Source organism: Martes martes, assembly GCF_963455335.1.
Source record: "Martes martes genome assembly, chromosome: 2".
Lineage (NCBI taxonomy): Eukaryota > Metazoa > Chordata > Mammalia > Carnivora > Mustelidae > Martes > Martes martes.
The window spans coordinates 193,798,798-193,870,886 of NC_137889.1; the positions used below are offsets into that span (position 1 = coordinate 193,798,798).

General features: G+C 36.4%; 1 protein-coding gene across 1 annotated transcript; it reads right to left on the reverse strand.

Moving 5' to 3' along the window:
* Positions 1–204: 204 nt before the first annotated feature.
* Positions 205–47,555, reverse strand: LOC308339206 (transmembrane protease serine 11E-like). Its single transcript, XM_080797671.1, has 10 exons — positions 47,502–47,555; positions 32,093–32,217; positions 27,508–27,629; positions 26,178–26,245; positions 23,111–23,274; positions 19,609–19,647; positions 17,757–17,934; positions 16,570–16,829; positions 15,848–15,990; positions 205–3,868 (listed from the first exon to the last, which is right to left on the reverse strand). Exons 1-10 carry the CDS (start codon positions 47,507–47,509, stop codon positions 3,707–3,709), a joined length of 1,269 nt encoding a protein of 422 aa, XP_080653797.1. The 5' UTR covers positions 47,510–47,555; the 3' UTR covers positions 205–3,706.
* Positions 47,556–72,089: the final 24,534 nt, after the last annotated feature.

Genomic DNA, 72,089 nt, shown 5'->3' on the forward strand with positions numbered 1-72,089 from the left:
TCTATTCACACATATCTAAAAGCCATGGGAAGCGAATGTATGTACAGAGAGATTTAAAAAAAATGGTAAGAAGCAAACTGCAAAGAATCTGGCAGTTTCTTAAAAAATTAAACATTTTATCAAATGATAATGCACTCTCAGCTTTTAATCTCAGAGGAATGAGTGTTCACAAAAAAACCTATACCACTGACACACAAATGTTGTAGTAGCTTTAATCATGATAGTCAAAAATTGTACACAATTCAAATGCCCTTCAGTGAGTGAATGGTTAAACAAATTGTGGTATGTCCCTACCATGGAATACTACTCAGCAATAAAAGAAGGAACCATTGACACACATGACTTGGATTGATGTCAATGGAATTATGTTGAGTGAAAAAGCTAACCTCTAAAGCTTTCATATTGTATGATACCATTCTTGAATAGACAAACTTATGAAGACACAGAACAGATTAGTGGTACCAGGTGTTAGAGACTGAGGACAGGGATAGGGAGGAAGCGAGGTAGCTGTGGGTAGCTTGAGATCAAACTATGCTATATCTTGTCCATGGTGGTAGTTACACAAATCCATGCATGATAAAATTACATAGAATTAAATACACACATACACATATAATTGCGTGTTTTTAAAACCAGTGAAATCTGAATAAGATTGATGGATTGAAGGATGATCTCAATGTCAGCTTCCTGATTGTGATATTATACTATAGCTAAGCAAGATGTTTATCATTGTGAGAAACTAGGTAAAGGATACACAGGACCTCTCTGAATTATATTTTACAACTGTATGTAAACCTATGATTTTCTGAAAAAAAATTTAAAGTTTTTTTTTTTTTTTAGATGGTAAGGAATTTCAGAAAAAAGGATGTTATATCCACTTGAGGGAGTTAAGGAAAGCTTCAAGGAATAGTCATCATTAAACACGAAACCAGCTCATTCTGTTAGTCTAATTATCTCTTCATTTCAAAAATATTTATTCAAACTATTATGATCAAGTACCAATTGCTTAAAACAAGATTACAGTTTAATTACAATAGTTATCATAAATATGATTTCTTGAGCACCTACTATATTCCAAGAAGTGTGCTAAGCACTTTCCAACAGTATCTCATTTTAATCCCTGCAATCAATAATTTAAGGTAAATATCATTATCCCTGTCTCATAAGCTGGTATATTAAGGCTTAGAGTGTTCAATCAGGTGGCTTAAGTCACACAGTTAATATAAAATCTGGATTACTTCTAAAAATCAATGAGTAAACAACAGTAAACCTATTTTCTGCATAATAAAAAAATAAATCAATACTTATTGAAAGCCTGTTACATACAGAGCACTTTACTAAGTACTGTGGGAGGAAAGATTAAAGATACAGAAGGAACTCTCTACCTCTTACACAATTAATAAATATTATTCCAGACATGACTTCTTAGCTTTCTCTAATGAGTTAAAGTAGACATGTTCAAGAATGCTGAAGCTCTTTACATGTTATCTTTCAAAAGAAGTATTTTAAAAACATGATATACTGTATTATCTATTTCTCTGTGCACAGTGTTTGAACTATCGCCCATATTTTCACTGTGACCCAACCTCTGTTTCTCAAATCTTTTTAAAAGAAAGTATCAAAAATATTTCTCTGAGTACTATGATGTCATTGTCAAATTACACTTCTAAAATTTCTCCTTAATTTAAGTCTCTTCAAGTTTGTTTGCAGAAGAAATTACTCAATTACCTGTTATAAATTTTTAATTTGGAAACTCACCCCCAGAAATCTGGAAAATATTAATCATGATGTAAATTTATATTATTCATTTTTAAGTCACTTCAGAAAGAGAAATTGTATTTTGTTTGTTTGCTTGTTTTTTTATAAGAGCTTAATACAGTATTTCTACTATGGTTTTTATTACTTCAAGATCCAGACATCGGTTTCCTTAGATCTTTCTACAGCTTGTAGGTGCCACCTAGAGGCCCAACTGCAGAATGTACTAAAACAGGGGAATCCATTTGGAATGGAACACAGAGTGATTTTGTTTGAAATGTACTTAAATCTTTGTTTAAAATTCACCACTTGCATCAATTTTGTTTTTTTCAAAACATCTATCAAATGAAACAAAAATAATTTATGTAAAATATTTCACACTGTCGATTCATGTCAGTTTCCATTTTATTTTAGCCAAGTACCTAAATCTGACCCTTTCATATGCCAATATTATTTGGGTGAGTCAAAGTCAAATTTTTCCTACTAACATTGGTTTTCAAAGTAATTATGGTCCAATACAGAACTTGGATGAGTAGCTGTATATGAGGAGGCAAGGGTAATGGAAAAATTTAGTGTAATCTCACCATGTTAACATAGAATAGATAATGGCATGAGTTGTAACTAACTTCATAATGGCCTAGATCATCTGCATGCTGTGTCTCTAACTGCTCAGTAGTTATTTACCAAAACTAAAATTATGGAAGTGGTTGATATTCGACTTTTACTCTTCAGTTTTGTCTGCAAGCAATTAGTAATTCAGTGCTATACTGGACATAGCAGGGTGGCAGCTTCCAGCATAAATTCCTATGAAATCTTCCCATCTCAGCCCAGAGAAGTCCAAGAGGTCAGTGGTCCAGTCCTGGGCTGGAAATTCAGCAGCAGGCAAAGGCGTGCCATCATCTCAAAATGGAGTTCTGGCCTCCGTTTGCATGGCTGTATCTACACCCTAATACCTGGACCTTATTCCCTTCAAGGCTTTGTATTTGAAAAAACTTTAAAACACAAATACAGAAGCACTTGGTGATAATCCTATTTCCTTCAATATTCTGGACTGATTCTCTTTTCATTCTCTTCTATTTAACAACAACAAAAAATCTTAACACATAAGGTATACCGGTTGTTTTCAAATGAATTTTCATAACCTCAGATATTAAAAGAATTTGAAATACATTGAGTAGGATTATTTTCCCATCTTCCCCTTCCTCATGAACTATCATAATAGCAACCAAATGGATGATATTATTATTATATATTGAGATCTTCAACAGTGAAATATTAAATAAATACTATTTGCTTTAACTTAGAACAAGTACATTATATAGTTTGTATAATTATTGTAGGCCACAGGAAAACAGAATCATCCCCACACTTATCTCTGTACTTGTTAGCTAGAAATGAAAATAAAACTGTGTCTTGGTTTCTGTGCATTTCCTTAATTCCCATTCTTTTTTCAACATTAAGTATCTGGTGTTCTGGGGTCTGTTTGCTTGACCTGTTGTAACAAATATGATCATTTTCCTCATACCGTTAAGGGGCGGGGAACTCTTAATACTTCTTTGTGCATAAAAAAATGTAGTTCTTTCCTTTTTACATTTCCTTTCACTCTGTCCTGCTCCTTGAAAGTGGAGATTTATTAAGATGAGAGACTCCGGGGAAATGAAAGAAGGAATCACTTCAAGTTGTATATATGCATAAGAAATTTATGTCAACAAGCCAAAATTTTGATGACAAAACTTCTAGAAAACAAGTGAATGCAAATTGGGACAGAACATATCTGCAGAGCAGGATGCTCAGGGTGAAGCAGAGCTAGGAAAGAAACATATGCATCAAGCAGACGGTTTAGTTAGATGGGTCCAATCCGGGGGATCTGCAAGACTTCTTTTGGGATTCTGTCTCTCTGAGAATGGTCCATACACAAACCATGTATTCCATTCTACTAGGGTTTTCTCTCTTAGATACAAGTTTTGGAACGGATCCAGTCCCGGAAAGCAGTCACTCTAGTGTAAACACCGGGCTTATTGGGTTGGGCACATTCATCGCCCCAGCTCACTATTCCAGCAAGATACCAGATATCTCTGGCATCTGCACTAACCAGTGGTCCTCCGGAGTCACCCTACAGGAGAAGGGAGAAATTGGTAATTAATAATTCAGTTGATTACAGCAGTATTCTTTATTTTTCTGACTTGAGTTAAATGAAAGGGGTGGTTTTCAAAAGTTTTCAGTGTGCTCAAATGCAGAAGCCATACCCCGTGTCAGTAATTCACATAAGGGAGAAGGTCCACTGTCTAGGGTATTGGCTTACATTCAGGGGTCAGCACACTGAGATTAAAGGCACCATCTCTTTGGAGAACAGTATTCTTCTCTGGTATATCTGAGAAGATAATTCCTCATATCCCTTATCACTGTGACATAGCTCCCAAAAGAAGGGTGAAGAGTCTATTACTGGTAAAAGCACAAACACTAGAGTCAGACCCCTGGGTTTAAATCTCAAGTCTGGTTCTTCTAGGTAGCTAAGACCTTTAATTTATATTTAATGCTCCTAATAATACCTACCTCCGGTGATAATTTTGAAGATTAAGTAAGACAGTAAGTATCAAGTGCTTAGCATAGAGCCTGGCATAAAACAGAACTTAGTGAAGACATGTTTAAAACGAGAAATTCCAATTGTCTATGCATTGTGAACTCTAGAGGCCTGTTTCTTCATACAGGTCATAAAAACAAGGTACAGGCTGATTTTTCCTCAAAATCCTGGGGTCTCTAATATTGACCACCCACTAAGTGTCTAGCACTCTAGGGAGCTTTTAATTAATTACATATTATCTCATTAACTTGTGTAATTCTGGTAACAAAATGTGAAGTGAGGTTTCATTTTCTCCATTTTAACAATAAGGAAACCAAAACTTGCAGAAATTAAGTAATTTGCCTGATGGCACATGCTATTCAGGGGCAGAAATGAATTTGAATCCACAGCGATCTAACTCAGAAGTCCAGATTTCTTGCCCTGCATTGTATTGACTTCCCTGTGCATTTACTTTTGTTCATGTGAAAATATTAACTAATACTAATGGTAACTGAATTTGTAATAATGTGTCTGTAATTTTTAAATCAGTTAACAGTAAGTGTTTACCTATACCCTCAAATGTCAAAAGAAAGTAAATACAGGCCCTCAGGTACGTACAAATAAATCATTTTGGTAATTGAAACCCAAGCCTATATGAAAGCACCGATTAGGATGAAGAAATAGAAGATTCCAGAGATCACAAAATTTAAATCTATTTAAGAGAAAGGTACAAAAGAGTCTGAGAATTAAGTAATCAAAGAAAAAAGATAGCAGTGCACTTAGCAGCCTTACAAATTGTATCAGGTGATGTCTACAGACAAGTATCAAATAGGCAAAGATTGTCCCACTAAAACTAGTTAGCTTACACATGATTAGTGAATGGGGGAGTTAAATCAGTGTAAAATAGAGATTGTGATGGTTTATATGTGTTTTGTCTTAGGGAGGGAAGCCAGGGTAATGAGAGTAGAATTATGATCTTCAGAAGAGGAAAAAGCTCTCAATTGAGCTGTTGCACAAGCAGAGGTCCTTGGGGCTCTACTTTTTTTTTTTTTTTTAAGAATGTATTTATTTATTTGAGAGAGTGAATGAGAAACAGCACAAGCTGGGGAAGGGGCAGAAGGAGGAACAGACTTCCCCCTGAGGAGGGAGCCTTGGGGCTCTACTTTAATAAAATATTTTAAAAGTGCCTGTGCCCTGGGCTCCCCCTGCCAGACAAACACACCACGGCTTCACTCCCTTCATGGATCCGGCAGGTTACACTCTCTCCTCTGCTCAGGGCTACCCTGTCATGTGCACTGCCTTGGCCCCAGCAAGCTGGTCCGTCCACTCTGTCATTTCTCTGCGTTTTTAACAAAACCTAAGTAAGTAACCAGTCACCCTGGGCATTCTGCCTGCCCGCACCGTCCAAGTTATTTTTCAAGACACAGTTCTGCTGCTGTTGTTAATTCTCTGGGTACAAAGTTACATAGCCTTTGAGAGGTCTGTTGGTCTGTCTCTGGCCCCCCCCCCCTTTTTTTTTTCACAAATCCTGTTCTTTTCAGTGAGTGGTGTAGTGTGAAACAGGAAGTTTAATCAGGATTACATATCATAACAGAAACTTTGAAACTAGAAGCCAATCCAGGAAGTCAATTTAGTGGTTACGGTACGAAGTAATGAAGGAATAGGCAAGGGTGTTAAACATAAAGAATGGGGGCAGAGATACATTTGGAAGACACGGTAAAAGGGAAAAATATCTCCAAAGACTTAATCGATTAGACGTGAAGAAGATCTAAAAGCAAAAGAAGACTTCAACAATAAGGAAACCCAGTAACATAGAGGAGAAACTTGAAAATGGAAAAACAGATACAGACAAACCTCATTTTATTATGTTTTCTTTATTGTGCTTTACAGACACTGTTTGTTTGTTTGTTTTTTACAAATAGGTTTGTGGCAATCCCTTGTCAAGCAACTCTACCGGTGCTGTTTTTCCATTTTGTGTCTCTGTGTCACAGTTCGGCAATTCTCGTAATATTTCTAACTTTTTCATTATTATATTTATTATGGTGATCTGTGATCAGTGATCTTTGATGTTACTATTGTAATTGTTTGGGGGTGCTATGAACTGTGCCCCGTATAAGAGGGAAAACTTAATAAATGTGTGTATTCTGACTGCTCTACCAACCAACTATTCCCCCATCTCTCTCCCTCTCTTCAGGCCTCCCTGTTCCCCAAAACACAATAAAATTGAAATTAGGCCAATTAATAACCCTACAGTGGCCTCTAAATATTCAAGTGAAAGGAAAGTTGTGTGTTTCTCAGTCTAACCAGAAGCTAGAAATAATTAAGCTTAGTGAAGAAGTATGTCAAGATCTGAGACAAGCTGAAAGTTAAGCCTCTTGCATCAAACAGCCACGTTATGAATGCAAAGGAGAAGTTCTTGAAGGAAATGAAAACAGCTACTCCAGTGAACACAGGAATGATAAGGAAACAAAACAGACTTATTGCTGATCGTGGAGCTTCGGTGGTCTGGATAGAAGAAACAAGTCACAACGTTATGTTAACCCAAAACCTAATCCAGAGAAAGGCTCTAACTCTCTTCCGTTCTGTGAAGGCTGCAGGAGCTCAGGAAGCTGCAGAAGGAAAGGTCAAAGCTGGCAGAGATTGGCTCATGAGGTTTAAGGAAAGGAGTTGTCGGCATAACATCAAAGCGCAAGGGGGCAAGGCAGCTGCCGATGTAGAAGCGGCACCAAGTTATCCAGAAGATGTAGCTAAGATAATTCATGCAGATGGCTTCACTAAACAACAGATTTTCTATTTTTTAAAGATTATATTTATTTATTTGACAGAGGAAAAGTCTGAGAGAGCACAGGCAGGGGAAGTGGCAGAGGGAGAGGGAAAAGCAACTGCCGGCTGTGCAGGGAGATGGATGGGGCTGGATCCCAGGACCCTGGGATCATGACCTGAGCCGAAGGCAGATGCTTAACCAACGGAGCCACCCAAACACTTAACCAACCAAGCCACACAGGTGCCCCCAAACAGATTTTCAATGTAGGTGAAACAGCCTACTACTGGAAGAAGATCCTATCTAAGACTTTCATAGCTAAAGAAGATAAGTCACTGTCTGGCTTCAAAGCTTCAATGACAAGCTGACTCTCTAGTTAGGAGCTTATGCAGCTGGTGACTTTAAGCTGAAGCTAAGGCTCACATGCCATTCTGAAAAATCCTAGGAATCTCAAGAATTATGATACATCTACTCTTCCTTTGTTATAGAAATAGAGCAAGGCCTGAATGATTGCACATCTGTTTATAACATGCTTTACAAAATATTTTAAACCCACTGTTGAGAATGACTGCTCAGAAAAAAGGATTTCTTTCAAAATATTACTGCTCATTGGCAGTGCATCTGGTTCCCCAAGAGCTCTGATAGAGATGTACTGCAAGATTAATGTTGTTTTCATGCCTGCTAACATATGGGCCAAGGAATAATTTTGACTTTCAAGTTTTATTATTTAAGAAATACATTTTGTAAGGCTATAGCTGCCGTAGATAGTGATTCCTTTAAAGCAAATTGAAAATCTTCAGCAAAGAAAGCACCATTCTAGAAGCCTTTAAGAACATTTATGATTAATGGGAAGAGGTCAAAATATCAATATTAAATGGAATTTAGAAGAAGTTGATTTCAATCCTTATGGATAAATTTAGAGTTTGAGACTTGAGTGGATGAAATCATGGCAAATGTGGTACAAATGGCCACAGTCACCAAACTGTGGAAAGAACCAAGATGCCCTTCAACGGACAACTGGATAAAGAAGATATGATCCATATATACTGTGGAGTATTATGCCTCCATCAGAAAGGGTGAATACCCAACTGTTGTATCAACATGGATGGGACTGGAAGAGATTACACTGAGGGAAATAAGTCAAGCAGAGAGAGTCAATTATCATATGGTTTTGCTTATTTGTGGAGCATAAAGAATAACAAGGAGGACATGGGGAGATGGAGAAGAGAAGTGGAAATTGGAGGGGGAGACAAAGCATGAGAGACTGTGGACTCTGAGAAACAAACTGAGGGTTTTGGGGGGGTAGGATTGGGTGAGCCTGGTGGTGGGTATTAAGGAGGGCATGTATTGCATGGAGCACTGGGTGTGGTGCATAAACAATGAATACTGGAACACTGAAAAGAAATTTAAAAAAATAAATAAAAATTTAAAAAAATAGCAAAAAAACTAGAATTAGAAGTGGAGCCTGAAGATGGGACTGAGTTACTGCAATCCCACCATATAACTTTAATGGACAAGGAATTGCTTCTTATGGATGAACAAAGAAAGTGGTTTCTTGAGATGGAATCAACTCCCAGTAAAGACGTTGTGAAGATTGTTGAAATTATAACAAAGGACTTAGAATATAAATTTAGTTGGTAAAGCAGTGGCAGAGTTTGAGATGATTGACTCCAATTTGAAAGAAGTTCTATGGTGGATAAAATGCTATCAAACAGCATTGCATGCTATAGAGAAATCATCTGTGAAAGGAAAAGTCTATGTGGCAAACTTCTTTATTGTCTTATTTTGAGAACTTGACTCAGCCTCCCAACCTTCAGCAACCACCACTGTGATCAGTCAGCAGCCATCAATACCGAGGCAATATTCTCTAGCAGGAGAAAATTACAGCTCACTGAAAGCTCAGATGATGATTAGCAACTTTTAGCAATAAAGTATTTTTAAATTACAGTATGTGCATTGGTTATTTTATAAATAATGTTATTGCATACCTAACAGACTACAATTGAGTGTAAAAATAACTTTTATATGCACTGAGAAACCAAAAAAACCATTTGACTCATTTCATTGTGGTAGTCTGAAATGGAACCCATAGTATCTTCAAGGTATGCCTATAATGTTTCATAATGCCTGTTGAGTTTGAGATGGCACATATACAAGTTTTAATCTTATACTAAAAACTTAAAACTTATAAATGAAAATGTTTTTTGGAGTAGGTGGAAATGTGAGACTGACTTGGACAAGAGTTTAATTCAGATTATGTAGATTTGGAAGTCATTAAAGGGACAACTGAGTTCAGAGAAAAGATAGTTTCTTTCAGTGCGTAGATAGAGAAGAGAGAAAAATTTGGATAGTAAGTCTTAAAAAGGGAGAGAGAAAGGGAAACCAGGATAAAGAACCAGAAATGAGTGGTAGGAGAAAGAGGAGGGGAAATCAGCACATTTCAGGATTATAGAACCCAAAGAAGAATCTATTTTAAGAAAGAGGAGGTAGCCAAATGTCACTGAGAAGGAGATCCAAGTAAAGATTTTTGCATATGATGTTATTGATGAATTTTGAGATTTTAAAGTATATGGAACTGGTCAAGTGTCAAAAATTGTGAACACTGGACCTAAAATGGGGGGGAAAAATCTGGTGCCAGAGATAGGAAAAAAATTGGTTTTCAGAAGTAGGAAAGCAGGGTTTTATAATCACAAAGTGAAACTTTGTTCCTTCTCTTTAATTCCCCAAATTTATAAGGAAAAGGAACATTCGCAACAAATACCATCATGGAAGTGGCATTGTAGAGTAGAGAGCATATTTACAGATGAAATTATATGACACCTGGGATTTACTTCAAAATAGATCTGAAAAAATAGGGTGGAGAAGGAAGAGATGAGAAGATTGTGTTAAGATATATAGGGATGAGGGGCACCTGGGTGGCTCAGTGGGTTAAAGCCTCTGCCTTCGGCTCAGGTCATGATCTCAGGGTCCTGGAATCGAGTCCCACATTGGGCTCTGTGCTCGGTGGGGAACTTGCTTCCTCCTCCTCTCTCTCTGCCTGCCTCTCTGCCTACTTGTGATCTCTGTTTGTCACATAAATAAATAAAATCTTAAAAAAAAAGATATACAGGGATGAAGTAAAATTGGCCATGAGTTGATAATTGTTGAAGCTAGGTGATGAGTACACTGTGGTGCATTATATAGCTCTCTTTACTTACACATACATTAGAAATTTTCTGTAATAAATAATTTAGAATATGAAAGATACATACATACATACATATAGCTCTTCCTTTCAGACTTTTAGGAAGGAAGAGCCATAAACAGAAGCTGATATATTTGAATAAAAATCATAAATGATGATCATAAATGCAAAATCATATATTTTGGCAATGTTAGAGGCAAGTAAGACCAGAGATTAAGGCAAGAGAAGATCTAGAATATCTAAACTATGATTCTATGACTATCAAGAAGCCAAATAAAATATAATTGATTCTTGCTATTCATAGCAGTTCTTTTTTACGATGTTGCCATAAACCCCGAATTAGTGAATACTGAACTATTGCTCCAGGGGGAATAACATATAACCATATTTTATGTATGTTTCACTTAAAGACACATTAAGATCTATTATTAATTCATTAATGTTGAACTCATAGCCAACAGCACTGTAACTCATGCCTGTATGACGCTTACCTAACACACAAATTTTCTCCATGTGGCACATTACAGCCTTCCTGTACCTTACTTCAGCACTATACTTGGGGACTATTTTAAACAGTGAAGTTACCAACAAAAATGAGGAAAATGTGGCACTAAATAGACCAAAAAAGAGACACACATTTATGGTTTGAGAGCTGAAACAAGAAGGCAGTGCATCTCCTTTTTGACCTCAGGTGGGAATATGCACATTGGGTGACTCAAATTTTTTGCCACTCTGCTTACGTTCATGAATGAACACAAAAGTGCCTTGATAATTGATTTGGGATTTACAAACAAATTTTAACAAATATGTGAATTCATAGGCACAGAATCTGCAAATAATGAAGACTATGGGTATATGTTCATGTGTGTCTTTTATTAAACTGGTTTTACTTTAGTATTTTATTCACAAGATCAACTTGAATTTTCTGTAGAATTTTGTAATGGGAACTATCTATATTGTCCCAAGTCTTCCTCCAGGAATAATCAGGGTCTCAGAGTGGATAAAGAAACACAATGAGTTAAGTCTATTCTTGAGTGTTTGCTAGGAATGTGGAGAAAAGTCAGTTGGGTGAAAGAGTTTAATGTAGCAAATTGAACAATGCTGAATGGACTGACCCAGAGGTAAAAGTTGGGAAAGGACAATGGTGAAGTCAGTCATGGATTAAGGGAAGTAAAGTCAATGAGAGAAAAAAAAATGTAGTGTATATGTGAGAGAGAAAAAACATGAAAAGTTGAAAAAAATTCTTAGAAATGAATAATATACCATTGTATGGATCTAGACTGCAAAATATACAGAATAACATGTAATTTCAAAAACCAATTTGAAACTTAGAGGAGTGCACATTAAACATAAGATCTGTCAAATCACAAAATTAAAATTATAGGAGTATTTACAACTGTACCCATGGAATCAGTATTGGCCTTGATTCTATCAGCAATGTAGATGAAGACAAAGAGATCATAGCTGTCATAGCAGGCAAACAGTGCTAGCTTGTGTACTGGAAAGCAAAAGCAGGGTTCAAAATGATGTCTATGCTCTGGACCAAGATAGAATATAATTACTTATTTTTTTACCCAAACCAAATTTAAAGGATAATAATTAATTGATTTTTTAAAAACTGGACTTTAGAAATAAATATAAAAAACACTGAAAAGTAGATAGAAGAAGCCAGGGGACCTAGGAACCTTAGGACTCAAGGAATGATAAAACAATGAGCTCCCTGAATTTACTTTTTTGCTCTACTTACCCTGAACATAGAGCTTAAAAAAATGTTAATCTAGCAACCTGCCAACAGATATGGATGAAAAAGTAGCCCTGCAAAAACCCTTCTTTCTCTAGTCAAAGAAACTAAAGTGGGGCAACCTATGGAGGACAAAAAAAACCCTTTATTTTTTATTTACATATACTTTTAACAATTTTATTTGTTTATTTGACAGAGAGAGACAGAGAGAGAGGGAACACAAGCAGGGGGAGTGGGAGAGGGAGAAGTAGGTTTCCCACTGCGTAGGGAGCATGATCCCAGGGCACTGGGATCATAACCTGAACCAAAGGCAGATGCTTAACAACTGAGCCACCCAGGTGCCCCTGGAGGGCAAAAGCTTTTAGGTACTATCTTCTCTACTCCAACCAAACACAGAAAAACTGTGGCCCTATCCTAACCCCCATCAGCAAAGTCAAAGTGGGGAGCCTAGACTTCTATCCCTACCAGGCTGTAAGAAGGTCCCCTCCTCCACCAGAGAAGGCTGAGTTGGAAACTAAACTTTGATTTCTGCCAGGTGATAATGAAACCCTTCTCTTTCTTTCCTATGGTGACCAGCTGGAGAGCATAGACTATAACCCTGTAGAAATGAAGCTGACCTTTCTCACTCAGGGTGATGTCAGAGGAGACCTAGTGCAAAGTCAAGGCTATCCCCACTGCCAACAGTAATGAGGCCACTACCCCATGATGTCTGTGGAGGCCACAAAGGTTCTCCCGGCCAGACTGGTATCAGAGGAAGGTTAATACAGAGCCTAAAATTCCACCTCCATCCAGCAGTAACAAAGCTCTTCTTCCCTATTTGGGTGATAAAGGAAGATGAGTAGGAAATGAGGTAGAACCTACCTATTCCAACCAGTGTTATGTCAGAGGAAGCATGCTAAAACGGAAGAATTTAAATAAGATCCAGAGTTTTATAATACTCAAAATGGCCAAGTTATACCTGGAAATCACTTATCATACCAAGAACCAGGAAAATCTCAACTTGAAAGAGAAAAGACAATCAACAGATACACTGAGATGAGACAGATAGTGGAATTTTCTGACAAAGATTTTAAAGCAGGCATTACAAAAATGTCTTAATGAGCAATTACCACTATGCTTGAAACAAATTAAAAAATAAGAAGTTTCAGCAAAGAAATAGCAGATATACAGAAGGATCAAATAGATATATTAGAACTGAAAAATGAAATAATTAAAAACCTGATTGGATGGGCTCAATAGGATAAAGATGACAGAAGAGAGAATCAGTGATCGTGAAGACAGAATGGCAGAAATTACACAATCTGAGCAATACAATCAGGAATGGGGGTGGGGGAATAAAAAGAAGCTCAGGGACCTCTGAGACTGTGACAAAACAACTAACATTCATATTATTAGGCTCCCAGAAGGATACATAAAAGAAAGTGGGGCTAGGAAATTATTCAAAGAAATAATGGTGGAAAATTTCCCAAATTTGTCAATAGACATGAATCTGCACATCCAAAAAGCTGAGTAAGGATATTTTATTTATTGCTATAAACAAACAAACAAACAAATAAATAAATAAACAAACTGAGTGAACCCGGAACATGATAACCCAAAGAAATCCATGCCAAGACACAATCAAACTTTTGTTAACTAAAGACAAAGAAAAGTCTTGAACACAGCAATAAAGAAATGGCAGATCATCTATAGAGAAAAAACAATTCTAGTAATAGCACATCTCTCACCAGAAATTCACAAAGGCCATGATCTAAATGCTGAAAGAAAAGAACTGTTGATCCCAAATTCTATATCTGACAAAATTATGGTTCAGGAATGAATAAGAAATGAAGAATTTTGTAGACAGAAAAAGTGAGGGAATTTGTCATTAGCAGATGTACATAATAAAGAAAGGCTAAAGGAAGTTTCTAAAACAGTAAAGAATGATAAGAAAAAATCTTGGAAAACCAAGAAGGAATAAAGAACAAAATTATGAATAAACAGACTTTCCTTCAATTCTTGAAGGCGTGTGGAACTTGAAGCAAAAACATTATCTAATGTAGTTCTCAATGTATGTAGAGGAAATATTAAAATTTACATCAATACTATCATTATAAATGTGGAAACATAAAGAGGCTTAAGGGGAAGTAAGTTTTCTATTCTATACTACACTCGAACTAGTAAAATCTCAACACCAGTAGACTGATAAGTTATGTATATACAACTGAGAGGAACCACAAAAATTTTTCCACAGAGATAGCCTACTCAAAAACACTAATAGATAAATCAAAATGGAATTCTTAAAAAAAACTACAGTATGATTCTATTTATATAACACTGTCAAAATTACAAAATTGTAGAGATGGAAAACAGATTCATGATTTGCGGGTGTTAGTGATGAAAGAGTGATACAGAATTTACATTGGCCATAGCAACTGCTTTCTAGATATGTCTCTAGAGGCAAGGGAAACAAAAGCAACTTCATCAGAATAAAAAGCTTCTGCACAATGAAAGAAACAATCAACAAAACTACAAGGCAACCTCCAGAATGGAACAAGATTTTTGCAAATTACGTATCTGATAAAGGGTTAGTATCCAAAATATATAAAGAACTTGTAAAACTCAACACCCAAAAAATGAATAGTCCAATTTAAAAATTGACATGAATGGACATTCTTCCAAAGAAGACATACAGATGGATAACAGACATATGAAAAGATGCTCAGCATCACTCATCATCAGGGAAATGCATATCAAAACTACAACGAGATATCACCTCACACTTGTCAGAATGACTAAAGTCAATAATACAAGAAATAATAGGTGCTGGTGAGGATGTGGAGAAAGGGGAAAAACCTTCTTTCACTGTTGGTAGGAATGCAAACTGGTGCAGCCACTCTGGAAAATAGTAAGGAGACTTCTCAAAATGTTAAAAATAAGATTACCCTGTGATCCAGCAATTGCTCTTCTAGGTATTTACCTGAAGAATACAAAAATACTAATTCAAAGGGGTACACGCACCCCAAGGTTATAGCAGCACTATATACAACAACCAAATTATGGAAACAGTCCAAATGTCCATCAACTGATGAATAGATAAAGAAGATGTATGGGTGTGTGTGTGTGTGTGTGTGTGTGTGTGTGTGTGTAAAATAGAATATTACTCAGCCACAAAAGAGAATGAAATCTGCCATTTGCAATGACACTGATGGAACTAGGGAGTATTATGCTAAGCAATACAAGTCAGACAGATAAAGATAAATACCATATGATTTCCTCATATGCAGAATTTAAGAAACAAAAAAAAGCAAGCAAAGGGGAAATGAGAGAATGTGAGGTAAACCAAGAAACAGACTCTTAACTATAAAGAACAAACTGATGGTTACCAGAGGGGTCTGGGTGGGAGGATGGTTGAAATAGGTGATGGAGATTAAGGAGTGTACTTGTGATGAGCATGGGGTGTTGTGTGGAAGTGTTGAATCACTGCATTATACACTGGCAACTAATATTATACTGTATGTTAACTAACTGGAATTTAAATAAAAATTTAGGGAAAAAAAGAAAGTGATAAGAAATAGGTGTTACTATAAAGGAGATCTTCGTGGTGATGGAATAATTCTCAACTGCTGTGATGATTACACAGATCTGCATATGTAACAAAATGCCATCGAACTAGACGCACACGTTGCGCCAATGTCAATTTCCTAGCTTTTATATTGTACTGTAGGAATGTGAGATATAACATTTGGGGAAAATGAATCAAAGAACATGGGAGATCCCTCTGTATACTTTCTATAGATCTATAATAAATTCAAAATAAAAAGTGAACAAAAATTCTGCAGCATACTACTAGGTCAAACCACATACCTGGCACGCATCTCTTTTTCCTTTCAAGGAGCCAGCACATAACATTCTAGGAGTTATGGCACCATTATAAGATTGGGGTTCGTTACAGGTTTGAGTGTCTATGAGATCCACCTGTACTTGCCAAAGATGATTTTGACTACTACCTAAAGGGAAAAAATAGTCTTTATATTTGTATATATACATATATTCTATAATCCTCAGGAAAATCAAAATTATTGGATGAGATGGCAATATAGAATGTGTTTTTTTTTCAGGTACAGTCATATTTTGGGAAAGAATTACTTCCTAACTACTGTAAATGAAAAGTTAGGTACCTATAAGAGAATCTCAAATTGTTCAAGTGACTTCCATCCCGGGGCAAAACTTGGAATGTTATTTCAATAGGGAGAATGGTGACCTTAGGATTCTCTCTTCACAATTGGGTATATCAATGATACCCAATCTCTTACATGATTAATTCCCTATTAAAAAGTTCAGCCATGTTTATTGGACACCTTACCAAGCACCATTACCACAGTAATAGTGAGGCGCTTGATAGTAACCTATAGCAATGAAGGAATGTGTGTGTCTTCTAAATGACCTAGTTCACAAATAGGGTCAGAGTTGCCCAGGTCCATATTACCAACCTGCCAACATATTTTGGCATAATGACACTCCATTCTTTAAACGCCTTAGAATACCAAATTGAGTTACTATGGTTTGACTTCTCTTCAAATGCTCACCGTCATTTTGCAGTGCTCCAAATCCTGTCACAAACATCTCATTGCCTGGGTGAAACTCATGGGATGCATCAGGGAGACAAATCCTATGTACTGCATTTGTATAGGGAACAGGGCTAGAAAGCTCTGCAACTGAAATATCATAATCATGTGATGGATACTTATATTTTTCATGGACAAATATTCTTCTAAGGCTTCGTTTCATCTTTGGAGGGTTTATTGTTACTCCAAAGGAAACAGTCCATCTGTCTGGGTCCTTATACCTGAGGGAAAAGTACAAAGAATAAATTCCACTTTACCATACTACCAATGTATGACTTATATTAATAATAATTTAAGCTGCTGGAGTCAATATAAGTTTTCTTTTTAAAATTACAGTTTCTATGTATAGAAACAATCTCTTTCTAATCTGAGAATCAGGCTCAGGAGTACCATCAGGTAGAAAAGCCACAGTGGCATGGTTGTTGGAAGACACATGCCACTCTGCATCTGAGTTGTTTAGCCCAGATCGTACGGCTTTTTGACATTTCTAGGAATCAGTGACCCCAAGAAACATATGGGAAGCATATTTTGTACAGAATGAAAGAACCAAATGTATTTTATGCACCATGTTCCCTACACACAAACACACATTTCTCTGAAAACTGAAAGAGCTATGCATAAATATAACAAAGTGTTACTATCCTATATACACAGGCATTTTGCATTGGGTTGAAAGGTCTCCATTCTTTGTCATACAACTAGTGAACTTACTCAGCTGTATAATTTACTACCAAATTTCTTCATACTTAATTCTTTCTTGCCACGTGGAATTTCCTCACTGAGATGAAACTGACTATCCCCAACCGCATCTCTCATAGATATACAGCAAAGATATATATATGGCTCTTTGACATCAAGCTCAAAGTCAAACGGTGATGTAAACATTTCTTTAAAACTCTTGCTTCCTTTGACAAATTATTATTTATTTATCAATGGATAATTTAGCTACATGTACTTTGAAGCCATTTCCATTTCCAGACTATTAAACCTCTTACTAAGGATTATGAGTGTCCCCCTCTTTGTGATGTATATTTTATCTTTATATTAAACTCATCTCTTCCCAACTTCTTGAGGTGGTTCCTTCCTGGCAAGCCCCAATGCACGTTGCTTATCCCCAGTCGTTCACAAGCCAGTCATTCAGGACTTACGTTCTAAAGCAGTGAGCAGCACTCACAAGCCATGTGCTATTAATTAAAGTCGCCCCACAGCGATGGATTCCATCCCATTGCAGGCTAGCTTGCCACGGCCATTCGCCCTCCTCTACCTGTGTCCCACCGACGATCCGCAGACTCTGACTTGCCATTTTACTCCTCCTTGTCCCACAGCCTGCCAAAGAGAGGTGATGCTTTACTTAACCGTGCTTTTAAGTATCAAATTGTGTCACTATCTCAAATTTCTTTTGTACTTTGTGCTCCAACAGTATCAAACATTTTCTCTTCTTACTTTTTCTTTAGGTATAGCGGTTCATTAATTTAACAATTACTCATCTTGTAAGATTTAAGTCAACCATTACCTCCTCTAGGAGGCCTTTTCTAACAATTCCTCTGCCCCCAAACTGGATTAGTTATGGCTCTTTTGATACTTCCATCATTGTTGTCATCTTCATCATCAATATCATCATCTCTGTGTGTGTGTGTGTGTGTGTGTGTATAATTATACACATAGGTACATATGTCTCTCTCTATATACATGTATATATGCTAATATAGTTACCAGTACTAATTATATATATACTGGTTATATATATTATATATATATACTACTTATATATATTATTTATATATAATAATATAAAAAGTATAACAGGTTTTATTATATATACACACTAATTACATATACATATATACTATATATACATTAACTCTCTATATACATATATTACATAATTTTATATATAATGTATATAAAGTTTATAACAGGGTTTCTCAACACTGACACTATTAACATTTTGAGATGGATAATTCCTTGTCGTGGACAGCTGTGCTGTTCATCACAGGATATTCAGAAGAATCCCTTGCCTACACATATTAGATGCCAGTAGCATCCCCCCTGCAATCATGACAACCAAAATGTTAACCAGACATGACTGTGTGGGGGTCAAAATTTCCCATTTGAGAACCACTGCTTTAGAATTATGTGTTCATGCATTAGTCTTGTACATCTAGTCTCATTAGAGTATGAGCTATTTTAGACAAGGATTATATCTCATTCATTTTATATCCCTTTTGACTAATATACCAGTAGCACACAACAGTTTCATAATAAATATTGGTGGAAAGAATATACACCATTGAGGTTAACAAGATTATTCTTGTTTCTCATGTTCAATCAAGTTTGTGAATCAATATTCTAAGCTGGTGAGTAGCATATTTCCTTCCATCTTTTAAGATAAATACATTATGTACTAATTCCATAATTACCAAATGTATCCTCTAAATCATGGTGGGGTACTCTGCTGTAGAGGAAGGGAAATACTAGGCCTAGAGTCAGTACTTTTAAAATATGGGAGAAGATATTATCTGAGACTTTAGTAATTTTATTGATATATACTCCAAACCCATAATTGCTTAAATTTCTGTAATATGAGATTAATGACATCATGCAGATTTTATTCAGTGTAGAGTAATAATAAGTTTCTGCCTGTAGCTAAAAAATACCAACATAAAGATGACTTTCATATAATCTTTAAAAAATGTTTATGAGAGTGTATTGTACATATCTGCTATTAGAACATTGAGTCTTTTCTCCCTTCTTTAACAACTGTACAACTCATTTCCTCTATACACCTGCTAGGCAGCTATATATCCACTCCATAGTTCTCCAAACTTTTTTTGTTCTTTAGTAATAAAATATGTCTCAAAGATAAGATAAAGCATCCTGTGCTTTGCACAGACCAAATTTTATTCTGACCCTGTAATATCACACAAAGTAAGCCTAAATGATCTAGTGTTAACTTTTTACATTCCAATAATGCAATTTTAATAAATATATTACACTTACAATTGTTTAGAAAGTTGTCTGTTTCTGTCTTGTTGATTTCTGAAATACACAGAAATGGTGAATAGAACAGGGCCAGCACATCAGAATTTCAGAATGCCTCTGAGTACTTCAAATAGGAAAGACTGATTAATTCCATTATAAGACAGAACCTCCAGGTTTAAAAAAAAAAAAAGCAACACTGTTAGAATATCATAGACAGAACGTGTTCATTGCCTTGGGAAAAAGGAGATCGAAACAGTATTTCTTAATCTTAAACTTTAGCATGGATAATAGTCACATAAGGAGCATCTTTAACCTGTCAATTCCTGTAACTCTTCCTGTTAATTCTGATTAAGTAGTTTTGTGATGAAACCCAGGAACCTGAGTTTCATACCAGAAAGTAAGATGAAATATTTTCCCTTTGTGGGGAAATACTGTTCTAAATCATAGTATTGATTCCCTAAATGGAATGATATTTTTACTGACTATTATTTCAGGTTCTTTCTTTTACTAAATTCATAAGAATAGTCTCATTGTATAACATATATGAGCTCCAGGTCCATAAATCTGTTCCTCATTTAAAAATAATGTTATCCCTTTCTAATTTTTCTTTCTGCTGAAATTTAGAAAGACAATTTTGTCCTCTTTTCAATTCTAGCCCATGGTTCCTTAGCTTATTGACTTTTGAACAATCAGGCCCCAATCCTATGCAAACACTAAGCCAACTAACAGATATATAAATCTTTAAACATTTGGGTGCCTGGGTAAATTAAGCTGTCGGTTAAGCAACTGTCATCAGCTCAGGTCATGATCCCAGGGTCCTGGGATCCAGTCCCACACTGGGCTCCTTGCTCAGTGGGGAGCCTGCTTTTCCCTCTCCCTCTGCTGCTTGCCCTGCTTGTGCTCTCATATTCCATCTCTGTTAAATAAACAAATAAAATATTTTAAAAAACAAAACCAAAAAACAAAAAAAATTCTAAGCATTTAATGTCCTTATTCAATAGATTTCCAAAGACCAAAAGCGTTCTCTTTGAATATGCCAGAATAGGAGTTCTAAATACAGAAATTTCAATGTTAATTATTCTTTTAGTATTTAATAGCATTGATATGTTAGAAATCTATAGTCTAGAAATGCTTCTTTTTGACCTTCTCCACTCTGGCTACTTTTGGGGAAAATGACTCAAATAAGGAAGTGGCCATTTTTCTCAGTAAATATTAAATACTATCACCACTGATCTCTCCATTTCAAATAACCTGTTCTTCTCTATCTCACCCTCTTCCTAGTTCTGGATTTGCATGTTGATACTACTAAGAGCCAGCTTAATGGATGTATATCTATATTGGGTCCTGGACTCAGCATGATTTTCTACTTGGTTTAATGCTCACTGTCTTGAAGTTCTTGATATTTTCTTATTTTTTATATTTTTTTACATTTTTTATATTTTTTAATTTTGTGACTTGTGCTTTAAAAATGAAGTCTGATAGAATAATGGGTCATGGATGGCATGAGCAGAGGAGATACGCACAACATATGTGTCCATGGATTCTTGGTACCTCATTTGCAGACATCATTTGTGATACCCTATGAACTCAAGAATTCCAGTGGATCCGCAATGTTCAGCAAATTCAAAATACAAGATAAATGAGGATGTCTACCACTAAGGAACCAGGGTACACTGACTGTCCCAGGAGGCCATGTTTTCTGTTTGAAGCAGAGCTTCCTTAGAACTCAGAAAGAAGGCAATAGCATTCTACTAGACACAAACCACCCAAGGACCCTATTATAACCTTTTTTGCTCCCATTCCTTCTTTATATTAGCCAATAGCCTCTGCTGAATATAATGACATAGAAGGACTTTCCAGTTCTTTCTTGCTTAAGCTAAAGGTAGAGAGCAATGGTAAAATGTGCACATAACAACAAAGGAAATAAAAATTGTCAAGCTAGACTTGTATAGTGTTTCCATTGTTTGGAAAGAGTCAAATTCATGCATGTGTGAGCTATGAAAAACAGTTGTATACATACTTAAACGCTTTTGCATTTATATTTGAAATTGATATTTTACAGTACGAAGATGGATAATATAACTATTGTTAGTATTTTAAATTTTTAATTTTTTCATTTAGCATTCATTTTGCATTGATTAGCAAAAAAAAAAAAAAAAAATACCATGACAAGTCCAGAGAGACTGTAGAAAAAAGAAAAGTCGTATTTTAATATCCTTAACAGTATATTTTTGTTGCTTTTTGAAAAGAGTCCAACATTTTGCACTAGCTAGTTCTAATTACTCAAGCCTTCCTTCCCAAGCAAGCAGGGTAGGTGATCATCAGGTCAGGCCTCAGGTTAGATCTATCAGCTTTTATGCTAGTACACTATGTTCATACTTTCTACTTGTTCTATGTCCAATACTGTGTCCACTAGTCACATGTGCCTAGTGAGTTCTTGAAATGCAGTTAGTCTAAACTGAAATGTGCTATAAATATAAAGTATACACTAGATTTCAAAGCCTTAGTACAAGAAAAATATATAAAATGTCTTAGAGATAATTTTTCTGTTGACTACTTGTTGAAATAATAGTACTTTGATATATTTGGGTTAAGTGTCACATTATTTAAATGAATCTCATATGTTTAGTTTTGCTTTTTCAATGGGCTACTGGAAAATTTAAGATCCTATGGTTAGCCTACATGATATTTCTATAGCATTGTTCTGTAGCACACAACTTGACTCTTAACCAAACTTTTACTTCTACTGAGGATCTTCTGTGTTTCTTACTTTCTAGTAATGAGGATCTAACCTTGCTTATTTTGTTCTCCTATACCCAACAACAACAAAAACTCAAACTTTTTAAGTTAGTTATAAACTAAGTATGAATAAAACAAGTATAAATAAATTATAAATTTTTCATTGGTAAAATGGGCTAGGGGAAGAAGCTGTAACAAGGTTTATCAATGAAATTTGAAAACAAATATGTGGATGGCATGAACCTTTACATACATCATACTCTCAGAACATAAAATTGAAAAAACAAGATGAAGGAGAAGAATATACAATGCTACTTTCTCCATTTATAATTGGCTGCTATAGCTGAAGTGTAAGGTCCAATGCAGGAAAAGAAACCAGTCTCAGAGGTAAGGACAAACTTGCATAGGAGGCATAAGTTTAGGGTAATATAAAAAATAAATAATTCATTATGACCAATTTAATCCCAAAGAAATGTTCTGTTGGTGGCAAGAGTCAATAATTGAAGGACATTCAAAATAATTTTTAAAAAATCAGTGCCTAAGGGGCATCTGGGAGGCTTAGTCATTTGAGCTTCTGACTCTTGATTTCGACTCAAGTCATGATCTTGAGTCATAAGAACAAGCTCCATGTGGGGCTCCATGCTGGCTGTAGAGCCTGCTTGAGATTCTCTCCCTCTGTCCTTCCCTTCCTCCCTCCCCCCCAAATCAGTGCCTAAGACCAAAATTAAGATGGAGCTGTTTTATGTAAGAGAATTAAACTAAATAAGAGAAATAAACTTACTTTTAATTTCAACTGATTCAGGATCTAATTTAGGGGGTCCTACAGCATCTTGCAGCTTTTCAGGTAGAACTTGTTGGATAACTTTATCAATGGCTTCAGGATCCTCAGTAGAGCGAAATTTAAAAATCAACAGCATATGAGCCAACACTCCATGTTCCTCTTGACTGTGGACCAAAAAGATTAAAAAAAATATATGGCTTTAAAAGATATAGATCGGAATTAGACTTACGGTAATATCACAATCTATTTTTTTCTTGATCATCCATTTGAAACACGCACATAAAACAAACTTATAATGTAATTTGAAAGATCCAATTTGGGGTGTCTGGGTGGCTCAGCTGGTTAAGCATCTGCCTTTGGCTCAGGTCATGATCCCAGGGTCCTAGGATTGAGTCCCCACATTGGGGTCCCTGCTCAGTGGGGAGTCTGCTTCTCCCTCTCCCTCTGTCTGCTGCTCTGTCTGCTTGTGCTCCCTCTTTCAAATAAATAAACAAACAAACAAGCAAACAAATAAATAAATTTATATTTTAAAAGATGTAAAATTATTTTTAAAAATCAAAATAAAAGATCCAATTTATTTTCTTCTATATTCCTATTGTTTACCACATATGAAACTTCTAAATCAGCTGCCCTGATAGTAAGCTAGTACACTCACAGTCTCCCTAACACCAAAATATCTAGTTGTTAATATAAAAAGACACTCTCTTGTCAATCACTTAATATTATCAGATATAATGTCTGGTCAATACGGAGTCAACTCTGGCTTTGGTTTTCAGGTTTAATTCCCTGTGGATTAAATCCAATCATATCTCTTAAGCAATGTCATGCTCTCCTAAACAACTTCTAAACCTAAGATATTAGAATGCTTAACCAAACTGTCTTGACTTCATCTAATTATATTTTCAAGATAGAGCATTAATCAACCTTAATGTTTTTAGAATGAATTACTTCTTGGAATCATCCTTGACTTCTCTTTCTCATTCTTAGTCAGCTACTCTACCCCTTTTTCTTCACATGCAATCAATTCTCAGAGAGTCTTACTTCTCACTAAACAATGTATTGACTCCTTATATAAACTGTAAATGGGAATATAAATTAGAACCTCACTTTTAGAGGTCCATTTTGTTTATCAGTTATACATTTGATGATCTATTCTCTCTGATACAGCACTCTTTTCAAATATACTCTTGTGTGTGCAAAGAGATTTATACATATGTTTATCATAATCTTGTTTTTAAATCAGAACAAATATGTAAAACCCAAGTGTCCATCAAAAGGACATTGGCTGAACCCCTGACATTATTTGTAGTGAAATACTATATAACGAGTTGTTGAGAAGATGTTTTATGTTTCTCACCTCCTTTCACTCACTGAGCAAATTTGTATAACAGTTATTTATTCTGTCTTCTTTCTCTTAAACTATTCCTATACTGGCTGACTAAAACAAACAAAACCCTCTCTCTACCCCAGATATTCAATTTATCTCTCACCTTCTTATCACAGCAAACCTTCTTGAAAGGATAAATTACACCCTGACTCATATTTACTTTCTTGAATTCTGCTTCCTCCCTTTCCATTCCACTGAGTCTTTTCTCTACACTAAATGACTTCCTTATTGACATATCCAATGAATTTTTTCCAGTCATATTACTCGGTTTCTTGGGAGTATTTTGTCAATGCTGTAAATTTTTGTCTTTCATGTCAGTGGTGCCTTTTTCATGATTTCTTTTTTTTTTTTTTTCCCTTTCTCCTTCCCTGTATACTACCTAGGATCCTATTTTTTCCCCATCTCCTTAACTATTGTTTTCTTCAGGCTTTCTTCATCATCACTTTTTTCCTTGCATTACCCTTTTTCTGAGAAATTCCACTTACATCCACATGTTCCAGTACTCTTAGTTGATAATGAACAAGGCGTATCTTCAACTCAGTTCCCTTTTCTTCCACTGAGTGAGACACTATTTCAGGTTCATGTGGTCCCCTAGTATCTCAGCTCAACATCTTTAATACTGATGTCTCTCCTACAAACTAGCATTTCTTTTTATTGATTTCAGAAGAAATACTAATGAGTAGGAAGATTACTAGGAGGAAGAAGTAAACAAATTGGAAAGTGATTTGGAAGGTAAAACCTGTAGAACTTAGTTATTTATAAAATGTGAGGGGCCCAGGAAATGGAGGAATGTAGATTTATATCCATGTTTCCCATTAGTGTAATTGGGTTTTACTTGAGTTAGAGAATTTTCTGTGGAATTTCCATGTGGAGATGTGCATAGGCAGGTATGTAGTTCTAGAAATCAGAAAAAACAGTTCGGATTGGATATAGAAATTTAGATTTCAATAGCATATGAAGTCATGTGGGTGCATGAAGACCCCTTGAGAGATTTAAATTTTAAGGCTGGGAGAAGTAGATACAGATCCAAGAGAGAATAATATTCAAATGCAGGAGGACAGATGTCAGCTAAGTGATAGACTGAGAAGGAACTCTTGGAGTTTTTGTCATTGAAATAATACTGGAAACAGCTTTCATTCTATTTTTGAAAAATACAAATAATGTGTATTTGGACAATATATTATTTAAGATCCTAGTATAGTATTTTTCTTAAAATGGTGTGCTCTGAACTTCTATTTATTGATGGTTGACTATCAGATCTGAAATTTTCTTAGATAAATATTTGGAGCAGAAAGGGGTAGAGAAGAAAATGGAGAAAGAAGAGGTTAAGATACACCTCATCTACTACACTATTTTACATAGAGGACGATTGGCTACTAAACTAAGGGTTATGGCTTAGGTCCCTATTTATGCTAATTAGTTTCTGAAAAAATTATTTGATAATATAGCCACCAATAACACCTCTGTCTCTTGAAATTATTCACCATACAAATGCTTTCTTATAGGTTTAGAGAATGTATAAAGCAAATTGTAACCCACGACCTGGAACAGTTGTCAAATGAATGTTGGTTTAATTGAATTATATGATATCATTAACATTTCAAACAGTATTTATTACTGACAAGTTCACGGCTATAGTTTTAAATTATATTCAGAAGTCATCATTTTAGTTCTACATACCTGAACCTGATAATGTGAGACTTGATAAATTCTTCCCTCAAAGGAGATTTATGAAATGCATCTTTCACCTGTTCCAAAAATATTCAAAATATGTCAGTGAGAATAATTTCTGCAAGTCAATTTAAAGCTCTAAGGAAAATTTAAAAACAAAACAAAGCAAAACAGAAAGCATTAATCAACATTTCACAATGCACTCAACTTGAAGAATCTTTTCTGGTATTCTACTCAGTGATTTCAACTGAACTCTGCCTTAGAAGTTATAGTATTGGGGACACATAGTAGTGGGGCCAAGAGTGACATCTGTTGTGCTACACTCAGAAAGATACTAAAAATAATAAACATGCTTTTTTTTTTTTTTAAGCAAGAGCAACTGTTCATACCCTGAGGTAGAGACTTCTACTGTAAGTAAACAAAGGAAATGAAGTAATTCTGCCAACTGATGGTTGGGTCATAGATATGAGTGTGTGACAGTGTCACATGGTTCTTAAAACTAGTGAAAAAGTTGCCAAATATCCTAGCAAAACCTGCTTCCAATTCAGTATTAAAAATGCTCTTAGAAAGGCCCGTGTGAACTAGGATACTCAGTCTACCTAATATGTTCTGTTAGGTTTATTTCAATAAGGTAGAAAAATGCATCTTGTGGAGATATTTCTTACTACTATAATTAAGAATTCTAACCAACTTAAATTTTTAAGTTAGGAGTCAAGGTAAACATGTCAAGTATTTCTTGGTCTCAGTGTGTGAGACCAAGAGACTAAGTAATCTGACAATGACTAGAAACCAGGCTCTTGCTCTCCTGGTCTATACTGATAATTTTTCCACTTCTAAAAACATTTGATTCATTTCTGAGGATGAATGTTGAAGCCTTTAAAAGATGAGTGTCCATGTGTCTCCTATAAACTTATGTACCCAAAAGTATTCCCAGGTCAGATATATGTAAATATAAAAATTCAAGTATGTGTCTGAATAGTTTCAATCTTATGGTCTTTTGCTCATGGTGTCTTCTATAGGATACAGCAGTCATATTTTGGGTCACCCTCACATTCCCAGAATTTCTGGACTCTGCTGATCAAGACTGTAGCACTAGTTATGGAAGAGTGAGTGGGAGGGAAATGAAGGTAGGGCTAAGGTCACTTGCATCAGCCCTGCAAGACATACTCTCCCAAGTCATGTATTGTCAGTTTTGTTTTACTTCTTTCTGGCAGGGCTGCTTCCCATTTTTCAAAGATATGCAAGATCAGTTGAATGGATATTATGGAAACTGAGTACCAAAAAAATGGATATAAAGTGATAACAAATGCCCTAGAAATGGAGGAAAAAAAGTGCTTACCATTGATTCAATTTTCTGGCTCATTTCTGTGAAGTTTTTAGAACCCTCTCTTCCAAAGTCACCATAGAGTTTGTTACTTGTAAACGACAATGTGCTATAGTAATTGTAGGTCTTCCTTTGATCTATGAAGAGAGAAGGAAAAAAAAACATACTGTTTATCAGATGTATGTAAAGCATCATTATTTCCATGTTTGGTGATTGCTAGAAAGACTGAGACCAGAAAGAATGGCCCTATCCCAGGTCATCATCTCTATCACCTTGCCTTGAGCTTCATGGTTATCTCAGAATAAAAGACAACAGCATTCATCATTATAAGATTTAGAGTGTAAAATCCATAAGAAATGCTTGCTGTTCCTATGGGCTAATTAGTTATGTATTATCCATTCCTGAATTAGCCACGAGAGGCAGCAAGTCACACCGTCTGAGCATAAAAACAAAAATGGACTTGGAAGTTTCCCAAGAGTAAATGCACTTTTATATTCCAAAAGTAGATTTCTCCCAACTCAGTAAAATTACATATCAATTTTGGACACAAGGACTGTAGTGTAGGAAAGTTTATTTGGGGTAAAGAAGATGAGGGTAAGGATGAAAATGTTTGCAGTTCAGCTGGGGAGCTAGAGCTGCCATTTGGCATAAACTTCCAGGGACACTTGGTTTCACCTGGCTCCCTCGTCACTCCACTTATTTTCTCCCATCAGCCACAGAGATTGTCTTGTCTTGCCATTGTGTACATTTTCTGCATCCAGTTAAACAGCCCACATTTTTGGTCCAGTGAAAATTGATATAGCATCCACCTACCCTTCTATACATGAAACAAGTATGAGCCCTAATAAGATTCATTCATTCAACAAATATTAATGTTAACTACCTTTTCTGTGAAAGAAACGAATACTCAGAACTCTGTGTTGAGTATTAGGAATATTATGGTGATCAAGACAGTTGTGTGTGTGGTTATTGTAGGATAATGGAGTGTGCTTCACCTAATCTCAATTTCTTTCCTCTTCTTCTCTCTTGCTTCTCATTCTTTCCTTCTTCACTTGAACCCCAGAGGAAAAGGAAACTAACAGTGGGTACCTGTGTCCCAAACATATTCATGTATCTCATTTAATTTACCATAACTCCCATGGGAAGGCAGTATTGTCCATATTTAACAGATAAAGACTACAGTCTCAGAATTGTAAATAAATTGCCCATCCCCAACATGACATAGCCAGAAAAGACAGAACTGGGTTTCAAGTCAAAGTTTAACTCTCAAAGCACAAACCTTCTTTATATACCACTTCTTGGAGTGGGAAAAACCAAACCCATTCTGTAGGAGACATCTCTCATACATAAGAATTATGGAAAAAACTACTGGTAAATTTCAAAAGAACATCCCAGATGTCCCAAGGATTTGGTTGGATTGACAAGGCTAAGGAACGGCCAGTGATACAAAAAGAGATGAAGGGCAGCCTGAATGGTCAGTACCTTCTGGGAATTAGCACCAAAGTGAGGGGCTAGGGAGGTTTTGCCTTTCTCCCTCTTTCCTTACCTCCCTTTCAGTGAACAGCCTTGACATGAATGGCCAGAGTGACCTGAAATGCAGGTAGGTCCCTGGAAATATACATAATCTCAAGAAAAGTTTTTAATTTACTGAAATATTAGACATTGGGTTAAATTGGGCCTAAGAATCTGCACTTCTAACCAATTCCCATATATGATAATGCAGGTGATGGGACATAACCCCTCATCAGGAAGTTAGTGTCTAGAGAGGAGAGCTGACTCTTCTACATTTTAGTCCTATTTTTTTTTTTTTTAATTAGATTGAGGGCATCTCAGTGACTCAGTTAGTTAAGCATCTGCTTTCAGTTCTGGTCATGATCCCAGGGTCCCAGAATCAAGCCTTGCATCTGGCTCCCTGCTTAGTGGGGAGTCTACTTCTGTCTCTGCCTCTCCCTTCGGTTCATGCTCTCTCTCTGACTCTCTCTCTCAAACAAATAAATAAAATCTTAAAAAAAATTATTACATTAATAAATTTGAAACTGCCATTCTAGAAGCCAGAAATGATCAAATACCAACGATTTCGTATACTCAACCAAATTAACAACTTGTGTATAGTCAATATTTTGCTTTGCTCAATAGACTCAAACAGGTCACTAAGTGTCAATACCTATTTCCCAGTTGCTAGAATTATATGGCATGTGTAGTTGTTGGAAAATATTATTGGGGACTATTAACAGAAAATAAGAAAAATAAGGATGAACATTAATTTATTGATAATTTTCTGAAAAAGTTTGTGAATCTGTAATCTACAAGGATGTTGCTCATAATAGAGTTACCTTCTGTCATTCAAATCACAGAGGGACAGAAATGCAGCCCCAAAGGCCCCTGAACACCAGCTGCCACACACAATGCTCTGTTGTCCTGGGCTTTATGCCAAAATGATGTTTTTTTCCAAGGTGAGTCACCTCCATCTTAATCTGTCTGTTTCTGTAACTATTTAGTTTAGTTTGGTTATTTAGGTATGCCAACTCCTAAACACTCATGTGCTATATCCACTCTGTTCTTTGTTTCTATGTCCAAACAGAGGGTAAGTCACACATGTAAGACAGTAACCCATATCACAACAACTACTGTTTATTCAGGTGTGCTGTGTGGGCAGTGTGGAAGTTGGGTGTTCCATATTACTATGCTGATCAAACAATAGGATGCAGAAACAGGTGACTGGAAAAATCTTGCCAGGTTTTCACTGTATGCATGTGAGCAAGATGGCTTGGGAAGAGGCAAATGGAGAAGCAGTAAGAAACATTTTCTTTCACTGAGGCAATGAGATCTCTAGCTTTAGTAGGAATTCTTTGTGATGTCAGACAAACCAAAGTATGCCCCCTTGAAAATATCATAGGTTTGATTCACTAATCTTTATCATTCAGTATTCAATAAATATTCATTATTTAATATGTGCCAAGATCCTTCTAAGTTCTGGGAATATTAAAAATGAACATAGTGTTAAGCATCTGTGGAGAAGAATTATGATGCTTACAATATAATGAGACTTGATATATTCCTAACAGAACTGTAGAATTATAAAGTTATTTTAGCCATTTTTTCTTTTTTTCTTTTTTTTAAAGACTTTATCTATTTATTTGACAGAGAGAGATCACAAGTAGGCAGAGAGGCAGGCAAAGAGAGATGAGAAAGCAGGCTCTCCAGTGAGCAGAGAGCCCGACGCGGGGCTCGATCCCAGGACCCTGGGATCATGACCTGAGCCGAAGGCAGAGACTTTAACCCACTGAGCCACCCAGGCGCCCCCATTTTTTTCTTTTTAATTAAAAAGACACTCCACAGAAATAACGAAAATGTAGATACTCCAAAATTTAAGGACTTGTGTGTGGGTAAACTCAACCAAAAAAAGTCTTTACTTTAAATATATTTTCTTTAAACTACCCAGGGGCGCTTGGGTGGCTCAGCGGATTGGGCCTCTGCCTTCGGCTCGGGTCATGATCTCAGGGTCCTGGGATTGAGCCCCTCGTCGGGCTCTCTGCTCAGCAGGGAGCCTGCTTCCTCCTCTCTCTCTCTCTGTCTGCCTCTCTGCCTACTTGTGATCTCTGTCTGATAAATAAATAAAATCTTTAAAAAAAAAAAAAAAAACTACCCAGAAATGATCTACCTTGCTTTAGAAACTGAGATTGGAATTGAGATTATGTCTGTCAGTGGAGGATGATAACCAATTTACAGATCTCCTTGTCTCTTTACAAGAAAGCAACTTGTGCAAATTCCCAATTAAATTAGAATCAAGTAATTAGCTTCTTTGGTTACAGTGTCTTGAACATCAAAGCATTAGCTAGTCACTAAGGGAGATATTAAGCCAACAGGTCATAGTGGAGTCAACTAATTATAACTTGAGGCAGAGTAGAGGGAAACTTCAGAAGGGTTGTTATACCCTGGAAGAACAGTCCTGAAGTACCCTGGGGACCTTTCTAATAACAGAGCAGACTCATGGTTCATCTAGCTGTGAGATACCTGACTACCACAGAGTGGACCTCTTTATAATTAACCTTCTCAGCATATTCTATCCTCTTTAATCACATGCAATACATACCAAGATGAGATTAAAAACAACAGAAACAGACACTTACAAAACAATATATAATTATGAGCATTTTTCCAGCTTACTAGTACAGAACAGAGACAACTTCTCTATGATCCTTGATTATGTAATTATTTTTTGGGCTCTCAGGATGTCAGTAAGTTGGAATAATTTTAAATCAAGTTGATTGCTCTGCATCCTCAAACAAGTCAACACGTCCAACTCTAGCTCTCCCATGGTCTTCCCCTATTTAATATTTGATTATCGCTTATTAATGAACATAAAAACTAGCATGCTATTCCCAGCAGGAAGCATTGCTACATCAAAGATAGAAGAAAGAATCCTCCTTGGCTTGTATGGATTATGTGAGAGAGACAAGGCAGGTAAAGAATGCTTTGTACCAGCTCTGCCAATGAGTTGTAGTCATGAATGAATAAGCCTGAGGCAAATCAAAACCACAATGCACATCAGGAAATATTTGGGGGTAAGTCACATGATGCCAGGGCAGCCCATACTTACTGTATCTCACATAATGAACAGTAAGTCCAATGCACACGGCCAGGACAATCAGGGAAATAAAGGTGATGAGGCCAATAACCCAGGGTTCCAAACAAGTTCTCTTCCTGTTCTTCACCACAGCTGGCCTGAGAAAGCAAGCAAATAAATGGGTTATATCACAGGGCACACCACAACCACTCCTTGGGTAAAGTAGGTATTTCTGGGGAATTCAGGACCCTCACGTGGTAGAATACTGTTTAGCACAAATTCTGGTCCCAGCTTGCTGAAGCCAATTCTGGCTCTGGTTGCCTGATCTTAGGCAAGTCATTTGACATCTTTCTGCCTGTTTCCTCATCCATAAAGGGAAGATGACAATGATAGTACCTATCTCACAGGATTGTTGTAAGGATTAAATGAGTTACTGTATATAAAGTGTCTACAACAGTGCCTGGCATGTAGAAAACACTTAGGAAGTGTTAGCTATGATTTACTGAGCTGGTTATGTCCAAAATATTGAGTTAGGCACAATCAGAGCTATGAAAATGTTTAAAGCCTGGTTTTACCACTCTAAAATCTTAAATGGTCTATGAAATATGTTACAGCTTGATCCATTCTGTTCCAGACAGAATTTCTATTTCTACTCTATTTTTCTGAATTATTTCCAAACAAACTTTGAGGATATACATAAGAGATTACCAGAATTCCCTTCTAGAGAACCTTAGTGCTTGTACTCTAAACTTCAGTAACACTACAGGAAATCCCTTCTTCATAAGATTCCCTCAACCTCTCCCATTTTTTTCTGCTTTCAAAAACATGTTACTGAAAAATGTTGGTCAGTCGGGTTTTTGTTTAATTAGTACAGTTGCTGTTTCCTTGTGTTTTAGTAGTTGCTAAGCAAACTCAAAAGCTAGAGAAAAAAAATAATAAGTCAGAGTTGGCTAAGGAGTTTGAATATGAAGCTGTTATTTTAAATTTCTTGAGGTATTTATCATGCTGGTAGAATCACTAGCAAGTATGCTTATCTCCAGAGCACTGTCTGGTATGTGAGGGCTGGGATGAAGTGCAGTGTGATGCTGGAGGAGCACAGGGAGGTCAATCACAGTAAGGAGGATTCTCAATCCAGCCCTTCCCCTAACAGCTGTGTGACTTGGATAAATCATTTAAACTCTGAGTTAAGTTCTTCATCTGTCAATAAGGGACAGTATAGACATTCGGTCTGAAGCACATGGTGGATTATGAGATCCTGAATGAGATCATGAACGTGAAAACTTTCTGCAAATTGCACAGCTACTTTTGCAATAAATAATTTCTGCTTACAGGAATCAAGGGGACTCTTGATTCCTGGGACTGTTTCCAGTTATGTAGGACCAAGATATGATATCATTTTGGGACCTATCACGTCATAGCTTGGCTCTGCCTCGATATTTTGTTCTGTTAGAACTTTGTCACAGAAGTCAAGACTGTTATCATTACTACATGACTCTGCCCCTCCTGAAGGCACTGAGATACAGTGAAAGGCTCTAGAGACTCTATCTGGTCTCCTTATTGTTCCTGTGATTTTCCTATGGGACTATAGCCAAGGACATGTCATCTTCCTCTCCCCAATTTCTTCAATGTTCAATCCTCCCTTAAATGATATTCCAAACACCTGATCCTACAATGGCAATTACTGCAAGATAAAAAGATTGCTTCATGAGGAGGTCATTAATTTTTTATGTGCAAATGTGCCTAAAAACCCTAAAAATTCATTCCTATTCCTTCATCTCTGAATGCTTGCTATTCACCTGTTGCAGAAGAAAGAAGATGTGCATAGCAGACGTAAACCAAACTTCAGGGGAAACATGGGGAAGGAAGGGCTTCTCAACTAATGTCAAAACATGCCAGATGAAGAATATGAATTTGTAATTATAGCAAATGTGCTGTAATTATCAAAAGTATATGATCACTATGTAGAGCTGTGAAATATGGCAGAAGTTCTAATTGTTCTATAACTTTTGGTCAAAACAGAAAAGTAAAACAACACAGCCATTAAATTGATGGGGTAAATCTAGAAGTATCGACATGGAAATAGCCAATGATATTTTACCTTTTAAGGAAAAAATGTTGCAGAAAAATATGTATTGTATGTTCCAGGTTTTTTAAAAATAATTTTTAAAAAATTTTATTTATTTATTTGATAGAGAGAGACAGCATGAGTTGGGGAAAGGGCAGAGGGAGAAACAGACTCCCTGTTGAATAGGAAACCCAACTCAGGGCTAGATCCCAGGACCCTGAGATTATGACTTGAGCCGAAGGCATTTGCTTAACTGACTGAGCCATCCTGGTGCCCCCATCAAAAACATTTTGAATAAACTATTAGGAGAGTCTGATTTTGAGTCCTGCCACCAACTTATTTATTGTATAATCTTACCAGGAGATTCAATTCTCTCTCTTATTTTTTCCATGTCAAAACCAGAGATAATAATTTCAGACCCCACCTAACATGATGAACTATGTAGAGATAAAAACAGTAAAGTTTTTTTTTATTACTTTGAGTTCACAAGCAGAAAATTATCAACAAGGTCTATTATTATTATCGTCATTATTTTAATTATTAATAATAATGGTAATGACCATATTACTGAGATGTTTGTCATTTGAGACTTTAAATCTTCCCTTCCCAGTCTGTATGGCATTGCTTTGCAAACTGATTCACCCTGTTTCTTAATTACTTTTTGTTGCTCTCTCAGCAAGAGATTAAGTACTGAATTACTTCAAACTACACATGGTAGAATTGTGCTCAAAAAGATAGGTAAAATGGAGGAATAAGTCCATTTTACATATCAGTAGACAATTACATAGTTAACCCCTCCTGTACACAAGTCCTTGTGATTATTGTGGCCTTTTGAAACTTATCTGAACCTTTTCATGTAAAATCACCTTCAGACTGGATAAATTCTAATAGCTTCAATAGTGTCAAACTTATTTCTTTCTATGATTTTTCCTTTCAGTTTGTGGAGAGTTGTGAGTAGATGATGAATATAGCAGGTGAATATAGCAGTTAAAATACAGGTACATTTTTATAAACCTAGAATTGTCAGAAGACAAGCAATATGTCCAGAGTTGTATTATCACTATCACTTCTTCATGTGTCATTTTAAGAATAGTACTAAAAAGGAAAAGCAGCAATAGCAACAAAAGGGCAAGGGCGAGCAAAAGATACAAACACAAATAAACCTCATGGCAAGCACTGGAGAGTAAGTCAGGGCTCATAGCGCTTCAGAGGAAAGTTTATTAGAACAAACCCCTACATAACACCACCATTGTAGACTGATTAACAGTAGATGTCAAATTCTTTGCTCATTCTCAGTAATGGTAAGCGGCAATGATTTTCTTAGTCTTCATGTTTCACCAGCCCAGTCCAGCTGAGATGTTTTAAATGAATATATGTACATTATCTATAACATTGGTGGTTCCAAAGCATTATTATCAACTACTTAAGCCAAAAGTCGGCACACATACAAAGGGAGATGGAGAGGAGAAGGGAGTTGAGGGAAATTGGAAGGGGAGGTGAACCATGAGAGACTATGGACTCTGAAAAACAACCTGAGGGTTTTGAAGGGGCGGGGGGTGGGAGGTCGGGGGAACCAGGTGGTGGGTATTAGGGAGGGCACGGATTGCGTGGAGCACTGGGTGTGGTGAAAAAACAATGAATACTGTTACGCTGAAAAAAAAAAAAAGTCAGCACACTCCTCTGTAAAGTTCCAATAGAAACTATTTTAGGCTTTCTGGGTCACACATTCTCTGCTGCAACTACTTAGCTGTGCCCTCCTAGCCATAAAGCAACCACTGACAATGCACAAATGCACGTGGTTGGGTTCCAATAATACTTTATTTCTGTGCACTGAAATTTGAATTTCATCTAACTTTCTCATGAATAGTTTCCTTCTTTTAATTTGTTTTCAACCATAAAAGTATAAAAATCATTCTTAGCTCAAGCACTGTACAAAAACAGTGGTGGGCCATAGTTCACTGATGGTTGACTTAAGCAATAGTCTACAAGTCAATGCTAATTGTGTTGGGAAGCTGTAATAATCTTTTCACTTTCTAGTCTCATCTGCATGGCAAACTTAATGTAGTCTGTCTCCAGTCCCATTGCCATTGACTTTATTCTGGAATTCTCACTAAATTGTGTCCTGTAGCTTAGTATCAGTTTCTCTTCTGTCCTCTTAATCTCTGAATCATTCTCCATTCCAGTAAGCTATCTTTCTAGAAGTGATGTAGCCAATGGCTGAGACTACTAAAAACTAAGTTGGCCTTAGTTAGCCTTGCATTCCTCTTTTCCCCATTAACTTTCAGGCTCTTTGCCTTTGTTTCTGTTTGCTTCCTACCTGGAGTAACAGAATTTATACTTTGTTTGCATCTTAAAAGCTCATCTGTATTTAAGAGCCTGCTCAAAAAATCCCCTCCGCTTCAGTTAGGTCTACCTTGAGCATCATGTTGAAGTACGTATTTTGAGCTCCTTAAGGGTAGGGAGTGAGCCTTACTATCTCTATATTCTCAAACCACATGCTCAAGATAGGTTCACAGAAGGAACTGAACTGAAGTTGACTAAACCAAATTAAACTGATCATTTGTCTATACCACAATATGGGTCTCCATGTCTCTCAAAGCACTTCTGGTTTGCCTTAGTCTTAGAAAAGAACTTGGTATATACACACAAGGGAAGACAGGTCAGACATTGTGGAGAATAATTATTATTTAAGTAAAACCTGATTTCCATAAAACACTTTGTATAATGATCAAGTTTTGTGGTTAATATTTCTATATTACATGTGTTTAAAACACATGATTTTCCAACTGTGATTTGATCTATCCACTGTAAAGTATTATAATAGTACAGAAAGTGACAAATGCAAATGAGGGGACATTCATTTCAGGAAACACACTATTTGGGGCTATTGCATGTCTATGCATTGCAATATCAAAACAAAAGCATAAAGAAAGATGTCACAATGACGTAACAACCTAGTACCTTATGACATTGCTAATCCCCTAAGTCAACGCTTAGGATTTCAAATATCAGTTAATAAGCATTAATTCAATTTTTATTATGTTTTTGGCACCATCTTATTTCTTTAGCTGACTGAGTTGTACCCACTTGTCCCATCCACACAAATACTTCAGGTGATTTCTTCTCTGTGCAAGACTCATAGCAGCAGGCACTGGAGAGCTCTTTGATCTTTCTTATACCTTGTCAAATAAGACTATAAAAATATACAGGTTGGAACTAAAATTTGTATATCTGTTCATGGATCATATATTTTCATTGCTTTTTCTAAAAATAAATAAATACAAATTACTTCCAAAATTGCAAAGAACATATTTTTGTCCTGTTAACTGTTACACAAACATATTTATAAAGTATCTACTAACATCAGCGAGGCCCTTGAACTGGATTATGTGTGCATTCCCAAGAATGGTAACTACAAATAGTTCTCATACAACAAGGTGGGAGTCTAATTACCAGAAAACCATTTCCATTTTCTCTTTACAACACTAAGATAAATGGTGAGTTCTTTGTTTTTATTAAAAATGCTTTAGTTTATATTACACCTTGTTCTAGATTAGCTTAAGATAACGTAAGGAGAAAGATATATATAGATATATATAGAGAGAGATATAGAGAGAGTATATATAGATATATAGAGTAATATATAAATATATACATATACATATATGTGTGTGTATGTATATATATACGTGTGTGCACGTGTGTATGTATGTGTGTGTGTATATATACATATATATATATATATATAACTAAGACTACATTAATTCCCATCTAGACATTTCCTTAAGTCAGGCCACAAAATTTGTAGCTTTCCAGCAGCCAACTCAAAAACAAAAATAAAAAAACAAAGCAAACAAGCAAACCCTGTTCAGGTACCTTTTTCATGGCAACCATAAGATAAACACTGAACAATGATTCGGTAACAATACAATTCTTTTCCTCATAAAGAATTACTACATAATGTAATGAACGGGGCGCCTGGGTGGCTCAGTGGGTTGAGCCAATGCCTTCGGCTCGGGTCATGGTCTCAGGGTCCTGGGATTGAGTCCCGCATTGGGCTCTCTGCTCAGCGGGGAGCCTGCTTCCCTCTCTCTCTCTCTGCCTGCCTCTCTGTCTACTGTGATCTCTGTCAAATAAATAAATTAAAAAAAAATCATAATGTAATGAACTATATTCTCCACAATATTCCTACCATTGAAAACCAAAATTAGTTTTGTAATACTCTTGGTGTTTTCTTCAATATTGGAAAATGACATCAATTACTATTTAGTAAAAGCAGTTTGATGGTGTGGGGAAGGGGAGCAGTATAAATCATTCATACCAAGCTCTATGATAATTTTTAAAAATATCTAACAAGCTTTGAAGCTTTTGAAATCTTCTGCACAGCAAAGGAAACATTCAATGAAACAAAGAGGCAACCCAGAGACTGGGAGAAGATATTTGCAAATGACACTACAGGCAAAGGGCTGATACCAAGATCTATAAAGAACTCCGCAAACTCAACACACACAAAACAGATAATCACATCAAAAAAATGGGCAGAAGAAATGAACAGACACTTCTCTAATGAAGACATACAAATGGCCAACAGACACATGAAAAAATGTTCATCATCACTAGCCATCAGGGAGATTCAAATCAAAACCACATTGAGATACCACCTTACACCAGTTAGAATGGCCAAAATTAACAGGACAGGAAACAAGTGTTGGAGAGGATGTGGAGAAGGGGCAACCCTCTTACACTGTTGTTGGGAATGCAAGTTGGTGCAGCCACTTTGGAAAACAGTGTGGAGATTCCTTAAGAAATTAAAAATAGAGCTACACTATGACCCTGCAATTGCACTACTGGGTATTTACTCCAAAGATACAGATGCAGTGAAAAGAAGGACCATCAATACCACAATGTTCACAGCAGCAGTGGACACAGTTGCCAAACTGTGGAAAGAACTAAAATGCCCTTCAACGGACGAATGGATAAACAAGATATGGTCCATATATACAATGGAGTATTATGCCTCCATCAGAAAGGATGAATACCCAACTTTTATATCAACATGGATGGGACTGGAGGAGATTATGCTGAATGAAATAAGTCAAGCAGAGAGAGTCAATTATCATATGGTTTCACTTACTTGTATAGCATAAGGAATAACACAGAAGACATTGGGAGATGGAGAGGAGAAGTGAGACGGGGGAAATCAGAGGGGGGGACAAAACATGAGAGATTGTGGACTCTGACAAACAAACGGAGGGTTTTTGAGGGAAGGGGGTGGGAGGTTGAGTGAGCCTGGTGGTGGGTTATTACGGAGGGCACATATTGCATAGAGCACTGAGTGTGGTGCATAAACAATGAATTTTGGAACACTGAAAAAAAAATAAAAGAATAAAGAAATTCAATATTTAAAAAATTATTACAACACTTCCTTAACTATTATTGAAATGGCTCTGTAATGGAATTTTCACATTATAAAGTATCTAAAGGCTATTGAAATTGTAGGCATAAAAACATAGTATTACTTAGTACAGTAGTAAGTACAGTACTTACTATAGTAGTAAGTTTTTAACAAACATTGTGAATAACCATTGTGACAGAAAACCCTACCACTCATGAACTTTTAACTTAAGCAAAACCCGTAGCTTAACCATTCCTATATTTAACCAACCATAACGCTCAAGTGATAGTATCTTTCCTCCCACCTACTTTAAAAGGAAGTTGCGAAGATCACATATGCGATCATCAGACTTTGTTAAATACATGTATTATATTTTTGGCAAGTATCAGTGGCAACTCAACAGTAAGGAATGTCTCTGATCTCCACTGTGTGATGAACAAGGTATTTATTATGTTCCCAACCAGGTATGGTGCAGCACAGGAAACTACAAGCTGAGATTCAGGTTGACACTTTGCCTGACCTCTAGAAATGTGTAATCACAGATAGATATGGTGCCACAAAATTTAAATATATTATTAAATAATTAGTATGGGTTTATAGACTTATAAACTGAGCTATTTTTATCCATAATTCTACTAAGATATTTGCTTTCTTTTCTTCAAACTCTTTTTACTTCTGGATAATAAACTGCCACAGTCTGAGTAAGGAACTTTAAAAGCAACAGTTTCCCACAGAAATGTTGACAAGGGATGCCATTGCAGCCAGTCATAGGGAATTTTACACACTTAAAGATATATTTAAAAAAATAAGAATTAACAGGGAGTGTGTAAGTACGTGGTGGCAGGTATTATCAGAAGAAAAGTAGTTGAGAAACCTAAGCTTAGAGACACTTTCGAGGCTGTTAATACATAACATAGACTTTCAGAAACTTTTTGTAACGTTAGATGTCTTCCTACCAAATATTTCTCATAACTTTGTTTAGACGCCTCCTACGAGAGTTGGCATTAGAGAGTAGAATTAGCTCTAAACTGTAAGCCCAGTGACCTGCATCTTAGACCTAAAGGTTTCTGCTTAAGGATTAAGTCCTTTCATCTAAGTCTGAAGATTCTGAGATGAGAAACCTGAAAGTATATTCACCATAACGTAAGTTCCAGCATCCCTTAACTCCCAACTTGTGTGATGTTGAGTGTCCTTTCATTTTCCTCATCTGCTAAAAAGCAATGAGGATTTTAACTGATCTGGATACTCTTTAATTTCCACCAAAGTTAGTGTTCCATGCCTCACATTACTTAAAAATGCTTAATATATTATAATTAAAATTCAGCATTTACTAAACAATTAGCTTTAACATAATTTTTCAAATGTCTCATTTTTCTGGTTGCCACATGCCAGATAAGTAGAACGAAGTAAGGAACTGCAAGTGATTTTAAATAATCCAAGTTTGATATGAGGAAGTCATAAATTTTATTACTTGTCTCCTAAGCCAGTTTTAAAATCCCTAGGCCCATGAAATTTCATTTTATGTAAAACAATGATGGCCCTTAGAATTGGAATGTGTTAGTTGAAAGACACACTAAGAGACTATGGTATACTCCGGATTGCTGTTTTCCCGGCAACTGTAAGCCACACACAAAGAATCCCTTCAATAATCTAGAAATTCCTTTTTATAACAAAACCCTACCTGAATTAATGTATCAATGAAAGGCAATTGGAAAATGCATGGATTCTGTTAATGTTTAAATTACTCTCCCAGAAGTGAGATTTCTTGATTAATGAATTTCCTGCCCCAGCTGCTGACCTATAATAGGTGGAAGTATTGAGTCTTAACTTTTGAATGGAACACCAAAGTAATACCATAAAACTATAAGAAAGGTGTTATTTTATCCAAAAGAATAAAATATCTTCAGTTACCAATGCCATGGCCTTAATTTACATCTATTTGCTGATGACTACCAGACCCATAACTGCAGCTCAGATCACTTGGCTCACCTGCAGACCCATACATCTACTGCCTTCTTTTCATCCCAACAGAATATACCTCTAGTCATTCAAACTGAACATGTCTGTAGTAGATCCTTGTCGGTGTCTACTCCAAATTTCTTTTTCTTAATAATACAATCTTTGATATTTGTCGAGCACAGAGCCATCTTGGAAAATAGAATAGTGTCCCTTGTCCACATGCCTATCTCCCTGCCTCCAGACTTGTTTATACTAATTCCATTTTTTATAAGCCACTGTTACCCTACATTTCTTGTCCCTCATATAAAGCTAAATCTGATGCTATTACAATATGCAAAACAAATTTGTTGCAATCAAGGTAAACTGCCACTTTTTTGTAATTATCTTTGGGAAACAATATCTTTGGGAAACTAATTTTTTATAGCTTATATGGGAAAGATGATAAAATATTTTTATGTAATATTCCCTAGCAGCTGATTTTAAGATACTCTTGACTATACTCTATGACTTTAAGCAAATGATTTCCATTTCTTACTTATTGGATAAAGGTCTGGGTTTTGGCATCCAACACTTTGGATTTAGTCCTGGCTCTGCCTCTCACTCACTAGGTGGGTCTGAAATTACTCACTCTCTCAGATTCTACATTTCCCCACCTATAAATGGGGCTACTGATAGGACCTAAGTATAGGGTTCATCTGAGGGTTAAATGAAATAACGCCCACAGAGCAACTGGCATCAGGCCGGGCACACAGTCAGTGCTCCACAAATGTTGCCTGTTGTCACTATATCCTCCCTCATAGTGAGAAATTAATTTGTTCCCAAAGTGGGTTGAAAGTCCCCCAAATTGCCTCCTGTGCACCTGAGGGGATAAGGAGAAGATAGAGCAGTGAGGCTCCCAAGCTTAGTGCCACTTCACCCATAGCAACTCTGCTGCATGTGTCAGGGTTTGTTTTAGGCCTTATGTGCAACATGGAATTCAACTGGGAAAGACGTATGTTTCCACTGCAGCTCTACCAATCACTTACTCAGAGATTTAGAAATCTCTGTCTTCCTAATCTTTGGTTTCCCTACCTGCAAATTCCTGGTAATATTAAAATGATCTACTTTACAGTGTTGCTGATAAATACCAAATAAGAAAATAGATGGTGGAATCAACTATACGGAATATATACTTGTTTCTTTCCCGTTACGTGTACCCTCTCCGGATTTTGCTCAATGTGACCTGGCTTGTCAGCTTTAAAAATGAACAACTAATTTTTAAAAGGCCATATATTTCTATACATCTTCAAATGTAATAGTGATAACAATAGCAATAGTATTTCCTGAGTCATGTGAACCTCTGTGTTAATTTAACCCTTCTACTTGATGGTATTGGATTAGGTTTACGGGTGAACAGGAAGAACAGATTCTATCTCTAATGCTGACTGACTCACCCATTCCTATAACCACATGCAAATTACCTAATCTTTGAAGGTTGTATCACCTACTTTATAGAACACAGATAGCAATGCTTCCTGTCTACCAGACTTGGAGGTCCACTGAGAAGACTATTCATTGAATAATAGCATTGTTCCTTGTAAATATAACTTTTATATCTTTTGACACAATCAGACAGTTAAATCATCCTAGTAGTAGAACTACCAAAGTGGATACAAGAGACGTGAGGATGGTACACCACTGTAGTTAGGAGCGTAGGTTTGGAGTCAGATGGACCTAGATTAATTCCCAGTTCTGCCATGTGTTACCTCTGAGCAGATAATGTTATCATCTGAACCTAAATTTCCTCATCTATAAAATGTATATAATAATATAACCATAGGTTGTTTTAAAGATTAAACAGTTGTGATGTTTTAGAACAGTAGTTGGCTCATAGAACATGTAAAACAAATGACGGCAATTGTTATTTTGTTCCGTACTGACTCACAGTTTAACTTTAAACAAAGTGCTAAGTTCTTCTATATCTGCTTTTGCAGCTTTGAAAAAGAGTTATCCTCTGACATTTTCAGATGAAAGATTGCAGGGTAGAATTTAGTCATGATACATGGTACTTTGGATTCCCCTTAGTTCTATTATCTCAGAATTACTATTCTAAAAATCTCACAAATTGCCCAACCACACAGACCACATATGTAAGTGGGAGAAGTTTTGGCTCACAGATTCTGGCATGACTTGGTGTCACTACACCCATTTTTTTTCCCCTCAACCTCTTAGAAGTTTCCTATTCTCTAATCCACTCATTTCCAATGTATTAAATTATGCTTGAAATTGTGAGATCATTCTTCCTAATTCTCACCCACCATCTTTGATGAAAAAATGTCTCAAGTAGTGCATTTTGAGAAGTTCTTTGTGCAGTTCCTCTAAAACCTAATGCTGACCAAGCCATGAAAGGCAGTCAGAGCTTGGACCACCTTCCATCTTAGATGACCTGCTCCGCAAATGCCCAACTCACCCCATTCTCAAGTACTAAAGCCATCAGGCATACTTATGAATCTCAACGCTGATATTGAAACACATGATTTTGCCTTTTTTCTTGAATTGTTCTATTTATTCCCTCCTTATATTGAAGCAATGACATATTTTTGGAGGAAAGCGGACAACAATGAAAAAATAACAATAAGGTTCATCGAGACAGTTACAGTTACTAAGACTGATGAATCTTTCCATGACACGCTGTACTAAGTGAACTTGATTTTCATGAAATAGCAAATGTTGTAATCCTTTTTAGAAAACAGCGATGATGCAATTAAGGTGCTATACTCTCAGTCACTGATCACCTTTAAGATAGTGTAGAGAAGTTAGGTCATATTTTCATCTTATTTAAATACAAAGACAGTTTTAAGAAAATTTTAAAAAGGGCAGTCCATGCATCTTTAAAATGTTTCTTAAGTAAAATTATACCACCCCCCTTCCTCTTTCAGCATGTGTATACATTATTTCACATCAACCTGTGTACGATCTGTTTCTTTGCCTAGACAGTGTATAGCCATCTATGCCTATAAATACATATGTAATTTCTCCAGGTCTGTATCTGTGTGTGTATGTGTGTGGGTATTCCTTATCTCTGTCAGAATGCAAACTTTCCAAAGACTCTTCCTTTAGCTCTGCACACGTGATAGACAATGTGTTCACCATACATCTTAGAGCCAGGAAAGCCAAGCTCAGATTCTACATCCAACACTTACTAATGTTGGACAGCCTGAGTCGCACTGATTTCATCTTTTAAAGGAGTTATTGCAATAAGTGTTTCTCAAGGTATTTCCAAAATTAAATGAGATTGTATTTTACAAAATGTACAGTACATAATAGGTGTTCCACAGGTAGTTTTCTTCCACACAGAATTTAATATACAATGAGAACTCAATAAAAATTGTTACATGGACCAAGACTGATGGTAGCTGATGAAGTGAGGCACTGTCAAAACTTGGAGCAGGATCCCATAGCAGCTCTGGGCCTAAACATCAATATGGTAACCCTTCAGTACCACTACTGACTGACTTCAAGTTGGGATGGGGAGGGGAGAAACGCTTGGCTGGTTTTATGTTAAGGTTTCCCTGAAAACAGATTTTTAATTTAAACCAACACCTTCCCTGTTAGACATAAACTCCCCAAATCATGTTTTGTACTCCCATCAGTTTCCCATACCTCCTGAATTTATCCTCTCTTCCTTAATCGTCACTACATTGCATAAATGAATGCTCTTCTCCCTTGGAGGGAAAGGTGACTAGGGAGAGATCACCACCCATTAAGATATAATTATACCAATTTAAATAAAACAAAGGGCTGCCTCTTCTAAAAGCTGACCTATTTCATTTCTGCTTTAATTCCTTTCTGCCTTATATATTTCTTTCTTTTTTATGACTTTATGCTGTACATTTCTCAGACTTTAGTGTGACTAAGAATTACTTGTGTAACTTTTAAATAAAAATATCATTCCCATGCCTCAAACAGCGATCCATGAGAATTTCTGGGACTGGAACTAAACTTTTCTATTTTTAATAAGCCCCCAATGATTCTAATGGAGGGGATCCATGGCCCACACACAGACTAAGATGTAGCTCTGATCCTACTAAGTAAAAATTAAAGTTGTCCATTTTTTTAGATTTGAATATTACTCATTTCATCTTTGTGTATCTAAATTTATGCAGATATTGTCTATAAATTCAGTCTGCTTATCTTTAATTCTTGTCAGTGATTGCTGGTAACTACAGTTGGCATATATACTCATCACCAATAAATATTTATTTAATAAATATATTCTTCTCTTCCTAACTCTCTTCCCCTTAAACTTATTCCTGATAAAGTTTTCTTTAACCTTCTGCTCTGTGTGTGTGCATTTTTATAAAAACCATGTGTTATTCTTTTCATGCTGAAAGAATCGCAAACAAATAAGAGTTTGGGGGAAATGGAAGAATATGAAGAATAATATTTACCTGGTCCAAATATCTTCTTACCTTTAAATTCTAAAATATTGGTTTTCATTTAGAACAGGTGAAGTGAGGAAAAGGGCTCTTAGAAATTTGGCTAAAGAGGAAGGAGTGTGCCATTTGATAAAATCCCACAGTGTTTCTTATATGCCTTCCCAATTATGAACAACATCCTTAAAAAAATTGTCTACATATTTCAATTACATCTCTTTCTTCAAAGCATTCCAGTTAGCGCACTTGGTCTGGAAAATGTGCATAATAAATTTAATCCCTTTCCACTCTAGCCCATTTTCTTAACATCTCCTAGGTTGACAAACATAGATATGCTCCACTTTTTTATAGAGATTTAGACCAGAAAAGAATTTTTTTTTTCGTTGAGAGATTATCTTCCCTCTATTCTGAAGTAGTACCAAAAAATAGGTGTATCTTTTGCTTCAAATTAGAGAGTACACTCAGAAAAATGCATTCCAATACCCCCACATAATAACTACTCTACACAAATTGTAGACTAACTCATATCTAGCATAGACAAAGCCTGAAATCCATTTAGTATCTTCAGTTTGATAGCGATTATATGTTTAAATAAAACCACTCTTTTCTATAGCACTGTTCTTACAGATAACGTAGTAAAAAGGGTAGGACAGAAAAAAAAATCATGGATTATGAGGAAGTACTCACAAAAGGCAGGGGGGCTTAAGAAGTCTGACTAAATTTGTTATGTCTGTAGCTCTTAGTAGCCTCATTAACATGTACAGAAGAGCATTAAACTTTTCATAACAAGTATGTAGAAAACTTTCTATCAATGACAGAGCCCGAGTGTTTTTCCCTATTAAGAGTCCGCTGAAAGTCTTACATTTCCAAACTGTTTTCTTCTCAAACAAGAAATTTTTTTAAAAAATGATATGCCAAAATATGAATTAGAGGAAATAGAATTTTAATCTGAAGATAAAATATTTTTCAGAGCCCAAACTAGTACATGGAAACCTTATTACTATTTAATTTCTAACTTTTAATGAAAACAATCTCAAAATAATTTTGACTTATCTGTTAGAGAAGTGATTGTGGTCAGGTACATCATTGGATTTATTTTTTAAATCAACTATAATAATTTAATCATATTATCTTCTTAAATTATTTCTTACTCTTGCAAAACATTTACAGTTTTTTAAATTTAACTATTTAATCAGAAATGAATGTAATTTTGATCTGCATGACCTCAGATTTATTTTTTTCTCAGGTATACCTTTGAAAATAAGAGTATTTACCCAATAAAACAAAGTCCAAGCTAAAAACATGTTCTATTCTTGAAACTAGCTAACTAGCTAACTAAAAGACAGCTGTCAAACATGATGTACCTTTATCCTTTGTTGAACTTATCTGAAAGTATACAGAAAAATATTTTAGGATGAATCCTAAGATGACAAGGAACACTAATACAGAAAGAAGAGCAATGTACTTCCTGACATAATTGCATGTTAAATATCAAAAGTATGTTTCTATATTAAACAAATAGTAAATTAAAGATCCACACATTCCCTGGTGTGGTTCTTGCCATTTTAAACTACAAGTAATCTTAAGACAAAGGAAAAGAGAACTCACTGATACATTGCTGACCAGCAGGGAAGAGTCCTGTGGAGACCAAGGTCTGCAGTCAAGTGCGTGCATCCAGGCTATATCAGCAATTTTGTGGGCTGGATTAAGGTGAAGAAAGAAGTCACTCATGATCTAAATAGAACCAGTCTGACGGGTCTTGACTAGTGTGGTGGGAACTGTGTGTGTGACTAGTAGGACAAAGTCAAATTTTATACGGAACAGGAGAATATAAATAATTTACAAGCACTTTCTAGGAGCAGGAACTTAAAAGCTATTGCCTTAAGATTATGCTAGCTTAAGGGGTGCCTGGGTGGCTCAGTGGGTTAAAGCTTCTGCTTTCAGCTCAGGTCATGATCCCAGGGTCCTGGGATCGAGCCCCACATCAGGCTCTCTGCTCAGTGGGGAGCCTGCTTCTCCCTCTCTCTCTCTGCCTGCCTCTCTGCCTACTCGTGATCTCTGTCTGTCAAATAAATAAATAAAATCTTTAAAAAAATAAAAGATTATGCTAGCTTAAAAGTGTTCATGGAAACCAGAATTTTTATAAAGGCCAGATGTTTAAATTTAGAAGAAATCTTGAAATCACATTGCTTTGCTTCCTCATGTTTTTAGTGAAGAAATGAACGTTTAACTTAAATGTTAAATGATGGTCAAGATCATATAGTTTATGACCCACAAACCAGTAGTAATACCTATATTTTTAAAATTTATTCAACTTGCTTTCTACTCTAGCCTGCATATAATGAAAGTTTTCCTTTGGTATTGACTATAATCAGCAGTTGAAAATACAATAGAGATTACAAAAGTATTAGTATATTAAAATTATGTGACTTCATTCTTTCAGAAAAGTCAAGTTGTTTATAAATATTAACCCCCAATTGAGACAGTATATTTCTTTCATTATACTGGAGACAAGCATATCAGCCAATTCTGAGTCATTACTGTCTTACTTCTGAAAAGCAAGTAATGTACTTAAAAAGTGTGTGTTTATACATGTATATGCAGATACCTGTGTATTTGTGTCAGGCATAATCCTCAAATCACCGTCCTTAATCCCCATAAATGAAATTAGGTGTTCTTCCTCTGGGCTCTTGTGATATAACCCTTACTGCATTGAGTGAGAATTTTTTGTTTACTTGTATCTCAACTCTACTAGACTGAATTCTAAACAGACAGTAATCCTATTCTTAGTATATATGGGACCACAAAAATACGCATGGAAAGAGAATAAGAAGGAAAGAGGAAGAGAATATGTGTGATCAGTTCTGAAAAATCACCATAAAGAAGGAAGATTGGTACTCCTATTCATTCATTCATTCATTCATTCATTTTTTTGGGCACTGTTGAATATTGCCACACATCCATTTTGCCAGTGGTTCATCTAAACAGCTGCAGAAGTTGGGATCCATAGTAAGTGTGTGATTAGGCTACCAAGAATTAGAATCACTCTCTGGCAGTAACCAAGAAACCTGTATGTTGGTACATGTTGTTCTTGGGACTAGAGAGAGCATCGAATGTACCTTTTTTATTCTGGCCAATAGATCACTTAAGACTGAAGAATAAATAGCCGTACATTTACCTGAAGCTATTAAACATATAGGATCAGGTTTCTGTCTACTCACTTGAAAATATAATTTAGCCAGAAATAAAGAGGCAACAATAGTAAAGTAAAAACTTCCAGGTTACAAGATCAAATTCTTCCTACTATACAGCCTTTAAAAAGTGAAAGCCTCACTAATGAATGTTAATACTGGCTTAATAATGCTATATTCTATTTTACCCCATATTCGATGAAAACATTGATTATATTCTTGTTTTCAAGGAAAAACAGATCCCTCTTTAGTGTACCCTTGGGCCAAAACCTGGTCAGACTCATTTTAACGGAATCTCGTGAATTTTTTCTTTACTAAAATCCAGATTCCAAACTCAAATAAATTATTTATATGGTCCTATGGTTGTATATACTTAAGGTTATGTGCACCTAAAGATATAGATGCAGAAAATGAGAGGGCTTTCATAATTTTTTGAAAACCTTATGGATATATGCTAGAATTACAGAAAACCAGAGATTAAGGATATGCAGATAGAGAATGAGTGGATGTCAACCAAAAGATAATCAATCCTAAATATATCCTTCCTATGTTAATGGCCTTCATTCAGGCTATTCAAAGAGCATTTGTGTGTGTTATCAAATTTCATGGTATTACATATACTTTAGTAGACATTTGAAGGATAGAGAAGGAAGGAGGAATCAAACATTAGACTAAATTATCCACCAAATGGAGCATTTTATATTCAGGTATTTCTTTAACAGTTATTCTTAGAGTTGTAGGATACAAAAACAAAGTCAATCATTTTTAACTTTATTGGTCTCTAAGAGGAAAAAAAGGATTTTAGAGCAAAAGTTTGTCTTTCATTCAAATATTTATTTTCTTGATTGCTGTTTTTCTAAAATCATAAATTTTATTTTGCAATCCTTTTGCCTTAAACTGGTGTAAAGAAATGGATTCAAAGAGTTATCCTCCTCTTTGTGACTGAGATCTGGGCAGTCTCTTTTCCCTGTGTCCTTCCATGCAATGTGGAATCAGTCAGGAGAAATATATTTGTGAATTTGAGTCTCCCGGAAACCCACAGTAGATACGTTACATCGTGAAACTAGTAAAATAACAAGTTGACCACAGGTATTTTTACTAGCCAACAAACTATTCCACAGCCCTTCCTATACTTAGCTACGTCATAACAATGAAGTATCTGATGGCCATAAGCATGAGTATGATAAAGAAGTATAGTGCCAGTGTGGCTAGTCATGGATTATTTTTATCATTGTTTAAATATCCCCTAGCTTGAATCAAGTTCTTTTATGCCTGGTAATATATGCATGCTTGTGCATAATAATATAATTAATTTATGGAAGCCCTCAAAATTATACTTAGGTTATGTAATGCTAAAACAATCCTTTTATTGGTCAGTTTATTGGGTTGTGCATTACCGACTGACCAATGTTGAACCTGTGAATGAGTGAGTTATCAGAGTAGACACAGCTATTGTCATTTGTGGCTCCACTTCCTCCCATCATGTATTGTTTTGAAGGTACTTGTGCACTTTAATTTGTTCAAGCTGAGAAAACAAAGAACATCAATATAATTAACCTTTGGACTCTATCCAGTAAGAAGAGATCACATAAGAATGCTGCTGGAGAACCAGCTATCGCTGACTCTCCTTTCCTCTGTCTTATTTTCTTAGCCAAAATGTGATTTATTTTTCACTAACCTATCAGTACCTATCTCTGAAACCTTTCCTTTTGCCCCTATAAGCCTTTTCTATTGAACCCCATCATGCTGTAGTTGTTTCTCAGCCCATTCCGTCCATTACTTTTTCGATGGAGAAGACTACATCAGCTAGCCCAGCCTTGTCTTGTAACCAGGTATTGCACTCAGTAGGGTTCCTGGTATTGTGTTTAGGTTGCAAAGGAAGAGGCAGATGAGGACAGATGGCTTCCTGCACTTTCAGCTGGTTGAAGAGTGCCACTCCCACTCTGAGCATCTGGCCGTTCTCTGCAAAGATTGTACTGGACTTGAAGCAAAGCAGTCAAACACAAATGCCATTGACGGAACTGTTTGCCAAAGAAATTTCTGGTCCTTCCCTCTCCCTTTACCTGCATCGGGGAAGAATCCTTATCTCTAACTTGGCTTCCACCTGTTTTTTTGAAGTGTTTTTGAGTAAGGGACCTGGGACAAGAAATCTGTCACGTAGTTAAGTATGCAAGAAATCTTATTAATCCAGTTTTGTTCAAGAGTTGCTTATCCAGATGATTTTTTAAAAGTCAAGTTTAGTTTCACAAGATCCTTTTTTTTTCTTAATTACTTAAATAGGAGAGAATTTTATGTAATTATTTTTACAATAAATTCAAAGAAGCCTGAGAGTATAATTTTGAAGCTAAGGTTGGTGACGGATTTTTTAGGAGATATGTTTATGCTGTCAAGAATGTATACCTCCACTGCTCTAGCTTGATCCACAGGAGAACTCAAAGTACCTACTTAGAGGTATCCATGTTCCCTAGATGCACTTTCCGAAGTAACTCCTCTCAGAGGAACTTTAAATGAACAGAACAGGAAATAGTGTGAGTTCAGAGCCTTCACAAAGGCCTGGGGAGTTAGTATCCTATGTTGTTGATTGAAGGAAGATCACATTTACTTTGTTAAACCAAAAAGGCAGCTGGCAGAATAAATATTTTATCAAAACTAAGGAGCTGGGGGCACATCGGTGGCTCAATTAATTAGACAATCAATTCTTCATTTCAGCTCAGGTCAGATTGTGAGGTTGTGATATCAAGCCCCACATCAGGCTCTACACTGGTCATGGAACATGCTTGAGATTCTCTCTCTCCCCCTCCCTCTGTCCTTCCCCCACTCCACTCCCATCTTTCTTGCTCTTGCTCCCTAAAATAAATAAAGTCTTTAAAAATTGAAGAGCTGGATGAAATCATGTTTTATTGCTTGGTTACTTTTGTAATGTATCTCAGTAGGAGCATAAATGCAAAATAGTTTTATTTTTACTTCAATCAAAGCTTCCAACCATAATGTGTCGAATCTCCTGTTCATAACCCTTCATAAAATCTTGGCACATTGCATCATTTTCTACTAATTTCAGTTATTAAAATTTTTATCTAGTTTAAAACTTCAATTGTGACTCTGATGTAAATAAGATCACCTTCTTTTCCCCCTCAACATAAGCTTGAACTGTGATGCTGACTGCTTGGAGTAGAGAAGTTGGGAGGGTCTGGTTCCTCTCTCCTCCCTACTCAGCTCTAGTTTGGGGGTCAGAGAGGGAAGATAGGGGTAAAAAAACTTACATAATCAAGCAAGTTTTGGTATGCAGTGTTGTCCCAGGTCTTTCTGTGGTTTAATCCAGTTTTGTCTATGGCTAATAGATTCTACTACTGAGAGGTTTGTGCTGGTGATGACCTTTGTTTTCTTTGGGTGGAATTCAGCTTTACCCTAGCTCTCTCAGTCATTGAGGAATTCATCAGGGAGAATCAATCATGTCCGCTTTGGGCTCTGACACCAGTTCTTCCCCTAACTCTTTCTCTAGCTGGATTTTTCCTTAACTTAGAAACTATCTTGCCTCTTTCCTTTCCTTCATGTTGCTCTGTATATAGCTATGGGAACCACTGAGATCACTTTCCGAGCCTTAAAGAACCATGGAATACTAGGGTTTGTTAGAGTAGACTATTTATTCCTTGTCAGTAACAAATTCTAAACTGCGTCCCTTCCTACTCTGTTAGTGTGAGCTACTCTAGTGAGCTCTTCTTCAAAAATCTATGACTAAAAGTGAACAGCCATGTTTGGTTCACAAGTGACTCCCCAACTTCAGGTGGCAAGTACTTAACTTCTCCAAGAAGACTCTTAACCACAGGACTCTGCCATAGCAGCTCCAGGTACACTTGTGTGTTCTGTAGCTTATCATCCATCCAGCTGAGGAAGGAGAGGTCAATTTTTCCTCTTGCGTGCACACATGCACGCACACGCACACACACGATCTTTACACATGATTCTCCCAGTGGGCTTCCGTTATTTGGCTTCAGTAAGAAAAAATAACCTCTCTTTTTCCCTGAGGGAGAGGAATATCCTTTTCCTATGAACACTGTGCTCTCCAGGAGTTTGCTGTCTTTCATACTCTTTTTCCTAGTTTTCTCTTTATACATATTGACAGCTGGACACTGGGTGTTGTTAGGAGGACAAGTTATTTCACCTCACTGTGTGCTTACCTTTGGTGAGGGACAGTGTGTGGTCCCAATTTTTGGCATCTCTTCGGAGTTTCTCATAGGGAAGGTGCTACTCAGATCTACTTTTTAGTTACGAACAACTGAAAAAGTTCTATTCAATAACCTGAATACTTTCTTACAAATATATCTAATTATTGTCCCTAATTTCCATAAGATTTTATACTTCCTGGAGTATTTTTTATTTATTTATTTTATTTTTATAAGCACACAGTATATATATATTAAATATAAAGATTAGGTAGTTAACAATGCAAAATTGGTTTCAGGAGTAGAATTCAGTGATTCATCACTTATATACAACACCCAGTGCTCATCACAAGTGCCCTCCTTAATACCCATCACCCATCTAGCCCATCCCCTGCCCACCTCCCTCTATCAACCCTCAGTTTGATCTCTATCATTAAGAGTCTCTTTGGCTTTTCCCTCTCCTCTTTTCTCTCACCACTTCCCATATGTTCATCTGTTTTCTTTCTTAAATTCCATATATGAGTGAGATCATATGGCGTTTTTCTTTCTCTGACTGCCTTATTTCACTTAGCATAATACACTCAAACTCCATCCATATCATTGCAAATAGCAAGATTTCATTCTTTTTGATGACTGAGTAATATTCCATTATATATATCTACCATGTCGTCTTTACCCATTCATCAGTCTGTAAGTCCAAGAACATTTGGGCTCTCTCCCTAGTTTGGCTATTGTTAATAATGCTGCTATAAACATCAGGTGTATGTATCCCTTTGAATCTGTATTTTTTTATTCTTTGAGTACATAACTAGTAGTGAAATTGCTGGATCATAGGGTAGTTCAGTTTTAAACATTTTGAGGAAACCCCATACTCTTCTCCAGAGTGGTTGTACCAGTTTTCATTCCCACCAACAGTGTAAGAGTGTTCCCCTTTCTCTACATCCTCACCAACATCTATTGTTTCTTGTGTTGTTAATTTTAGCCATCCTGAGAGGTGTGAGATGATATATCATTGCAATTTTGATGTGTATTTCTCTGCTGATGAGTGATGTTGAGTATCTTTTCATGTTTCTGTTAGTTATCTGGATGTCTTTTTTGGAAAAGTGTCTATATCTTCTGTCCATTTGTTAACTAAGCTATTTGTTTTTTGGGTGTTCAGTTTGATAAGTTCTTTGTAGATTTTGGATACCAACCCTTTATCAGATTCGTCATTTGCAAATATCTTCTCCCATTCCATAGGCTGCCTTTTAGTTTTGTTGATTGTTTCCTTTGCTACGCAGAAGCTTTTTATCTTGATGAGTCCTAACAGTTCGAATTTTTGCTTTTGTTTCCCTTGCCTCTGATAATGTTTCTGGTAAGAAGTTGCTATGGCCAAGGTCAAAGAGCTTTCTGCCTGTATTATCTTCTAGGATTTTGATGGTCTCTTCTCTCACATTCAAGTTTTCAGCCATTCTGAATTTATTTTTGTATATATTGTGAGAAACTGGTCCACTTTCACTCTTTTGCATGTTGCTGTCTAGTTTCATTCTTCTGCAAGTGACTTCCAGGACTTTGTTAAATAGTAACAGTGAGAATGGACATCCTTGTCTTGTTCCTGACCACAGGGGTAAGAGTCTTAGGTTTTCCCCAGTGAAGATATTAGCTGTGAGTCTTTTGTATACTGCCTTTATGGTGTTGAGGTATGTGCCTCTATCCCAACTTTGTTGAGGTTTTTAATCAAGAACTGATGCTGTATTTTGTCAAGTGCTTTTCCTGCATCTATTGATAGGATCATATGGTTCTTTTTTTCCTGGAGTATTTTTTAATCATGATGCTCCATCATTTCTTTTGATCCATTAAATGTATCTACTATTAACCCAAAATTATTTGGCTACTCCCACCTTATCTCTAAATACTAAATGTTGCTCCTGTTTGCTCTTAACCCCTGAATTCAATTCTGCTTCATTGTCTTTACATTTGCTGTTTCCACTTTCTAGAATTCTCATTGGTTTTCCCAGCACTTACTCTATCACTTCATTCAAGTCCATGCTCAAAAATCATTTCCTTAAGGGCCATTACATCCAAACCAGTCTATCCCACTAATATCCCCCATCACTCTCTATTCTTTAGACTGCCTTCTTTTTCTTCAAAGTATTTACTAATAGTTAAAATTATTTTCAGTTTCCTCCATTAGAATGAAAGCCCTTAAGACTAAAAACTTTATATTGTTCACTTTAACTCTATCCCTAGGACACTAGATAGCACCTGAAACATGATGAGAATTCAAAAAGTTGTTGAATGAATGATTTATTGAGCATTTCTTTGTATCCAATCTCTTTGTGTCACAATAGGAGACTACTGGTACAATTAGATAGCTGGTTCTTACACTCAAGTAAAAATAGCAATAGGTAACACTTACAGAATATTTGCCTGTGCCGTATCCTCTTCAAGGCACTTCATATATGTTTTAATCTTCACAACAAGCCTGTAAAGTAGCCATTATTTTTAACTCCATTTTGCAGACAAGGGAACTACAATACAGGGATTTATGAAATTTTTGTTAATTTTTATTTTATTGTGGTAAGAACAGTTAATGTGAAATCTACTCTTAATAAAATTCTCTACATAATTGCCAACATTTGCTATTTCTTATGTTTTTGATTCTAGCCATTCTGACATGTATAATGTGATGTCTCATTTGGTTTTGATTTCCATTTCTCTGGTGACCAGTAATGTTGAGCATCTTTCCATATGTCTATTGGCTATCTGTATGTCTTCTTTGGTGAAATGTCTATTCAGGTCCTCTGCCCATTTTTAAATCTAATCATTTGGGTTTTTTTTGGTGTTGAGTTATTTAAGTTCTTTTTATATTTTGGATATTAACCCCTTATCAGGTATATCATTTGCAAATATCTTCTCCCATTCAGTAGGCTGCCTTTTTGTTTTTTTTCGTTTTTTGTTTGTTTTTTAAAAGATTTATTTATTTATTTATTTATTTGTCAGAGAGAGAGAGAGGAGCGAGAGTGAGCACAAGCAGACAGAGTGGCAGGCAGAGGGAGAAGCAGGCTCCCTGCCGAGCAAGGAGCCTGATGTGGGACTCGATCCCAGGACGCTGGGATCATGACCTGAGCCGAAGGCAGCTGCTTAACCAACTGAGCCACCCAGGCGTCCCTGCCTTTTTGTTTTGTTGATGATTTCCTTCACTGTGCAAAAGCTTTATACTGATATAATCCCAATAGTTTAATTTTGTTTTTGTTTCCCTTACCTTAAGAAATATATCTAGAAAAATTGTGTTACTACCAATGCCAATGTCAGAGAAATTACTGCCTACATTCTCTTCTACAATTTTTTAGGTTTCAGGTCTCACATTTAGGTCTTTAATCCATTTAGAGTTTATTTTTATGTATGGTGTAGGAAATGTTGATCCAGTTTCATTCTTTTTGCATGTAGCTGTCCAGTTTTCACAGCACCATTTGTTGAAGGGACTATCTTTTCCCCATTGTATATTCTTATGTCTTTGTCATAGATCAGTTGACCATATATATGTGGATTTATTTCTGAGTTCTCTATTTTGTTCCATTGAACTATATATCTATTTTTGGGCCAGTGTCATTTTTTTTATTACTGTAGCTTTGCATTATATCTTGAAATCTAGAATTTTGTTATCTCCTGCTTCATTCTTCTTTCTCAAGATTGCTTTGAATATTTGGGATCTTTTGTGGTTGTATAGAAATGTTAGTATTATTTGCTCAGTTCTGTGAAAAATGCTGTTTATATGCCACATTTTCTTTGTCCAGTCATCTGTTCATGGACATTTAGTCCATGTCTTTGCTATTGTGAATAGTGCTGCAGTGAATATGGGAGTACTAATATCACTTCAACATCTTAATTTCAATTCTTTTGGTTAAATACCCAAAAATGGGATGCTAGATCATGTGGATGTGGTAGCTCTACTTCTAATTTTTTGAGGAGCCCCCATACTATGTTTCATAGTAGCAGTTACACCTTTTTGCATTCCCACCAACAGTGTGCAAGAGTTCCAATTGTTCCACAGTCTCACCAATATTTTTTCTTTTTATTAGTAATAGCCATCCTGACAGGTGTGAGATAATATCACATTCTGGTTTGGATTTGCATTTCCCTGATAGAGATACAGAGTTTTGTTTTGTGTTTTTCGGTCACTTGTATATCTTCTTTGGAGAAATGTCTATTCAAATTCTTAGCCCATTTAAAAAATTGAGTTATTAGTGTTTTTGCTTGAGTTATAGGAGTTCTTTATATATTTTGAAGATTAACCCTATATCAGATAAGTGGTTTACAAATATTTTCTCCTATTTCGTAAGTTGCCATTTGACTCTATTGATGATTTCCTTTGCTTGAAAGATTTTTAGTTTGATATAGTCTCACTTTTGTTGTTGTTGTTGTTGTTGTTGTTTTTGTTGTTTTTGTTTTGCCAGCACTTACGTAACTCAACCTAGGTGACTACTGATAAGTGTCTAAGCTGGAGTTTGAGCCCAGTCAGTCTAGAACTAGGTTATAGGCTGCGTTGTTAACTACCATAATTTAGTAGTGCATTTTTTATACTTTTATATACTTGGTGAATGACAATGTAAAAGACATCTTTTTAAACTTTTTAAATTTAAATTCAACTAATTAACGTATAATGTATTATTTGTTTCAGGGCTGCAGGTCTGTGATTTGTCAGTCTTATATAATACCCAGTGCTCATTACAACACGTACCCTCCCCTAAAAGACATCTTCTAATACCAAAAGTGTCCAAGTTAAATAAACTTAAGTTGTGCTGAATTAATTGAAATTGAACTGCAGAGGGATAACTGGGTGGCTCAGTGGGTTAAGCATCTGACTCCAGCTCAGGTTATGATCCCAGGGTCCTGGGATCCAATTCTGCATTAGGTTCCTTGCTCGGTGGGGAGCCTGCTTCTCCCTCTGCCAGCTACTCCCCCTGTTTGTGCTCTCTCTCTCTCTGATGAATAAATAAATAAAATCTTAAAAAAAAAAAAGAAATTGAACTGCAGAACCTAACAATGACTATTTAAATAAGTTCTAGCAAGTTTTGTTTGTCACATATGTCTCTGTTTGGCAGTTACAAGATGAATTTAACCATAATGATGGAAAAGGCTAACTTCTGTTGCAGTCTCTTTTAAGGAAATAACTTTATTTTTGTTTTTTTTTTTTTATCTTTTATTCCTCAAAGCATCTAACATAATGACTTGAACAGCTGACTCACCCGAAAGCATTTATAGAGTGACAAGAAATATTATTGTAAAATATGTTGTTCTGCTTGTTTAAAACTGGACCTAAGTGAACAACTCTTTTGGTTTCCTTCTAACATCACAAACAAGGCTATTTGGATCTCTGGAAGCCACGGCTTTCTGTTACCAACCCAAATCTCAATATATTACAGTAATATGTTTTTCTATCTATTGGTGAATCTTTGTTTGGGCCTAATAAAGTTGAAACAAAATACACAATTGGTAATGAGATCGTGTCCTATGTGTGGAATATCTGGAAGTATGGGATATAAATTATTAAAAATGTAACCCCAAACAGGCTATCAGAATGGATATGCCATTTATTCATGGTCTAAAAATATTTAAGGGAGAACATCCAGTATCAAGAGTCACCTTATAACATTTTTGTGTCTGAGATATACCTGAAATGGAAAAGAAAGGAGGGCTAAAGTTGGAAAAGAAAAAGTCTAGACATCAAACAGTCTTTTGTTCAAGTAACTTGAGGTACAAATCTATATATCTGTAGAAGAGCACAGAAAGGGTAGGGTAGAAACTTTTTTCATCAGTTTTCTTATTCAGGTCCATTACTCAGCCCTGATCAACTGTAAGTGGATGAGGCCTATCTCTCTCTCTCCACCTTAAAGGAGTTCACAATGATTGGATGTGTTTGTTATTGAATTGCTCAAGAGGAAATGAGTCTCATATCATATTCACCTAATCAAGACAATTTCAGAATGACTACTAATGTCACCACCATTACCTCATTCTTTTATTGAGGGAAAATAAATCTAAATTTTCTGAATATCGAGATAGTATAGATTTTAATGATAAAGTAATCAAAATAATCAGTTAGCTATGAAAATAAAATTAAATTTGAATACATTTAATTCATATATTTGTTAAAATATCTATTGTATTGAAGTGCTATACTGAGTTCTGAGGTTAGAAGATGGACTAGTAAGTCACTTTCCACAAGCAGGAAGTCATAGTAGGAGAGGCAGATAGATGTAGATGCTCCTCGAGTAGTATGGAAACAAAGGGCTAAGGGAAGAAAGACAATGGGGTAATTGATTCTGCTTGGCAGAGATTTTACAGAAGGACAAGAACTCACAAATAATTAAGATTTCACCAGGATAACAAAGAAAGTTCATTCCAGGAAGAAGCAGCAACATAAGCAAAAATACTGAGACTTGAATAGAATACACAATACATTTGTAAGATGTTCACAAAAGAAGCTCAATCTGAAAGAAATACAATTTTTTTTCTAATCCACCCCCCTAAGTAATCAAACTCTTTATGCTAGTCCCTTCTTGATGGATCAATGTAACAAGCAACCGTGGAAATAAGTGCCCATACCGAGTGGACAATCCCCTTACTTCCAAGAAACCATTCTGCATGGTTGAACAAGACTAAGTTTTCATTCAAATATAGAAAATTACCACCAGGCCACTCCTTCCTTGTCTTTCCTGTTATTATACTACTTCACATTCTTGGAATGCATTCCTGAGCCATGTAAGGGACCCTGCTCTCTGTTTTGTAAGACACAGTACTTCACATAATGTTGCATTTCTTAGCCTGTTTTATAATTTTCTGTCCATGTGTGTCCCTCATGACAGTGTAGACTCCTTAAAGACAGAATTGTGTCCTTCTTTTTAACTATAGTATTCCTAAGGACTGCCCAAGTGCCAGACCCATAGTCGGCACTCAATAAAAGTCTATTAAATAAATGAGTGTCTGCATGCTTGTTGTTTTGGGGGTCTAAGATCCTCTTGCGGGGTACTGGGTCAGGCCTGGCCAGGACAAGGATCAGTAGGGCTGGCAACCGAGGATTAGTTCCTAGAGTAGGACACACTAGCTGAGGAGGTCTATGGTAGAAAAACAACAGGACCAAATTTGAGCCAATGTCCTGAAAGATAATGGAGTTTCAAAGTCAGGAAAACAAAACCAAATGGCATAATCAGAGTTCTAAATAAGGAGAAGCCTAGGCTGTGCTTCTTAAATAGGGGACCTTGTTTACACAGGGTATTTTTCAGGGTGCCTCACAGGACAGGAAGCCATAAGACCAAAGTGGGCCAGCTTCCTACAATGACAGATTTATTCAATGGTGAGTAATTTAAAACATTCCATTTCTACTAAACATGGAGTGAAATGCAAATTTTCACATATTTTAAAAATAAAAATGAGCTTTCAAGAAAACTCTAGCTTTTAGTGAGCCACTTCCTTTGTATGCCCAAGTTGCTAGAGGTATGTGCTTTTTCCCTTGACATTAGGAGCAGTACAAATTTCTGAGAAGTGTAAGTAGGGTAAGAAGCTGAACAAAACCAAACTTTCAAATACACTGAACACAATTCAAGAGGAATTTTTTTTAAGATTTTATTTTTTTATCTGTTTTAGAGAAAAAAATGTGTGAATGGGGGTAGAAGCAGAAGGAGAGAGAAAAAAGAATCCAATACAGATTCCAGGCTGAGTGGGGAACCTGATGCAGGGCTCCTCTGGGGGCTCAACACGGGGCTCAATCCCAGGACTGCAAGACCATGACCTGACCCAAAACCAGGAGTCAGAATCAACTGACTGAGCCACCCAGGCACCCCTTGAGAAGGATCTTAATCAATTTATGAGAACAATATTGGGCTGTCCTTAGCTTAATTTTACCGATTTGCATAAAGGTGAATTCTGTGGATTAGAGAGAATGTTAAGTAGAGCTAGATCTTAACTTTCTATTTTTTAACTAAAATTGACTTCTTAAAATAAACTATTACCAAAAAATGCGTAAAACAAGATTTGGCACAAATTGGTCATGTTGAAGCTGGGCAATAGGTACTTGAGACTTCATTATACTATTCCTTTTATTCTTTTTATGTACTTGAAAGCTTTCATACTAAAAGTTTGAAGAGACAAAAGCAATGTCTGCTTAGTTATAGAATAATGTCACATGCAGGTAAGCAAAAGGAAGGAAATTTACAAGAAACATAATTCCATCACCCAGGTACCACCATTTTGTAGTATTATTTTTAAAACTACTTATAGATAGCAATAGATAGATATTTTTTTTAAATCTAAAAGAAATATAATTCCATTGCCCAGACACCATAATATTGTAAGGTTAATTTTCTAGTCTACTTATAGATAGAAATTAGATAGATATTTTTAAAGTTGTATTTGACTTTGTAAACACATTCTACCTTATTCTCTATTGGATGGCAGCACTCTGGTTTGGGAAATGGTGAGTGAGCCTGATTGGTCTAAAGAGAATAACATTCCCTTTGCTAGCTATAAATTCAGAAACCAGCAAATGATGCAATTCTCCCAATGATAAATGAGGAAATAGTTGCTAGAGACTTCTAGAAAAGTTCCTTCTCTTCAGTCTTTACAACAAATGAAAGCCATTCTCTATTTCTCTATCTGAATGTGAATGAGGAAACAAGTAGTCATGCTGAATTGTACCTAGAAACTATCTTACAATTATTTGGGGAACCAGCTATAGGATGAAGCATATTTTGATGACAGAGCAAACAGAAACCACCTGATTCCTTGATAACATTGTTGGGTCACTGAATCGGCCAACCCTGAGTCATGCTCTATATCTGAGCTAGATGAATTGAATTAATACATCTAATAACTATTATTATAAAAACAAATGTATCACTTTTAATTCACTGTATCACTTTTATTTCATTTTGAAATAAAAATTTCATTTAAAATATTTTAAATGAAATTTAAATAAATAAATAAATAAATTTTAAAATATTTCATTTTATTTCATTTAAAAATGTATCACTTTTAATTCATTTTGAATTGGATATTCTGATACCTGCTGCCAAAACTCTCCTGACACCATGCAGCTTAGTCTTTTTTCTACTTAAAGATGTATCGTGAACATGTGTCACATGTGTCAAAAAATTCAATAAATCCAATTCTACAGCATCATTTTGAATGCCTGTATTGTACTCCATTGCGTACCTGTACCTTTGCATCTCCAAAGTGTATGATGCAATCTTCTTATACTGTCAAATGCATGAAGTTCTTTAGCAGTGAATCCACTAAGGACACACTGCTTCCAATATCAGTATCTTTTTTGAAGGGAAGCTGCCCTTCCACTGAATGACCACTGTAATAAAATAGCAACTATATGTTAAAAATTATTTTATCTAAATTTAAGATTTGACATCAAGATAGCAACTCTTTCTTGTGAATCCAGAAAGTTCACATGGTATTTTCTCTTTTCCACCTATCATGAGCACACTCTGAAGGCACACACAAGAGTTGTGTCTGTCCACAATGTCAACTTTGTTCAATCGAAAAGCAAAGTTAAGCACAAGTATAAAGCAGTCTCAAGATTCCAAACTCAGTGACATTTCACCATGTGATTAAACTTGGCTTCTTACACAGCACACAGAACAGGACGCGAGACAAATTACACAACAAACAAGAAGGGCCTTGGAAGTTAACGAACTGAACATGAAGTCAGTCTGTGGACCCAGAGCTGAGACGAGGCCTCGGTCCAGTCTGAGTCAGTTCCGGCACTTACTGCTTCTTATTTTCAAGCTGTGACGGATCTTGTTTCTGTTCGGAGATCAATCAGGCAGAGCCTTTGATGTCAGTTGCCTTTTTTAAGTGGTCAGACATAAAGAGAGCTCATATCTGAAGAGTTTGACAGTTTGCTGCCAAAATCACCCCCTTCTAAAGGAATTTAATTGGTCTTGGGCCCTGGCAGAACTCCTCTGGCTCTGCTCTTACCAGTTCCGGGGTGTCAGCCAATGCTGGTCCAGGCATCTCTCATAGCTGCAGTACCTTTAACTGTTTGCATCATTGCTTGACACAGCACCCTGCTTGACATAGGAGACTCCATTTTGCTTTTACACCACCCTTCATCTAAGAAAAGGTTACTATACCCTGATACAATTCTGCCACCTCCTGTAGAAGACTATGCAAAGCTCCTCCTCCCTGAGCTCCAGGCAAAGACAGGGTTCAGTGGCAAGAGTTTTGTCATGACTGTTTTCCCAGCATATTCATGCCCAACATTCAGAAGTGTCAGAAACTAGTGCCCTCCAAAGAAACTGGCTATTGTAGGGAAAAATAGGTTTTGAGAAGGTCCCATTTAGGGTTTTTTTTTTTTTAACTTGATATATTGTGTTAACCAATTTTCCCTTGACTGGATGCCCTTTTCTCAAAAAGGATATTGTATTACCAGATTAAGATTAGGATTATCTGAGGAGAATGGAAAGTAATTTCTTTTAGTTATAGCATTCCTATCTGTATCAAAGACCCCTAATATGGCAGAGAAATTGTGAAAAGAGGCAATAGTTCATATGTGACTAGTCACTTCAATAAATAGTCATATCAAAAACCACATCATGATTTAAAAAAATTGTTAAACCATAAATATTGCAAAAATCAGCGCTCTACTAAATTTGACTACACTTGGTGCCAATTCCCTGGTTATTTGCCTTTAATTTGAAGTGGTTCGCCAAGATCTCACTCATGTTGCTTTTTATTTCATACATAGACAGGTTAACTTATGTCCTATTTATACTCCTTTGTTCTAATAAAATAGTGCTACTGAATTGGCAATGGTCCTAATTCAGATTACTTCATGCATAGAAAATTAAAATTATTGGCAAAAAATAGAACCACAGTGGATGTTCATTACAACGTACTCTTCAGTTGCCTAGAACCTATCCAAAGCTATAGCTCCAAAAATATTTCTCACCACACATAATTGTTCCACCAAAGATGCCCACCTCTTTCCCAAATGGAAATTATACCAAGTCATGTCTATTTGACCTTCACAATGTCCTGAGGTAAGTGTTCTTCAATTCTAAGCTTTCTGTACAATCTCCTCCAGTACAGTTGAGTCAAACTCAATATGAGAGTTTCAAAATACCAGTCTTGGGTTAGAGGATGAGTTTCACTATTCTTCAATCAGGGTCCCAAAAAGAAATTGATGGCACAACTAAATAGGTTAACTTCAAGGAGGAACTGTTTACAAAGGGACTATTTACTAAGGAGTGGGTGTTGGAATTATAAGGTAGAATGCAGGAACCCAGGGTTTTGTAGCAGTTGAGCTATTTCCCCTAGGCCAGAAGTTACCAAAGGAGGGCGAGAATCACACAGAGTGATCTGGCTTGAGGAGATCTGTGACCTTCAATGAAAGACGCAGAAGGCAAACTTGCAAGGGGGGAGCCAGGAGACAAATATTGTGACCTTATCCTCTCCCCTTCCCTCCCTCTCTTTAGACCAGTTAGGCTCACTCATTAAGCTAAGCTCAATTTCCCAAACCAGAGTGCTGCTTTTCAATGGAGAATAAGGTGGAATGTATTTGGAGAGTCAAACACAATTTTTAAAATATCTGTCTAATCTCTATCTATGAATAGACTAGAAAATTAATCCTACAATATTATATAGTGTCTAGACAATGGAATTATATTTCTTATGGATTTTATAGTACATGCTTTTAACAAGAGATCACTTTCTTCCATTTATGCTCTCTCAATGAGGTATTTTATTATAGTTACTCTGTCTGTGGTGTGCCTTTATTTTCCCCTCTGAATCCACTGTCCTCTCTCTACCTTTCTCTACCTTACACTCTGTCCTGGGAGGCTGACCTGTATAGACACCATTAATGGATTCTTATGTCCTCTGGTTTTCAGTTGGTCTAAGCCAATGAGGAGGCACAGCAGTAGATCTGTGAGGAATAGGTTGTTTTGGGCACAGGGTGAGGACAAAAGTATGTCTGACCAATGTTTCAAAATTTTAGAATCTCTTTCTGAGGATAAGGAACAAGTGTGAAATTAGTTAAAGGAACAAGTATGAATGGAGAAAGGACCGATGATGCAGCAGGGTAACATTCCCGAGAACCATGGGGAGATCAGAGTAAGAGGTCTAAGTAAAAGAGACTCATGAATGAACTCAGATTTGTATGTAAGAAAAAGGTAAAAGTCCCATCAAACAGGACTTTTTATAAATGCTCATGGACCCATGATAACAGTGGTGGTCCCTTCTATAAATCAATCTGAAAACTGAAGACCTTTCCTTAGGCCATTTATCAAAATATTCAAAACACAAAAAATACAAGTCCCTAAGAATTTTTTCTTGGAACTTCCTACGTGTTTCTCCATATTCCATATTGTTTGTCAGTTCTTGATATCAAATCTAAAAAAGCTCATTTTTTTCTTACCAGTAGTGGATGTTCTGTTTAAGGCATGATACACTTAAGGATTTAAGACAGTCAATGAAATGATGAAAGTTTTCATTTTTCATTACTTGGAGTGGTTAAAGAATTAGAGCTGCACTATAACAATATACTTATGTGGATGTAGAATAATAGCTATGAGGATAGGCATTGTACAAATACTAGTTATTTTTAAAATAAGCCTCTTCCAGTCAAACACAGATTCACTTAATAAAAACTCAAAATACATGCATATACAGAGTTTATTTCTGATTTACCCTTGATATTTAAGAACTGACAGGAGCTGAGAAATAAATTTTACAAATGCAGGAGCAAATCAACATAGTTGAACACAGCTAAACTCTCCATGCCAAATATATACAGTTAAAAAGAAATGCTTTAATAATGTTCATTCTATTAAAAACTTTCAAAATACTATTTTTGAAAATAAGAAAAACTTTGCCTCTCAGTACCGTTCTTTTGCATGAAGAAAATATTCCTTCCTTAAACCTTAATATTTAGACATTAGGAAAAATAAAAGAAATGGTATTATCAAGCTCTAAATAAATAATAAAATCTAAATGCCTGTTTCACCCATCTTTGTTCTACAATCATCACTAATAAGGTTAAAAATCAATTGTTTTAATGTATCAACCATACCTTCTTGTTGCCTTCATTACCTCTCCATCACTACTTAATGAAGAATTATATGTCAAGCTCTAGTTAAATCTACATGCGAAATGTGTATATGCTTATGCTAAGTGTATGATGTGCATGTGTATGTTTTGGGAGAAAATGGACAAAGATGGGGAATAAGCACTGAGGTAAGTTTGTAAGAAGTAAAAATGAAATACAATGAAATGTATTTTTTTAAAGATTGTGACTTTTTTTCAGATAATTCCATGAATAATTATTTGACCACATTACTAAGTACAAAACACACACATTAATGAGAAAAGGGTGGAGGGCAGACTTCCAGTTTCAAAATGGCAAACATTTAAGGTAATCTCCCTCCTACACTAAGTTCATAGAAATGAAGGAAAATGTATTTTAAAAATAAATACAGCCATAATAAAACAAACAAACAAACATAAGTCATAGGAATAAAAGGCATAGCATAAGGAATATAGTCAATGATATTGTAATAGTGACGTAATAGGACATGGTAGTGTACTTGTGGTGAACACAGCAAAATGTGCAAACTTATCAGGTCACTAAGTCATAGTGAAGTTATTGTAACTTTGTGTGTCAACTATAGTCAAAAAATAATAAAATAATATTTATAATCATCACCAACAGAAAAACAAGAACTTAGAGAACTACAAAAAGAGTAATTGACCTTTGAAAAATACAAACAGGTATCAGAGAGCTCACAGATCAGGATTCACTTGGGAAAGTTCTGACCTAGGAGGTAAGACCAGCAACACTAATGTTCCATGCGTAGAGATGATGAAATCCAGGAGAAGGAGCTAGATCCAGAAACAATTGGCAGGATGATTAGTTGGAGTACCACAAAGGGAGGAGCCAGGCAGGTCAACCCTTGCATATCTCTTTCCTTCCCCTTCCCCTTGCAAGACAAATAGCAGTATCTACCTCCAGTCAGGAAAGATGAATATGGGCACTGATTACAGAGAAATAGGACAATGTCCTTGAGGGCTAGTGGCAATAAGAGGAATGGGGAGCACTCAAACTCAGACCTGTCATTAAGTTACCTTGCCAGGCGTGACATCCCTTACTAGATTTCGACAGAACGTAGTAGAAGAAATATTTCAGGGGATAATTGCCTAGAGTTTTCCAGAACTGCACAAAGACATGAAACCTCACAAGGGGCCAGCAAGGGCCATGCAAAATTATAAACACGGAGAAAAGATGGTGAAATCTTAGAGCATCAAGTTAAAGAGGAGAATCCTGATGCCACTTGAAAGAAAAGGTGGATTCCTTTCAGGACAATTAAAAACAGACTTTTCATCAGCATAGTGCTTGTGAAGAAACATATGAACAAAATATTGAGTGAAAAACCTTTGAACTTGAAACTCTATACCTAGTCATATGATCAAATAAACAAAATCATTTTTAGAGAAAACAGTTTAACTGGGGATTTGATGGCCTCCTTTTCTAGTTCTGAATGAGGTTAGCTTGATGTCAAGCATCAAATAAGTTTTAAACATACTTCAGATAAGAATATGCAGCTGGGGGCGCCTGGGTGGCTCAGTGGGTTAAAGCCTCTGCCTTCGGCTCAGGTCATGATCCCAGGGTCCTGGGATCGAGCCCCGCATCGGGCTCTCTGCTCAGCAGGGAGCCTGTTTCCTCCTCTCTCTCTCTGCATGTCTCTCTGCCTACTTGTGATCTCTGTCTGTCAAATAAATAAATAAAATCTTTAAAAAAAAAAAAAGAATATGCAGCTGATCCTGCCCTTATGCCCTCTGCTGATTGCCTACCGTGGATGAATGCAATTGTTAGTTTCTCTGCAATCAAATCTATTCTTTGGAAGCTACACTCAGTTTGCTCCTTTGTAACACACATATTTTCTACTCACTCTCCTGTGCCTCCTCGCTACCTCGCAAAGAATGTAGGTTTTAAATTTATGTGACGCCTCATGTCTCTGCTCTGATTCCCCTATCTCTAAAACCCATCCTTCTACAAACCCATGTATCTACCAGACTTGAATCATGGCCTATCCCAATCTGGCTCATCCAAATACCACTTAAGACTTGGTTAGGGCAAATTAAGATTTTCAGTAACATATGAGATTATACGTTATGTTAGAGCTTAAGGCTACAATGTGTCAACAATAAATCAGAAAAAATAAAAGAGTCCTCTAGCCTCTTTAAATTTAAATCTTAATCCTGCAATTTATTAGTTGTGTGACCCAGGGCCAGTCTTACTAAACATGCCTAAACCTATTTTTATAAATGAGGAGAATACCCTTTTAACCTCGGGGTTATTGTGCAAAACAAATGACATAATATATTTAAGGAGACCAAACAATAGTAGACTGTCAATAGATGGGAGTTTTCTCCACTTCCTCCCTCTTAACAGCAGGGCAAATTCTGCTGATAAAGAAATGTGAATTCATTTAACTTTGAAAAATAATTTGAGAAATAAAAACAAAAATTCATTTTTGCAGTCAATGAATAAAGAAAAGTTAAAAAAAGAGTTGAATGCACCAGGTGATATTTTAATTTACCGTGTTGCAGGGTTCCTGGGTGGCTTAGTGGGCTAAGCCTCTGCCTTTGGTTCAGGTCATGGTCTCAGGGTCCTGTGATCTGCTCAGCAGGGAGCCTGCTTCCCTCTTTCTCTTTGCCTACCTCTCTGCTTACTTGTGATCTCTCTTTCTCTCTGTCTAATAAATAAATAAAATCTTTCAAAAAAAAATGTACCCTGTTGCTATCTGTGAATGCCTATTTAAAATCAAATTATCAAATATATGAGTATGTAAAATATAAAATGCACTCCCAATGTGTTTATACCATGTAGTTACGTATCTGTGTCACTAAAGCATCTAAACCAGAAAATTTATATGTTAATTTGCAGTGAGAAATATTGCCAATCTAGCTAAGTGGACCATCATTTTTGGTTTGGCCTGACCAGCCCATTTTTTTCTGGTAGGCAGATCTACTGGGAAAATCCAATTATCAGAATATTCCCTAGTGAGCCTACGATCAGAATGAATAGACATTGGTTAGGTGATTCCAGCGTGGCTGATGCATCTCCTCCACAATGGAGATCTACCTGCCAGGTTATCCAGCACCTAGAGGAGGCCTCTTACCCTTTCCTCAGTGTGACGCTATTTCTTACTACAGAGAGTGGACCTTGGGACGCTGCTTGGTTCAGCTTCTGTGGCGGAATTGTTCTTCCTTTACATTTGCTTTGGCTTCAACTGGGGTTCCTGAACCATCTAGCTAGTGGAAAGTGAACTTTAAATTTTGAGGCAGGAGAAGCTTCCAACGAGAACATGACATACGGTTTTCCTGCATAGTGTGGAAGTGAGATGGGCCTTTTACACTTGTACACAAGTAGCTTTCCATTATGCTTGAGCAGAGGCCTGACTATAGGGAAGCAGTCCCCAGACAGAAAGGCCTAACATTGGGCTAAAGTGTTCCACTCAGTAATAGAAATTTGATTTACCAGGAAGTCTGTCTCCACAGAGCTGAGAACAGTTTCTCTTAAATCTGAATTCAGTCCGCTCTCTACCTGAAAATTACTATTTCATTCCTGGAAGCTGTGTTTATAATCTTTATTCAAGAATTTGCTCCCAGGAGGGGAGGAGATGAAATTGTATTATATGTGCAGTTTGAACTTCTCCTTGCCTCATCTTAAAGGCAAGATTAAAAGCAAACCGTATTGAATTTGGTGCAGTGGCATCTGAACTATAATGTAACCCTTTCTTATAAAGTGTTATTTGAGATGGAATTGGGCAAAGCACATGACTGTTTTAAGTAGTTGGTTGAGCCAGATTCTGTTAGTGGAAAGAATGTGGGTTTTCCCTTGATCAGCATGGAATTCTCCCTCTCATGCTGTGTGTGTGTGTGTGTGTGTGTGTGTGTGTGTGTTGGCTCATGCTATGTAGAAGTCTGATGGTTGCTATGCAGGGACTTGGAAGTGTAGTTGGACTATAGGTTCTCAGAGTAGCTACTTGTAGCAGTAGCTGTTAGTCAAACATGTCAACTAGTGGCCCACAGGCCCACTGAGGCCCACAGAAACGTTTGGTTTGGCCATGGCAGTATCATTTTAAAAATAAAAGAATCAGGTGCCACACTGCTCAGAAGTAAAGTTTCACTTAAGAATATTAAGTTCAGACCTCTTGCAAAATCAGGTCCAGCACAGCTAAGTCTTTGTTCCCACAGGCCACAGGCCACCTTTGTTCCCAGCAGCTTCTCCCTTTCAATGGAGCACATGCTGGCCACTTCACCACCACTCTCACGTTGTCTGTTATTGGGTGACATTTTAGCCAAATGTCACGGCCACTTTTGTTATTGCATGCAGCCTTCACACTTGCCCACTACCAGCCAGACCTCTGCTGACGTTCAATTTTGTAATTCTTACGCCTCCCAAACTTTACAGGCTCTCAAGCATCTTATGGGGAATTACCAAAACAGTGTCACCACTCAGGAGTGGGGCAGGCAATGCCAGTGGTCCTTAGAAGCAGAGTAACAGAATGATAAACATCAGGAGCAGCAAAGGCAGCAAACATCCCTTCAGCCAGCTGGCTGCTGGCTGCTGGCTGTTCAGGGAGGAACCCGGCTGTAGCAGAACTCCAAGCCACAAGCAAGGCAATACCTTGCAAACTCCCCAAACAGGTGCTGATATCTGATAATCAGATAGAGCCTTTAAGCATCGTTATCTAGACACAAAAATGAAACGTCACCTCAGTTTGTAGTGACAAGCTAAGGAAGCTGGAGATGTGGGTTGCACAAGTTCTGAGGGGTCATCTCAGGGTCACTCCTTCACCTTCTCATTTGTTCTGCATTGTGTTACTTGCATGTGAAAGCATGCTTTGCCTTCAAATAGAATAAAAATTAAGCAATTTTCCTTTGGAAACTGTAAATGAGGAGGGGGTAGGGACATGTTTCTTTAATGACTATGGAGAAGCACTGATTTGGATGTGGGTCATACCTTCTCAAAGGGAACACATCTTAAACCTTATACTTTCCTCCATGGTCACAAATGTTTAATTCATGTGAATATTTTCAGTAGGTGCATAATAGAATTGTATATAATTTCTACTTTAAAGAACTGACAATATGTAAATTGTGCTGTTATATTTGTCTTTGGGAGGACCTGCTATGCTGCAGTTCAAGCCCGAGAACTTTGATAGAAGTTGAAATACCTGAGGTCAGATGTACTGTGGGAGGGGGGTAGGTATCTTCTTTTTGGAAGGAACCGTGTAAAGAAAAAAGTTGAGCTCCAACTGAGCATCATTATCCAAGAAATAACTTTTTAATTCACTTTAGTGAATTTAAGAACCTATACCAGGTCCATTAATTATAAATTTTATATAATCTATATAATATGTTATAAATGAAAGAGAAGAATGTGAAACAAATGCAGAGAAACAAGAATTTTTGTTGTTGTTGTTGGGTTTTTTTGTTTTGTTTTGTTTTGTTTTCTTGAGAAACAAGAGTTTTTTAAGTACAAACTGAGACAGGAAGTAGCTGGATAATAGGGAGTTTCCATGTGCAACTTTGCAAAATATTGCCAAGTTGCTTCCCAATGTCATTTACCAATTTATACTCCCATGACTGTATGTGAGAGTTCCTGTATTAACCCATGGTTATTTCTGTCATTATATCTCAAGTACCGCACATAGTAGGGCTATAAATGATGTTTGATGAATGAACAGATGAATGAGAATCAGGATTTTTTTTTTAAGGATTGTTTTTAACCATAGGGACAGTCCAAAATATAGGTCTGGCACCAGCTCTTCCTAAAGGCATGTAAG

Excerpts from the sequence above, each read along its gene's own strand:
- LOC308339206 (XM_080797671.1), bottom strand. Across the intron at positions 23,275-26,177 it reads TCTCACATTATCAGGTTCAG|TCAAGAGGAACATGGAGTGT; the intron begins GTATGTAGAACT and ends TTTGGTCCACAG. Across the intron at positions 3,869-15,847 it reads GAAAAAGAGATGCGTGCCAG|GGTGACTCCGGAGGACCACT; the intron begins GTATGTGGTTTG and ends CTTCTCCTGTAG.